Below are 72,089 nucleotides of genomic sequence, written 5' to 3'. Positions count from 1 at the left end.
TCTCTCTCATCCGCCACCCTCCCTTCTCTCTCTAAAAACCTTCTCTCTCTATCTAGGACTCTGGGTTTGTACTTTCAGAGATGGTGGTCAAAGAGGAGTGGACGAGAGCGGCGATGACCGACGACGTGCTTGTCGTCGAGCTACTGCTGCGGCTCAAGCAGGCGCAGGCGGCGGGGCCTTCGTGTCCGATGTCGCAGTCTCTTTTGACGCTCAGGTGGGGTGTCAGGATGCCACGCTCCAAAGCGGCGTCGTCCGGTTCCAGATTCGACGGCGACGTCTCGCATCAGAGGAGAAGCGGCAAGAACGGCGCCGATTCCACCACTAGATGCAGCCCAACGACGCCTCTCTCATGGAGCGGTGGCACCGGCTCTCCATCCGCCACCGCCGACGGCTTCGAAGAGTCTAGCTGCCCCAGATCCAAGGTCCCTCTCTCTTTCTCTCACTTTCTCTCACTTTCTCTCTGTGCTCTTCGATTTTTGTGCTTTTGATTTCCCGCTAGCTGATCTCTGCCCGCAGTGTGTGAGGCCACGTTCGAGTCTGTTTATTAATTGACCGAAATACCCACGGCGACCGGCGGCGGTTCGTATTTACGAATATCTCTGCTGAGCAGCGCCGTTAGCGGAGAGCCTGAGTTTCGTTATGGTTTCCGAGGCTTTTCGCGTGGCCGTGGGACGACACATTTCGTGCCTACTTTTCACTTTACCGATTTTGTCCCTCTTCCTTTAATTTATTTACCTTGTTCGCCAATTTTTTCCTTTTTATACTCACGATTTCAAAACCGACGTTTCCGTTTTCCTCTATCGCGTTTCGGTTGTCGTCTCCCGAGCCGCTAACGCTGACGAGGTCAAATTCGTCATTTCGGTTTCTTTATTAGATTCTTGTTTTCAGTTGTTAGCTCGCCGATCACCGAGGGTCAACCGTCGATGGCTGCCATGGACGGTGTAGCTTTTGTGTCCTCTTTCCCATGCCCCGGTCCTACCCCGGTGTATTTTCATATTTTGCTCACGTGAAGTAGCAGATCGAAACCTCCTGACGTTTTCGTCTAGCTTCTTTCGCCGGTCACCTGTCCACTCTTGTGTTTAGATTCACCAAACTACCCTCCCAAAAACCTGTCCTTGTTCCTGCTAACCAAGGACATTTCCGTCAATTCCTAGACTTACCGCAGTGTGGAATCTCGGAAGCTTCCGTTACACGGCAATCTTTTCTCGTCTGAATCCTTTTTGCTCGAGACAAAAGTCGCGTCTCGCGTTGAGTCAAAAGTAAGAATGGTAAGGGGGCATTGGGAGGGGTATTTCGGTCAACTGGAAAAATGGGGGTTGGGTGTGGTGGTGAGGGGGGCCATCTTAAAGCATGTAGGGTCCCGTGAGTTTTTGTTTAGGGATAGGTCCGCGTTTCGGTTTGCTGTGGCGTTGTTAGTGGGGGTTGCTGGTGTAATCATCCAGTGTGGCGAGGGTGCAGGGTCCAGCTGGATCATTATTTTTTATTTTTTTAATAAACGATATTACCTTTGCCAAGGAAAAACGGGTGAGCTTAACCTCATAACGAACTAGCAATAATGTAATTTAAATTCGTTACAAGTGAAAATTGAACTCAGTTGGTTTCGGCCATTGATTGGGGAATTGTACCTTTGGGTTTTCCGAATCTGACGGTCTTGGGGTTGTTTGGCGAGAAAAGTGGAATTTTAATTAAAAATATCTTAATTAATTTTTAATTATTTTAATGAGGGGAATTTGGGTAAATAGATTGGAGTTGTTAGAGAGGCAATGAGGCAGTATTTGTGGGGACTCTGGGATTGGATAGGATCACTGGAGGAGGGCCATGGCGAAGGAAAGTCACGTGAGGAATATAATAAGGAGCTTCTCATGTGTGGCCACGTGGATTTTTGATGATGTGAAATTCCAAGGGCTTTGGTTTACTCATCACTGGGAACTGGGGAAGCTTTATCCACTAGGGTGGTGGATAGCTGGTAAATTGCAGGCTTGGTAGTGGATACAGTTGTGAGATATTCTGATCCGGGCAGCTCTCGCATCGGATGGGATCAATATGGAATTGGGCGATACTAAATTTTGAAAATTTAGATTCCTCTATGTTAGGTAAATAAAGGAATCCCTCGTAATTGAAATTCAATTTTGCATTTGGTTTTCGATTATGGTACCTACACGTGCCATTAATGTTTTTGTAAGACGGGTTATATTAATGATGTGGTCGGTCATCCTACTTCAAGTTTTAAATTGATTATATTATATGACATTCTGTGTGTTTTATGTAATGCCATATTTTTTATTATTTTTTTGTTTTGATGGGATTATATGCCGATGTGTGTGTTTTGCATCGAAATTTCAGGGCAATGCTACATATGAATCCACCAGCACCACCACTGGCACCAAGAGGGCAAGGAGAAAGAAGGTAAACACTAAACCCCAAATTTTGTTTTGTCCACCTACATTATTCAAGGGAATATAATTATATAGATTTAATAATTATTGGGCCTTTTTTTAATATAGCGATATATTTACAATAAATAAAATAAAATGGTATCGAACTAGTAATTGGCGTATTGGAACTTTGTTTTTTGACATGGACGTGGTTGTAATTTTGCAGACATATGCTGAGCTAAAAGAGGAGGAAAGTTCGTTGTTGAAGGAAAGGACATATCTGCAAAAGGAAATAGCGACCTTACAAACAACTTTCAAGGAGCAAATAGCCAAAAATGACAACTTTAAGAGAATCAAGGTGAGACACAGATTCTACTCTTCCTTCCTTGATCCCTCTACTGGACCAAATTATAGTTGTACGGATTTTCGCTCAACTTTCGATCCTCTTTTGTCGTTGCAGATTGATCTGAACTTGCATTCCGCGAGGAATTTGAGTGCAAACTTTGACGGAGCAGGGAAATCGATTTCCAGCCAACCCCATGAGAGAATAGCTTCTTCTAGTTCCACTGCCTGCTACATTCCTTGGGATTTGCCTCCACGTCCACACCCGCGATTGGATTCTTGCGTTGAAAGCAATGCTATTCTGGCCCGGGATAACTCCTTCTTGCTGCCTGATCTAAACATGGTTCCATCCGGCGAGGAATCGGGTTTGGAAATGCTACCTGGGATGAGCTGATGAAAATAAGATGATTTCCCAGTTGCCAGTCTAACATAGCTCAAGCCACAGGAGCTCACGTCAGTAGGTACTACTACTACTACAAGTACAAAGTCAAGAGTATTTGATGAAGTTACGGATTTAACCTGGTCTGGATCCCCATTACTTGGAGTTGATTGGGGGTTTAATTAGTAGCATTGCCAATGTGTCATGGGTTCCTGCTTTTAAGGGTAAAACCCTCATTACTTCTCTCATTCTCGTGTTGAAATTATATTAGATCCGCGAAAATTGTACCATTCTTTGTAGTCCAAAACGTCGTCGTATTCTAGTTTCAGTCCCACAATACGTGTTGAATTGTCAACGACTCTTGTATTTTTTTATTTAGATTTTTTTAATCATAAATGGTTTTAAAAATTGATGCAACTCGTCATTTTAGTCTGTTAATATGAAAATCAATCAATATAGTTTTCGAAATGTATCATTGCATATCAGTTTGGTCCCTATCATTTATTTGTTAAATTTGTTGTTAGTTTGATGGCGTGACACATGTGAATCTATTTAGCCAGGTGAACTGAACAAATAAAAATAAAATTGAACTTTAAAAGAAAAAGTAAAATAAATAAACATAAAAAAAAACCCACAACTAAGATTCTAAAAGGCTAGGTGCTGGCCGTGGCGAAAGCCTTTAGTGCCGAAGCGAGATGCCCACAACTCCATCTGAAATCAGATTGCAACGAAATCAAAATCGATTTGCAGCGACCGAAATCAAAGACGCGTACGTCCAACAGCAGCAGAAACAACCACCTCCATCGGAGCCACCTTGAGGCCCGCTGAACCCCTCCCGTAACCTCCCCGCTCCCCCATCATTGCTTGTGGTGTTTTGGGTGCTACTTCAACATGCGAAAGTAAGTTTGAAGATGGAGGAGGTGATACCACTCGTGGCTGTCGCTGTTGGGTATGAGGGTGGAGGGAGGTGGCTGAGTTATTTATTTTGAAACCCAGAAAAATCAAAGACCCCTCTTGATTTGATACTCTCCCTCTCCAGATCTCTTATTTCCCAAATTTCTCCACACTCGTGCAAAGCACAAAAGCACAAGAATTGCAAATTTGCAATCAGCCCGTATTGATTTCTGTTGACTCTAAAAATTACAAAACCTACGTGGCGCGCAGGCCGAGTAACTAACAAGCTAACTACGTCATTCGGTTGAATGCGGGGCGTGCCAACTCGTCGGCCGAGCTTGGCCGAGGAGTAAACGTTGTGGATGTCGCGTTGAGCGCGTCGTTGACTTCTCTATCTTGCGATTGCGACTGAGGAAGGAACACTCTCGGTCTCTGGGTTCTATAGCCTGAAGACAAGGCTACTAATTCTGCGGAGTTCACAAATCGTCGGAGCCCGATTCGGTCATTGTGATTATATTCGTAAGAGTATAAGCACGCCGAATCGAGACCAAACTATATGGGCACAGGTACTCAAATGTGATGTATGTCTTAATGGTAAACGTAGTTCGGCCGTCGGAATGCCGAACCCTGAAACTTACTTGCGAGTATCCAATCATAAAATCACTCGGCGTCCAGTACGCCGATCAATGTAATTCGTAACACCTGACTATGCCGAGAAGGCTTAGCAAGATGACCTCTGCCAACAAAGGTTCGAAAACCCTTCTCAGCCGAGACTTAGATAGGTAACCGGTCGACCTCGACGCAGTGCTGTTTATCCAAAATGAAGGTGCTTCTTGATCGGCTGATTCTGCGGCAGCAGTGCTGTTTATCTAAACTGAAGATGCTCGCCGGGTGCCTCCACAGTGCTGTTTATCCAAACTGAAGGTGTGTCGGCGGAAAAGGAAAAGGAAAAATCTCAAGGTCTTTGAGAGGTTTCGCGCAGGGCAATTGTATGCTGATTTGAAGGGAATTTTCTGTTGCATGATTTCTTGTATTTATAGCACCCCATTCCTTGAGACCGATTCGCATTCTGATTTGGAGTGGGAGTCCTTGTCCCGTTTCATCTCTAACTCGAACAAACCTACTCCTACTGGGATTCTGAATTTTCCTTCCTTTCGAGGCTTTATTCTTAGCCGGTCGGGAATCCTAGTCGCACCAGGACTCCCTCGACCTTTTCTATTTATCTAGATTACTTAGGATAGGACTTGACCGACCCTGCCAATAGGCCCGGGATTTATCATTCGGCCCATAGTATGACATAACCTTGGGTCGAGCACATCCTGCTGCTCGGCCCAACAATATTATTTTGGGCCCAAACATTGCCCCCTCGCTTCTGAGGTCGCCGACTGTTAACTCTTGGTCGGGCCTCGGCCTTGAAGAAGCGGAAACGCCTATTGCTTTTCGGACTTTACTTCCCTTGATGACCATTACTGATGCACATTTATGAGACATGATTGCACTCTCCTCGTTGGCCCCAACGTACAGCCACGTGTCGATTCTCCGCCGCTCTTAAAAGCTTTCAATCATGGCCCTCGAGATCGTGCACTTACCGAAGCGTCTTATCCTAATTAATGCATTAAAACTGTCGCCGCACGCAATCGTGCGTCCTGGATTTTCGACCCCTCGATCCTATCTTCGCAGGTTCCCAAAATATCCGAAATGATTGGAACCTTTCCCGGTTAAATTTCCCCCCAATTTGAACCAGTGCTTTTCGAATTCCAGACGTTTGATCTTCATTCTGAAAAGCCTATAAATACCCAAACTTCTGTCATTCGCATCTCACGCCTTCAGAAATTTCGAAATCTCAATTTTATCATTCCTGTTCGTTCAAACAAAGCCTTCCAGTTCTTCCTTCTGCAATATCTCATTCTTCCAAACCATTCTCTCTTCTCTACGAATAGCCTCCTTTATTTCGAAGCTCTCTGACGAGTGCAACAAGTGCAAGGATTTCATCGATCGGAGCGCAATCAAAATGCTACGCTTCGAGAATGACATGGCCACCACTCATCAGATTCTGGGCCCACTCTTCAGAGATGCAGTACCGTCGTGCATCACCAATCTTCTCAAGGAGCAGTGCTTAACACCCCTGCTTCAGGGGTTCGACTGGTCGAAATGGTGCTTGGCTCGGCCTCAAGGAGCTTGGCCCTCGACCACCACAGCCTGGGCCGCCTGGGTCGACCGAATGAGAGCATTCTTCGGCGAGGAGTGGAAGGCCCTTGATATCTACGATGCCATCATGCTCTCGACCATGGAGATTACCATAGACAAGGAGCTGCTTATGGCGGCCTTGACTTTATGGTGTTCGGCCACTAACACCATGATCCTTCATTTCGGCCCTCTCGGCCCCACAGTCCTCGACATCTCGGCTATCCTTAGGACTTTTCCATCCGGCCTCCCAATCGATGCCGCTCTTTCTGGATGCCCCTCTCTTCTTGACCTGAAGGCGCTTTTCGACGAGCGGGCAGTCGAAACGCTCGGCCGAGGCGATCGGGAGCCTTCAAGAGAAGAAGTTCAGAAGCTCCATAAGAACTTCTTCAACTACAACACTCTCATCCTCCACTTCGCCGGCTGAGGCGAGGAAAGCCTCAGGAAGGGAGAACATGAAGCCTTCCTCTTCTACTGGTACAACAAATTTATTTGTTGTACCAGGTCGAACAAATGCTTGGTCGAGAATATGCCGGTGGCCCAGGCCCTGGCTAGTGGTCACTCTCTGGCGCTCAGCCCGGCTATACTTGCCAACCTCTTCCGCTGCTTGGCCGAGACGACCATCAACAAAATTGACCCGTACCAGAACGGACCCCTCTGGGTCTTCTAACTCTGGTTGCAGGTCTATTTTTCCACTCTTCGGCCCGAGGTCCCTGCTTTCCAGCGCTCGGCCGCCCTTGGCCCCCAACCGGCCTCTTGACCGGCTTTTCCTCACTGGGCCGACGAGGTCCTTAAGCACTTTTTCAGCCTCGACGTTCTTTCGGACGACGAGTTCCTGGTGTGCCGGCGCCAGGAGTACCCTGCCTCGATCAGGCTCTCGACGGCAGTGTGGGCCGAGACCGAGGATGCAGGCCTTCGTCAGTCCTGGGGGTCATTCGTATTGGCTCGTGACCTCCCCCTTGGTTGCAATGCCCGCCGAGCCAGTTGGGAGGTCTACCATCCCCACTTTGTCGCCCGGCAGCTTGGCTACCTCCAAGGTTGCCCCGTACCCCTGCTCGCCTCTCGTTCCCTCCTGAGCCGAGGACGTCTTTCTGGCTCTTCCGAGAGGGAATGCCGGACGACGAAGCAGGAGTTTCAGGATCGGTGCAAGAAGTTTCGGCTTCGGCCGACCGTTCCTGAATCCTTGGGTACCGACACCTTTGGAGACTGGTGGGACGAGTACACCTGCGACTTCTTCGGCGCCTCAACCGAAGACGTGGTGAGCAAGGTCTTCGGCGACCGGCCCAGACCAGCGCCCTCGGCCCAACCCAAGGAGTCGGCCCAAGGTATATTGTCGTTCCGCTCTTTTTTATTTTTTTATTTTTTTAATCACTTGTCCTTTGCTATTTCAGGGGCATGTCGAGGAAGGTGGAAGTGGTCGCCGCGGTGGCGAGGGCAAAGAAATTGGTTCCTACGAAGATGACCATTGCCACCGAGCGGGCAGTCCCGCCAAACGCCCCCGTCGAGAAGCCGAGCTGGAGGATGACGCTCTTCGCCCTTCTAAACGTGTCAAGAAATTGGCGAAGAAGGGCGACCGGGAGATTCATGTTGTTCCCAGTGACACCACAGGGACAACTGCTCCTGCTGGCTCTCCTCTTATCCCGGCTGCCCCAGCTTCTCCAATCCCGACTCCTCCAGCCGTCTCTCTGCCTGAGAACACGGCCGATCCGGTCGTCGTATCAGCTCCAGCTTCGGAGCCGGTCGTGGCGCCTGCCGTGGGGGAGTCGGCTGCACCTGTCGAGGCACCCTCCACTCAGCGACCGTCGGTCTTTCTGGAAGAGGTATAACTCTACTTCCATCCTTTGTTTCTTTAGGTTTCTAGTTGTAACGAAACATGTTTTTTGTTCAGGACGTCGAGAGCGAGAGCGACGAAGTCCCGCTGGAGCGTCGTCGTCGACCAGTCAACTCTCCTCCCGTCCATCCTCTTCCGGTCGTCGAGGCGACCGCTCGATCGTGTCCTCCTCCGGTGGATCGGGGTAAGAGACCCATAGCCGATCCTGAGGCGACGACCGAAACGCCGATCCATCCGCAGGATGAAGACCTTCCCATTCCTCTGCAGGAAGTCTCCTCGGCCTTTGTAAGTCTTGTTTCTTTTGCGTTAATTTTATCATGACACATGTTCTTAAAAGACTATTAAATGTCAGGTGCCCGAACGTTCACTTCACCGACAATTTTATGCGCCGACAGGCGTTGTCTATATTTCCTGGCCACCGTCGTGGCCATCAAATGTAGATAACCTCCATCGGCCGCGTGAATTGAGAAGCGGTCTAAGGCACTGGGCTCGGCCATTAAGTTCCCTGGGTTCGAGCAATGACCCAGAGGGCATGGCCGAAGTCTCCTCTCAGCAGGTCTAAAACAATCCCTTTTTATCATGCACTATATCATGACGTCTTATTTTCCTTCACAATGTTTTCCTTTTATGTGCAGCCATCGTGGGAAGTGGAGCTCGACACTCTTCTTCAGAGCACGACCGGTGAGGCCGACTCCACTGCTGCTCCTGCTGAACTAGCGAGAGCCATGCCCGAGGCCGAAGCCTTCGTGAAGCTGCACGAAGTCCTGTCTCTCACTGCCTCCCAAGCTCTCCGATCCAAGGGTCTTGACTCCGTTCGGGAGTGTCTTAATGACCTTGCCAGCGGTGGTTACCTAAGCACGGAGAATATCTCCTTCCTCACCCACCTCTTGGAGCGGACTCGGCAACACTTCCACATCTTCGAGCGAGCCCTACAAGCCGAGGATGACTTGAAGGTTGCCAAGGTTGAGCAAGAGGCCGACCGAGCTGAGATAGAGGCAATCAAAGCCAAGAAAGCGAAGCTGACCGAGTTTTATCGCCAAAATTCTGACCTCCAGCGTCAAATTTCTGACCTTCAATGGCAAAGGTCTGCTGCTGCTTCCGAGCTTGAGAAGGACTTCGAGGCTAACAGGGCTCGGCTGACAGCCTTCGCTGTCGGCGCACGGCATATCCAGCAGCTGCAGTTCAATAAAAAGACGAGGCAGGCTGAGATAATTTTGGGCGAAGCGAAGTGGTTGGAGCTAAAGGCTGCCCTTGAGACTTTCCTCCCCTCGACCCCCTAGGAATTTATCATTGTATTTGCTCTCTTATTATCAATATGATGGTTCTTTTGCTATCAATACAATGGTCTTACTCTTGCATTTCCCATGTAATTAGATAGTACTTTTTTAAAAACTTTCCATTAATCGGCAATTTGTGAACTGAACCTGCCCGATCTCTGAGATGATATGCCCCCTTGCCGAGGACTTTGTGAACGATGAATGGCCCTTCCCAATTCGGCGACCACTTACCAAATCGGGGGTCTTTAATCCCGACAGGCAACATAGTTTGCCAAACCAATTCTCCTTCGCCGAACGTTTTTTGTCTTACACGCTGGTTATATGCTCGCTCGACAATTTTCTTTTGTGCTATCAATAAGTTACCCACGTCGATTCGACTTTCTTCTAAGTCTTCTAATTCTTGTCGCATCGCATGACTATATTCAACACTGAACAAACTACTCTGCTCGATCACTCGTAACGAGCTTATACTCAACTCGACCGGTAACATAGCGTCGTGTCCATAAGTTAACGCATAAGGAGTGGTTCCAGTGGCCGACCGGGGTGAAGTTTGGTATGCCCATAATGCTTCATTTAACTTTAAATGCCACAACCCAGGTCTCTCTCTTACCATTTTTGCGAGGATGCCGATCAACACTTTATTGCTTGCCTCGGCCTGTTCGTTCGCCTGAGGGTAGTACGGTGTAGATTGCTCAAGTCGGATATTCAAACTTGCCGCGTATTCCTTAAACCTATCGGCCGTGAATATGGTGCCATTGTCAGTTATGATCGTTTCTGGCACGCCGAATCTGGTCACAATGTTCTCCTCTATGAAATTGTATACCTCTTTGGCCGTTAATTCGGCGTATGATCTTGCCTCGACCCATTTAGTGAAATAGTCAGTTGCTACAATTATCCACGCGTGTTTCGCCGCCCCCGACGATGGCGTGATTTTGCTAATTACGTCCATTGCCCATCCCCTGAACGGCCATGGTTTAGTCACCGAGTGGAGTAATTCAGCCGGGGCTCTCTGCACGGGTCCATGAATTTGGCATGGTACGCATCTTCGTGCATATTCGATGCAATCCTTTAATATATTAGGCCAAAAATAACCGTGTCGTCGGAGCAACCAGCGCATCTTTCATCCAGATTGATGTGCCCCACAAATTCCTTCATGTACCTCGGCCATTGCTTGGGCAGCCTCGTGTGGGCCGAGGCACAATAGCAGTAACCCGTCCTCGCCCTTGCGGTATAATTCATTTTGGTACGACACGTAATTCGTGGCGAGGACCTTCGTTCTCCGGTCGTGTTTCCCATTGGGGTTATCGAGGTACCGTAACATCGTCTTTCTCCAATCATCTGGTTCTACCTCGACGACACATACTTCTACGGGGTTTCCTCGTTCTAGTAGGGATGGGAGCGACATTACCCTTGTGCGTATTACGTGTGCGCGCTGGAGAGTTTGCCGATTGATCAAGGCTGGGTACGAGCGCAGACTTGTGGCTGCAATTCGGCCTAGCTTGCCCTCCGTGAGTTGTGCTCCGGAGGCGATCTGGGCGAGTTCGTCGGCGTCTGTGTTGTGGATACGTGAAATGTGTTCAAATGTGATCCGTTCGAACGACTCGGCCAGGTAGGTGGCGACCATGTGATAAGGCGCTAAAATACAACTCATGCAACGAAACAAGCCGTTTTGTTGGTTAATCACAAGTTCGGAATCACCGAGGACGAGAATGCGGGAGGCCTGTAGATCGTGTAAAACGAAACACCGAAAATCCTAGGAAATTATCGGTCGAAACACCGAAAGCACACTTGGCTGGGTTCATTTTGAGGTTGTTCTTGCGCATGCGAAGGAACGCTTGCCGCAGATCGTCCAGGTGCGTTTGACGGCGTTTAGATTTTACGACCACATCATCGATATAAACTTCAACGATTGTACCAATTAAGTCGTGGAATATCATATTCATGGCTCGTTGGTATGTGGCGTCGGCATTCTTGAGGCCGAATGGCATGACTACCCATTCGTAAGTACCAAGTGCCCCAGGGCAACGGAAAGCCGTCTTGTGGACGTCGGCTTCGGCGATGAAAATCTGGTTGTAACCCGCATGGCCGTCCATAAAAGATAGCAGTTCATGATTAGCTGCGACATCAATTAATAAATCTGAGATTGGCATTGTATATTCGTCCTTGGGAGTAGCCAGATTTAGATTACGGAAATCGATGCAAATGCGAAGGGCACCGTTTTTCTTCAACACTGGGACGATATTGGCCAACCATTCGACGTACCGAGTGGTCCTAATAAACCCAGCTTTTAGAAGTCAAACTAATTCTTCTTTAATGCCGAGTTGTACTTCGGTCGAAAATCGGCGATGGGGTTGTCGAAAAGGCTTACACCCCTCCTTGATGCGTAGCTCATGCTCTACAAGGTTTCGGTCGAGGCCTGGCATTTCATGATAGCTGCACGCGAAGCAATCTTTAAATTCCTGGAGTAACTTACGGAGTTCGACCTTCATGGACGGTGGGAGTAACGCGCTGATAAACAATGTTCGAGGATCATCGGCTGTGCCTACGTTAACTTCTTCTAATGGGTCTTTGACTTGAAGCCGATGGTCTTCGAGTTCGGCCGGCGCAGCCTGAACTTTATCGAAAGATAGAACGGGGCCGTTATCTGCTTCGGCCAAAAATTCGATTAAATTGATGCTGGAATATGGTTGCTTGGTAATGGCGTACCAATGGGCCAGCAGACGTTCCATTGTAGATGAAACCGCGGCCTGACGCCGTTCTTGCGTGGTGTGCTCAATCATCGGCATTGGTGACTAAATCTGCCAAGCCAAGTCTTGCCGAATCCTGTTGGACAGTCTCGGCGCCAACCTCAATCACTTTCTGTACCGAAATTCTCGTCGGCCGCCCATCCTCGTTAAGGCCTTGGAGGGTGATGTAGCCGACGTGATCATCGTAATAGCGAGCCTGAATCATGTTGGTTTCAAATGGTTGGTTATCGGCTGGGTGGACTACGACCGATTTGCCATCCCAAAATATGAGGACTTGGTATAGTGATGAAGGAGTGCAACTGGTTTGGGGGATCCAGTCGCGGCCAAGTAATGCGTTATAGTCGGTCTTGGAATCAATTATAAAGAATGCCGTCATGTGTTGACGACCGGCAATGCTAACTTCCAACGGGAGAACTCCTTTGGTCTGAGACTTGTCACCAACGAAGCTGCTCATAGTGATCCTTGACGGAATGAGTTCATTATCAGAACGGCGTAAAGCCTTCATGACGGACATTGGCATAATGTTGACTATGGCTCCACTGTCGACAAACACTTTAGAAATGGGAAATCCTTCGATGTGAGTCGTGACGTACAATGGCTTCAGGTGTTGGAGATTAACCGAGGGGGAACGGGGAAATAGTTTGGCCAAAGCCGCCTTAAGGTTGTCCCTGCTTCGGGTTTTTCTGTCGTCGTCGTTTGCGACGAAATCTACTTGTGTTGCTTCCTCGGCAACCACGTCCCCGTCCAAGAAATTTGACTGGTGGGTACTTGGTTGGAATTCAGCTGGTAAGACGTGGACCATACTGATCTCCATATGTTCGAGGACCGAAGGACCCATTGGATCGTGGTCGTCGTCTTCTGTAGAACTAACCACAGTAGTAGTCGACGGAACATCCTCGATCAAACTTTTGAGTGCCTCGGTAAGAACCGGTATCTGAGACGTGTGGGCCAAGTCGAGTTTGGTTTGGCTATTTTCCTCGACTATGTTGGCTGCCGAAGACTTATGCTGGTTCTTCGTTACACGAGCTCGTTCTTCATAGGCGATACGGGCGTTCCTTGTGTCTAGATATGTATCCAACCGTGCTATCCGTTTTTCTTCGTCGGCCATGAGGTCGAAGAGCGATACAGCCGAGAAAACTTCGAAATGATAGCGCAAATGCTGAAGGTCTTCGAGCGAAAAGGGTAATTCGGCGGCGTCGATATCTGTGTAAGGATCGACCTCAAAACCAAGGACCCGAGCCTCCCGTATATGTTGGAACCTAGCTTCCTGACACGCCTTGGGTAGTCCGTACAAGTCATTGGCGGAGTATTTCTTATGAAACTCTCGCATGTACTCCAGGGATTCACCGAGGAATGGAGGGTGTAAGTTGCGCCGTATTTTGATAAATGGCTCGCGCGGTGGTAACGGAGAAAGTTTCCTTTCGGCCTCTTGTCTAAAGTGCTCTAGACTAGCTCTCGTCTCCCCAGGCCGGAGAAGGATCTTGATATGTTTCTTAGACTTTTCAATGGTGGTTTCGAAACCGGTAGCTGCTACTTTCTTCCCTTCGGCTAACTCGGTCATGATAGTCAGGGTTGGCCGTTCACTAATGTTTTCCACGGCCTTTTTTGGTTGCCACTGGTTGGCGGGGCTGGCCTGCGCTTCTCGTCGTCGAGCCATGCAGTCTATCCGTTGGCGGCGACGTTTTTGAGATTTAGACAGCGCCGTATATAAGCCAGTCGGAGAATTGTAACTGTACCAGCGTTGATCCGATGTCCTGGGTGGTTTGAAAGTTTTACGATCAGCTGGTGAGCCCGAATTGTTGGTATTGCACGAGTAATAATCTTCATTATAGAAAGGTACGTCGAAGTCAAAACGCCGCCTGACCAAGACCTGGTCTTTCGGCCGCACTTGTGGGCTGAGGCGATCAAACACTTGACATCGTGGACCGTTTCCAAGTCCCTTCGGTGATGTTGTAGGGGCCGTGGGGGGTGTTGAAGATGTCTTATTCCCAGGTTCAACTGGTGTTTTACAATGGTCACATAAAACCTTTGATTCATGAGTTCCGTCGGAACTTGACCTCGTCATAGGCTCATCGGCGGGTGGCCCCGATTGTTTCGTAGGTGGTGCATTTGAAAATAAATCAAGCTTTAATCTTGTTCGACCATTCCGTTGACGGATTGCTGCACCGGGAAGTATTCGGCCTTCCCTTTGTTTTTAGGAAGATGAGCATCCACCATACCAATTGTTGTTGAAGGGAAGGGATTGACGTCGACCGCCATCTGCTTTTCCGAAAATTTCAACTTTCCTTTCTCGATCCAACTTTGAATTGTGTCCCGGAACACAACACAATTATTGGTTGCATGCTTATTAGAATTATGATACTTGCAGTATATCTTTCCCTTTAATTCATCGGCCTTAGGGATAGTATGTCCCGGCCGAAGCTTGATGATTTTTGCTGCCAATAATTGATCGAAAATTGCGTCAGCTTTGGTGATATCAAAAGTGTATACTTTTGATGACTTACTCATTTCCTCGGCGGCCGAACGGGTTTTGGTGTCTTTGGAACTCACTTGTGCCAAAGCCTTGCAAATGTAGGGTTTGTCTATTACTATCTCGGCCGCATCCACACTAGCATATTGAGGGTCTTCACTTTCGGCCAATGCATAGCTAACCGTGGGATTCTTATACAACGTCCCCTGGGATGGTGACTTTGATATCTTTTCTTCTCGGAGCAGATAATCATATTGTTCAACGTGTTGAGCAAGTTCGTACATATCTCGAATATTTGCCCCCAGAAACTTCTTTTTGTACTTCACGTCTAATCCGTTGAGGGCGATCCTGACGAATTCCACTTCGGGGAGTAGTACTCGGCACCAATTCCTGGCCGACTTAAACCTTGTTAGGTATTCCATTGGAGATTCGTCGGATGCTTGAGCCATCCTGGCCAACGATGATACGGACATCTCCATCCCTGGCCGATAGAATTGTTCATGGAACTTTTCGACTAACTCTTCCCAACTCTGCACGGAGTTGGGTGGAAGATTAATGTACCAGGCGAAAGCTGAGCCTGTCAGTGAAAAGTTAAACAGCCATAATTTATAGAAGTCGCTATTGACGTCTCCACACTGCGCTGTGAACCGAGCCACATGTTCTAATGAGGATAAAGACGATTCCCCGGTGAAGAGGCTGAAATCAGGGATCTTAAAACCTCGTGGGTATTCAAACCTTTCTACATAAGCCGGGTATGGATGGATGAATTTTGGAAACTTCGGCCCCTTCTTCAGGGCCGAGTCAATCATTCTCTGGACTTCGGTCATGTTTACGGAAGCGACTTCTTCTCCCTGGCTTGGTCCCTCGGATCTATTTCCCGGTCCACCTTTTTTTTCTAAGGTAATTGGTTACGGTCGAGCGGACCCTCTCTCGGCTGGTATTGGCACATTCGTTGAAAGCTGCCGAGGTTGGCCGACCTGGCCATCGTCGAAGGCTTTACTAACCAATAGTTCAAGCATTCTGGTCTGTGTATCGTTGTTACTTCGTATTGCTTCTAGTAAATCATTCATCTTCTGACCAATCGACTGCTCGACTTGACGATACTGGTCATCAAGTCGTCTCCGAAGAAATGACCTAGTTGGTGGATCGGAACCTTCCCCACCATCATCGTCACAATCTTCCACTACCCCTTCCACAAACAGGCCCGTCGTTTGATTCGGGACCGCTGAGTTGTGAGGTTGCCCGCCGAGACAGATTTCATTTTCTCGGCGTGTCACACTTGTGGCCTCGGGCGGCGCAACAATGATCAGATTTTTTGCAGGGTGCAAATCCTGCCCAAGGCCTTGCACTGGTAAGTCAGCTGTTGACTTTCCCATGGTTGTTCTTTTCTTTGTAGACCGTGTTTCAACGGTCATGAACTCCGAAGGTTTAGCACAAAGGTCCCACTGGGCGTGCCAAAATGTTGACTCTAAAAATTACAAAACCTACGTGGTGCGCAGGCCGAGTAACTAACAAGCTAACTACGTCATTCGGTTGAATGCGGGGCGTGCCAACTCGTCGGCCGAGCTTGGCCGAGGAGTAAACGTTGTGGATGTCGCATTGAGCGCGTCGTTGACTTCTCTATCTTGCGATTGCGACCGAGGAAGGAACACTCTCGGTCTCTGGGTTCTATAGCCTGAAGACAAGGCTACTAATTCTGCGGAGTTCACAAATCGTCGGAGCCCGATTCGGTCACTGTGATTATATTCGTAAGAGTATAAGCATGCCGAATCGAGACCAAACTATATGGGCACAGGTATTCAAATGTGATGTATGTCTTAATGGTAAACGTAGTTCGGCCGTCGGAATGCCGAACCCTGAAACTTACTTGCGAGTATCCAATCATAAAATCACTCGGCGTCCAGTACGCCGAGCAATGTAATTCGTAACACCTGACTATGCCGAGAAGGCTTAGCAAGATGACCTCTGCCAACAAAGGTTCGAAAACCCTTCTCGGCCGAGACTTAGATAGGTAATCGGTCGACCTCGACGCAGTGCTGTTTATCCAAACTGAAGGTGCTTCTCGGTCGGCTGATTCTGCGGCAGCAGTGCTGTTTATCCAAACTGAAGATGCTCGTCGGGTGCCTCCACAGTGCTGTTTATCCAAACTGAAGGTGTGTCGGCGGAAAAGGAAAAGGAAAAATCTCAAGGTCTTTGAGAGGTTTTGCTCAGGGCAATTGTATGCTGATTTGAAGGGAATTTTCTGTTGCATGATTTCTTGTATTTATAGCACCCCATTCCGTGAGACCGATTCGCATTCTGATTTGGAGTGGGAGTCCTTGTCCCGTTTCATCTCTAACTCGAACAAACCTACTCCTACTGGGATTCTGAATTTTCCTTCCTTTCGAGGCTTTATTCTTAGCCGATCGGGAATCCTGGTCGCACCAGGACTCCCTCGACCTTTTCTATTTATCTAGATTACTTAGGATAGGACTTGATCGACCCTGCCAATAGGCCCGGGATTTATCATTCGGCCCATAGTATGACATAACCTTGGGCCGAGCACATCCTGCTGCTCGGCCCAACAATATTATTTTGGGCCTAAACAATTTCAATAAGCTTTCTTTGCTGTTCTTCCTTCACCCCTTCTTCTTTTCATTTGTTTTATTTTGTTTTTGTTCAAGGTTATTAATATTTTCTAAAATCTAAGGGGGTGTTTGTTTTCCTTCACTAAAGTTCACTGGACTGGACTAAGGATTAGTCCAGTCCTGTGTTTGTTCCCTATAGGTCTTAGAGTTAATGAGATTAGCTCTCACTCATCCTGACTAAAACAGGGCCTAGCCAGTCTTAGCTAAGCCCCCCAAAAACCATGGGATTGCTAATCCCGTCTCCAAACTTGCGTAGGACGATCGCATGCAGCAAGTGTTGTAAATTGCAAATCTGCAAGAATGCTTCTGGGCAACTCCGTTTGTCAACCCATGTCCAGATCTAAAATCCAACACCACCCACTGCCTAAATCTCAACACCAAAATTCAAAACATATATGCAAAACGATAACAACAATCCCAATAGCAAAATTCTTCCTTATTCCCGAAAATTCCCAGAAAATGTCCAAAATTTTTTCCATTTCCCTAAAAAAATTCAGAAAGAATAGATAGAGAAAGGGGGAGAGAGTAGATTTGGACAAAGAGAAATGGAGAGACAAAAAGGGAGGGGAGAGTAGCACGGGGAAAATTTGCAAGAAAAATGATTTGAAGGATGTTGTGTTGCAGGAAAAAAGATGGAGAAAAGAAGTGATGGGGGACGAAACTAAAGAGGAAGAAAAGGGAAGAACTCTCCAGAGCGAGAGGTGGAGTGTCTACTTTAGAAATAAAAAAGAAAAAGCTTGATTTAGTAATAAAATATTATTAGATGTGTATTATATAATATAATATTATAGTTATTAATTATCTTGTTTTTTAGTTCGACACTGCATCAAACGCATCACTAAGTCAATCTAACTTAGTCTAGTCTAAGTCAATCTAGTTTAGTCCCTTAAGTTAGTCAAGTCCGAGATAGTCCGATACAACAAACACACCCTAAGAGAATTGTTTTATCATTCCAAAAATCTCATTCTACACTCTTCATAATAAATGTATTTTTCTTTCTAATTATAGAAAGTTTGGAGTACATGATGCGAGATTTATACGCACACAAATTAAACCCTCTTTTTATCAATTGTAGTATAGGTGCAAGTAGGGATCGTTCTGGACCGGGGATTAGGAGGGATTGTTAACCACTTGGATTTGACTCAAAAACGTAAAATAACAATATGAAACACTATACTAGACTCAAAGAATGCAAAACTAAACTTTAAAACACTAAGACAAACCAAAAGACTCAAAACAACACAAACACACTCAAATCTGCCTAAAAACCACTTTCTGGGCAGATTTGAGCACAAACACAAATTTGGACGAAATTAAGTAATAACTTGACTCAAGAAAGTAAAAACACAATATAAAACACTAAACTAACTCAAAGAATGTAAAACTAAACACTTAAAACATTAAAACAAACCAAAAGACTCAAACATCACCCAAAACACTCAAAACTGCCTTAAAATCACTTTCTGGGCAGTTTTGAGCACTTTGGTGAATTTGGACGAAATTGGGAAATAAAATTGAATCAAAACACTTTGAAGCATAAACTAATACACTTTCTAACTAAATTGGACAATAAAGTAAAAGGGGGATTTAGATTTATACGAAAATTGAAATAACAAAACAAGTTAATAAACGAAACAGATTGTAAAACGAATTTGATGGAATGGAATGAATGGATGATAGAATGGCTAAGGGGTTCATCTCCATACATGTTATACTTGCATAATAAAATGATTTCCAATTGCATTTCAATAAACCATGAAACTCAACACCCCGGGTTAACCGTGATGCACTAATTAACCTTCAAATCTTCCTAACGTTATTGAATTGGATGGGTTAGCGCATACAACAATTCAAAACATTCCCCACAAGTCCTCAACATGAATGCATAGAAGAGATACAAGCAAGAATCATTACGCTCTATGAAAATTATAAGTGTTGACGAGGCATTCGTTACTATGGATTGCATGAAACTTATGCCAAGAATTTGTTTAACGCGATTGTTTATAAGCAACCTCCACTACTTGTGAATATAAGTTCATAACGATTAGGTGAAACTTACCTATATTCTAGCGTCATATTCATGCATGAAAATTAAGCGCGCATTCTCAATAAACATACATAAATAAGTTATCAATCAAACGGTTAAACAAATTGAATCCACAACTTATGAAACGCAATTAGAAGTATTCAAATCAAAATGCAAGCATAAACATATATTCGAATCACCCCCTAACCAAGGGGGGTTTAGTTCCTCATGGTACAAAACAAAGAGAATCAAAGAAACACCTAAACATTCCAACAACTCAAACTTGAATTGTATGAACGTTTAGGCACTCTTCTCTTCCTCTTCGTTGTAGCACAAGGTCTAGGGATAGTTTGATGGTGTGAATGGTTTGGGGAGTGGTGGAGGAATGGAAGAGGAGTGGTGGAATATGGAAGGATGGTGTTTGGATTTGTAGGGGAGAGCACGGCACAAGGGAGTTTGATGGTCTACATTTCTGCAATGGATGAGTTTATGGAAGAAATGGATGGACTTTGTGAAAGGCACGGCCCCAAGGGACCAATTTCTGTTGTGAAATGAATGTGTATGAATGAGAATGAATGAATGAGTATTTATAGGTGAAATGGGGGGAACATGACAGCTAGGTTGCATGTGCTAATGCTTGTGTGTGCATGTGAAATCTGCCAAGATGCATGTGGAGTGGTTTTGTGGCTGAAATGATGAAGTGAGATGCATGTGAATGCAAAGGGAGGCCACGACAATGAGTGTGTTTTTCTGTGGTGAATGGTAATGCAATGTGTTTGCATGTGAATTAAAGCTATGTGAATGATTAGGGTGAGTGTACATGTGCTTTGACAGCTAGGATGAATTAATTAAAGGAAGTGCATGTGATTGCAAAATGTGAATGATTATGAGTGTGTGTGAGTGAATTAAAGGATGGAATGCATGTGAAATGAATGAAATGCAATCTGAAATGGGATAGCATGTGGGTGAATGTGTGGCTGCAATGATGAAGTGAATGCATGTGTTGAATGATTAAAGTGCATGTGCAATGTTTTAAAGGATGGCATGATGGCAGATTGTGAAAACATGTGAATGCATGTGTTTGATGAATGATAAGTGGTGAATGATATGATAAGTGATAAGTGGTGAATGATAAGATAAGTGATAAGTGGTGAATGATAAGTGATGAATGATAAGTGGTGAATGATATGATAAGTGGTGAATGATAAGTGATATGATATGTGATTATGATAAGTAATGGGAGCATGTGAGAGAATGAATAATGAATGCATGTGTATGGTTTTGGGAGAAAGGTGGAGATGCACGGCATAAGGGAATTGGAAAGGTTTAAATGTCCTAAAACTAAAGGGAACAAAGTTCCAACACTTTGGTCTTCAATTTCGTCCAACATTTTGGCGCCAAGCATAAGCTATCCATCCTTAGCCCAAAAGTGCTCCAAAAGTCTCCAAAATGCATCTTTTTGCTCCTTTAGCCCTTTGGACCTACAAACACACGAAAATAGCTTAAAGGACTAAAATAACTAAAGAAACATAACGTAAATGCACGAGAACAAGCCATTTAAGTCGCATGAATATGCTCCTATCAGTACAAAATGAAAATTTTAGAGTACCAATAACAATTTCCAAATCTTAAATCATTTCAAAATTGTTTCTCATTTGTTTAATCCACATGGGACAATATTATTGGATGAATTATGTGTCACGTCATCAAATAAATAGAAAATTTAACAAAATTAGAAGGTGGAGACTAATTTGATGTGCAGTGATAAAATTCAACAACCACATTCATCGATTTTCAAATTGAGGGATCCAAATGATGAGTCCGGTCAATTTTAGAGACCGATACAAACCAACTTTAATTTCATTAGTTGTAGAAAATTTATTTATCTTTTATTTTTGGTAAAATAGTTAGTCAATTTGTGGCAATAAATAATTAAAAGAGTGATCCTAAAGAGATTGTTGGGGGACTTTTAACCTGAGCTGGACTTAGGGCTTTGACGGGTACCTTTGCTTCCTGTGGTTTGTTTGAATACCAAGTTCCATGATACATTGAAAGAATTAGTGTGTCTTAGGAAGTATCTCACTTAGAAAGAATTACCCTTTCCTTTCCAAAGCGCTCATTTGCCATGTCAATTTCCACCGACGTTAATTCTAGTAACGCTTCTTTTGACCAACTACTTAAACTGTAGAGAAATGTTAAGGTAACTCTCTCAAAAGTGGGACTCTCTAGGGACTCTCTGATACCTCATGTTTTTTACACAATGGTTTATAATGTTGGCACATGAATTTACATTAAACTATGAGGTGGTAGGTAGTTCATGAAGAGTCCTACTTAGAAGGAGTTCTCTTAATATTAACGATACTTTTTAGATCATATGATGTGACAGTTGATAATTAATTTTTTTTTAATGATTTACATTAATTATCTAATTATCAATTGTGACATAATATAACCTACAAAATACAATCTAAAAAGATGCCTCTTCAGCATTTTTCAATGAAAATGATGCCACGTTTGAGAAAACGCTGCATGTAGTTTGGAGTTGCTAGTTATTTTTATTATCAATAATCTAACTTTTATTATTTTTGTCTAAAAACAACATAAATAAAGCAATAAATTTTGGTATATCAGACGGAAGGAAAATCTTGACAATATGTCAAATTGCCAAGTCAGCCATTAGATTAAAATTTGATGTTTTGAATTTGACAACTTATTTGAAGATGCTCTAAGCTATTGCCATCTATTTTTTATGTGCACGCATACGTTAAGGTTTAAACAAAACTCGTGATTAGTAATTTATTCTCTTGCAAAACTTTAAACAAATTAATTATGAGTTTTTTTTTTTAATTTTTTTAAATCTTTTTAACAAGGTTATTAAGATGAAATATAAGTACAAATGAGTTGTCAAACATGACGTTTTAAATAAACAAAACTAATAAAAAAAGGCTTGAAAACTTTGAGTTTTAACCAAAATGACAAAATAAAGGGTAAAGTGAATAGTAATAGGATTGACTTTTTAGTGTAAAAATGTGGTTTTTGGTTAAAGTGAATAGTACCGGGAGCTTTTCATTAAAGTTCCCTTTTAAATAAGGTTAGACGGAGTTTCATTTCACACTATCGTAGAATAATATAAACTGGAAATTTCGCATAACAATGAGCGATTTCATTACGTAATCATCCTGAATAACGTCTGATCATGTAATTTCAAGTCATAAGGCAAAACTTTGACTCCTTCTACGTATATGTTAGGCCTGGCAAGACATGATCCGTTAACCTGACACGATACGACACGAATTAACAATTTTTCGAGTCGACACGATACGACACGAATTAACAATTTTTCGAGTCGACACGATAACGAATTGGATCATTATCGGGTAACTTGAGAAGCACCTGTTAAAATAACGGATCGATCTAGGTATACACGTGGGTAACCCATTACATGATAAGAAAAATATTAATTTTATAATTTTATACCACTAAAAAGAAATATTATAATTAACAACAGTAGGATTTAATCCCAAACTGAGCTCAAAATTAAAAAGCATATATATATATATTTTAAATTAAATTTAGAAAATTGATGACCGTTGGACTGGTTGAAATTTAATCCCGACTGTCCAATGTTTTTCTCAGCCCTAATGTGATAACCTGTCCCTAATTTTACGATTTTATACATTTTAAAAGTGTGAGTTGACCAAAATGCCCTTAAAAGAGAGATTGTTGACTTTCTTTGACCGTCTTTTCGTGATGTGTATGAGCTATTATTGAACCGTATTCTCGAAGCACTTGACGGTATTATTGAGCGTGATGGGTGTTTTGGTAAATTCACGTTACAGGAGATATTTTTCTGTATTTTCATTGGTGACTTTGAGCTATGTGCCACGTGGGGCCCACACCCCACTCTTTCCCTCTCTCTCGTGTTTCCTAATCCCCATAAATCCCATTTTTTTTTCCAACTCTCCACTCATTTGCTACAACCTCATCTCTGCTTCCCTACTTTCACTCTCTCTCATCCCTCAATTTCCTTTCCTCTATTTCTCTGCAAGTGTAGAGAAATCAAACCATAACACCCTTGCTGTTCCGGCGAGCACCACCAGCTCGAACCTAGGCTAGTCACGAACCACCGTCGACTGCCATGATTTCCTCTCCCTTATCCTTCACATTTCTTTCCCTCTCTTTCCCGTTCTCCTATTCTCTGTAGTTATGCAGACACTACCATGACGGAGCATCGCCACATTCCGTCGAAACCAGACCACTAGCCTCGAAGAGAGATCACCATTACTGTCATCTAGTCAGTTCAGTACACCCTGGTTCGAGATGTGGCTGCACAGTGGCTCTGGCCAATGTTCATCGTCTCCTTCGGCGAAGCTTCATTTTTCCGACAAAGGTAAACCTCGAAAACTCCCAAGTTCTTCGTAGATCATGTTTTGTAGTACGATTAGGGTAAATTGAAGGATTTTGGTGATGCTTGGATGTAGAAAACACCCCTGCAAATTAACCCAACTTTCTGGTGAAAGATCCGGTGGCTTTGAGCCGTTTTTCGACCAATTCCAACCACGGCAGGACCCCATGTTGGTATATTTCTCTTCCTATCCTTTCGAGCTTATATAAGGAAAAAGAAAAAGCCCAGATCTGCGACCTGGATTTGAATTTCGACGTCTCGAGTCCATTTTTGACATTCATTTAGGAAAATTCTAAAGTTTTAACATAGTTGAGCACTGGGGCGTCTCAGTTGACTTTTTAGGGTTGACGTTGACTTTTTACAAAATTTGCCGGGGATCCTCCTTAGCGTAATTCGATGCTCTGATTCTGAATTTGCACTCCGTTTTTCCAAATTTAGTTGTTTAAGCTTAGTTTTACTAATGGGTCCCAATATTATGCTTAGGTGCGATTACTATTAGAAACTCTAGTTATTCTGGTTCGAACGGCTGTGAACTCGCAAGTATTTGTGAGTGGGTCTTTGCTTTTAAATATTATATATTTATTTATTTTCCATTTATATATTTGAAAAATAATTTCTTACGTACGCTTAGATTAGTCTAATATTTATAAAAATTAGCGAAATGACGAAATTTATGAAATTATCCTAAATCCTACGAGATGCACAAGTATGCGTACTTTTGTGGGATTTTAATTATGACCATGAATAATATTTATTGAATAGTATTATGTTTATGTAAATTATTGACTTACCGCATGTGAAATCCCATCCTCGGATTTCACTATTTAAAATTATGTATGCCGTATTTCGGATTCGTATTCGTAGTTTCAACACTTATATATATATATATATATATTTGTGGCGTATATTTTTTTTCGACACGTAAAAGGACAAAATTGCCCCTATTGTATTAAACGGGATTCTTTGCGGACGTATTTGATCCTTTCATGATTTTTGAGATTTCTTTACATATTTGGATAGTACTTATCGATACGAACGTGTGGGTGCAAACATAATATAATTTGGAGTTATAACGAAGAAGTTGTAAACGAGAAAAAAAAAGGGTGAAATGGTCATTTGACAATTATCTGGAAGGCTCCAAATTTTCTGGAGCAAGGATTTGTGAAGCCACGTGTGTAGTTGTGATGGAAAGGAAATGAGAGAAAAGGAGGGGTGCGGACCAATGAGAGGAGAAAATAAGGAGGGGAAATGAGAGAGGGGAGGAGCATGGGATCGGATCCCTTTGGATACCCTTGACCAGACTTGGTTCCCACCATATTTTTTGACGCATTTTCAGGTGGTTTTTCTAGCGAATTGCAGCAACCCACCACCTGGAAACAACTCACCATCATCCAGTCTTCCATGTTCACCTAAAAATCGAAGAGATGGGCCTCAATTTCATGACGAATTGCATCAGTGTGTGCGGTGGTTCCACGACGACGATTCGTTAGTTCTGAAAGCAACACCATCGATTACCACCATGGTTCGACTCCCAGTGAGGCACAGAACAAAGCCCAACAAGTTTGGGGGTGGCAAAACTTCGAATTCAACGAATCGAGGTTCACCCATTTTCGGGGTTTCCAAAGGTTCGAGGGATTTTCCAGCCATTTCCCGGCCGAACTGGACTTCGGGCCAAGTATGAAAATTTCTCCCCTTGACTTTCTCTAAATTTTTATGAAATTTGGTAATTTTTGAAAATAGTTGAATTTTCCAGCGAGTTGGGGCGGCTGGTCGTCTCGTGAAGCGGTGCGTGGGCTGAGACTCCATCTGCCCTTTCTAGGCTAAATTTTAATGCCTCGATTCCGTATTTGACATGTTTTTAGTGAAAGTCTGATGTTTTAGTATAGTTTCGTAGTTGATCACCTATTCCGCCGCCATTTGGTTTTTATATGAATTGACGATCTGACTGTTGGATTGGCACCAAACTTTAATATGATATAGTATATAATATTTGATTACATTAGGAACTGACAAATTGGGAATATGATGTATGGATCTTCCTAAATTGGATTTCTAAGTTTGTAAAATCAAATGTTGACTGTCACTTGAATTTGCAATTGGCAGAGATCTAGCCGTTGGATCGTAAAGAATTTTTAGTATGTTGTTCTAGAAGCATAGTGTGGACTTTGGGAAGTTACGGATAAGAAATCCAATAGGCAAATCTTCCGGGTTAGGTTACTAGGGTTGTGGACCCTACCCTCGATCTTGATCGACGATTGACTTTTTAGTCAACTAGCCGAGTTCTTCTAGCATGTCGCTTGGCTTGGAATGTTGTTGAGATTCCATGGAGCCTATTGGGCTCAACATGATGATGTGTCATCCTCGATTGGCATGCATCTCGATTTACGTACTGATGGCATCACATTGTGATATGCTTGTTTATTTTATGTGATTTGAGTTGTGTATTGAACTTGTTGTGGAGTGTGGTTGATTTGTATGTTTGGCTTGATGTGATGAAATGTGAGGGCTAAGAGTGGACCATGAACCCATTTTCATAGGGTTTGTTGCTTCGAGACTTGTTTCACATATCGTATCATTATTTCATTTCTCGTTTCGTCGAGCTGTTCTAATTATGTACCTTGTGCTTTGTTCGATTTCTTGTTTCGTTGATCTTTTGTATTTTGAGTACTTGTTTCATGTCTTCTTCTTCGAGCGTTCCTATATTTCTTGGACTTTTGCTAGGTTCCGTTGAATGATCCAGAACTGGGCTTCCGCTAGGGTTCCGTTGAGTGGTCTGATTCCCTTATATATCTGGATTCCGTTAAGAGGTCTGAAATCCCTTGTGATCCATGATTCTGTTGAGTGGTTCGGAATCATATCCAGCTTGGATTTCATTGAGTGGTTCGATATGCATCGTACTCCGCAATTCCGTTGAGTGGTCCAGAATCGTATCCATTTGGTTTCTGCTAAGTGGTCTGGAATCCTTTTTGGTGTCTTGGTTCCGTTGAGTGGTCTAGAACCCAATGTTGATGGATTTCGTTTCGTTGAGTGGTCCGAAATCGCATCATTTAACTCATTGGTTCCTTGGAATGATTCATTTGAGACAGCTTCAGAGATGTAGGCTTCGGCCGAACTGTGTCACTCTAGCCCTGCGTGTTGGTGTATGGTATGTGTTATTGATTGATGTGATTGTGGAATGTGTTGTAAATATTCCTAGTTTAAGTATGATTGTGTAAATCCTAGATTAGATTTGATTCTAGTTATCCTTTCCTATTGTATCTTGTATTCCTTGGGGATGAAGGAATATCTTCTCTCCCTTTACTACTATAAATAAAGGCACAATGTAGGAGGGATAACAACACACACATTCCCCTACAATTCTACAGATGCATCTCTTTCTCTTCTCCTTGCCTCCAGCCCACTCTCTCCTTGTCAGATAAAATAGACCACAACAGAATGATGTTTGTTGTGATTGTTATCATTATGATGAGACTCGTTGACCAATAGGGCTAGAGATTTATTGTAACGCCCCGCCCCGAAATATTTATTTTCGGGAAAAAGTATTGGTGATAGAGCCCAAACTAAGCTATTGTTTAATTAACTACTGTTAAACACAATTCCTTACTTAATTACCTTAATCCCTCACGAAAATTGTGAAAACATTTATTTACCAAAGCATAAGGCTAAAACTCATTTATTCACCAAATTCCCTTTCTTATTTCAATTTCTCAATAAAAGATTTATTACTTAAGGTTGCTTCTAAACTTTGTCAGACTGCCTATGTACCCTGGAGTGGGATCAAGCCTTTCGTAGTTCACAATTTAATTTCAACATAATTCACTAAGAAATCAATTAATCCAAGATATTCCGCATTCGTGTTAATAATCAAAACACGTCAATTAGATACCAAAAACATAATTGGAATAAAAAAATGATCATAAAAACACAATGTTGGCTTCCTGTCTGTGCGTCGCTGCATGCGCCGCCAGGAGTGGCGGTCGGCAGTCCTGACTTGTTGGAAAATTTTACTATTTTTGAAAATTCTCAAATTTAACAAAAATGTGGAGCTCAGTAAAAGGAACAACTTTCATACCTGGGCCAAAGTCCAATTCGGCCAAAAAACACCTGAAATTAGCCTTGGACTGCCGGAAACCCTAGAAATAGGTATTCTAGATTTAACCTCAAAACACAACCATTGCTTGGCCTTTGTTCCTGACATTGATGGGAGACTATTGGTGGTGGTAATGATAACAGTTAGCTTCGGGTTTTGGTGAATCGAAGCCAAAACCGCCGCACCCACCGTACGTTCCTCTTAAAATCAACCTATTTTCTACAGTTTTTCGGGTGTAAATGGGAGAGAGAACAACTGGGTTCAAAGTAATGATCATGTTGACACCGGTCCCGTCGTCAACGGTGGCCGGAATTCGAAGATCCGACCAGGTTGGGTCGGCATGTTGATGAAGGATTCGGTTTTCTTCCTTCTTTCTTCCCTCATTTCTCTCCTTTCTTTTCTCCCTGCTTGGCTTAACCCTTTTCCTTTCCCTCATTTCTCTCATTTCTCTCCTTTCTTTTCTCCCTGCTTGGCTTAACCCTTTTCCTTTCCCTCCTTTCTCTCATTTCTCTCCTTCCCTCTTCATCACAGCCACATTCGTGGCATCCCAGATTTTATCTGGAGCCTTTCAGAAATGATAAATTGACCTTTTTGTCCTAGACTTCAATCGTTAATAACTCATTTGTTATAACTCCATTTCACAAACGGTTTGCGCTTACACACTCGTGAAATCATCCTCTATCGAAATATGTCAAGAAACCCGATAAAATATATGAGCATAAAATACGTCCTCGTATAATTACATTAATCCAAATAGGTCATTTTCGTCATCTTCCTCTTATCGTTAAAATTTAAGATGTAAATTATATAAATTTCCGGAAACAAAACTTTAAAAGTTCTCAATTCAATTTTCCATACCCGTAAATCGATTTATTTTTTATTTTTCTACACATTCATATATTTAAATTTTCAGGGTATTACATTTATGTTGCGCTTCGTCGAATGTTCCTTGTGATGTTGCATGCCTATTGTGTGGTGTTATGTTGAGACATAATGATTTATATGATGATTGTTCGAGCGTAGTGAAGGACAAACTACGAATGGCTTGATCCCTATTTAGGGTACGTAGGCAGTCTAACGAGGAGGTTAGATGCAGCCATAAAGTATACAAAAAATGCGATTCGATTCTCGAGTTGTGCTTTGCCATATTCTGGAGGTGGGGTAAGTTATAGATACGGGTATTTAGTGATGTCACATGTTGATCTTGGAAGAATGTCGGGATCGGAGTGTGACAACGTGGTATGATTTTATTTACATTATCTGCTCATCATTGTTGTACTGGTGTTAGTACTCACCCGGGCCAGGGCCAGTCTTTCACGTGTATGTTCACATCGCACTGTACGCTCACGTCAGATCCATTGTAGGTGCCAATCCTGTCCTAGATTGCTTTAGGCAATTAGGATTCGTATGTGATGCACGTAGCGCTAGTCATCACGTGATTGTAGTATTAGAGCGTAAATCATTATTACACCCAATTTTGTTCATGTCAGAATACCTATGCATGAACCCTTGTGTCAGCATGTGTCGATGAGCGCTCGATGTGATATATTTATTTCTGCGAGATATTGTGATTACTAGAAGTTATATGCTTATTTACAAATTTGTGATGTATTGAAGTCTTGAGATATTGCCGAGCTACGGTAAGTATTTTTCATACCATACATAGTATGTATATTTTGGAAACTAGCGAGGGGTTACTATGTTTTTAAAAAGGTTTTTACAAAACTTTATTTTTAGGCCCACTCACCCTTGTTTTTCTCCCCTTCAGATTTTAGTAACTGAGCTTTCTTATCGACGAGGATTCTTGGCAAATCGTGGTATTGGAGATTACATTCGATGGTATAATTCTCATCCTACTTTACTTATGTTCTGACATCATGTGTGAAATGAGTTCATTCCCGTTCACAAGTGCACTCTTATATTAGGCACTTTTAGGTTCAAATTTATTCACATTTTCCACATCACTACACTTTATGGTTTCGTCACCCTCCTGGTGTCGGCCATCATAGCTCGATTCGGAGTCTAGGTGGATATTCCGGGTCGGGGTGTGTCACCTAAATCAGACTCTATCTCATTCTTGAAGGCTCGAATCAAAGTAGCCACACACTCTCTCTCTCTCTCTCTCGAACTGAACTCTTGAATCTCAGTCTCAAACCTGAACTATGATCGACCACGAGTCTATGACCACCCTATCTAGTCTCCCTCCACCACACCACTATCACCAGATACGACCTAGTAACTAACCACCTGTTGACCGACGTCTTTTGTCTCTGATTCTCTCTCTTGCTCGAGCCCTAAACGAGGTAATTGTAGATTCTTTTGAATTACTATCAAAATATAGAGATTTGCTTCGAATTAATTTTCGAACTAAGATTGGCTGCGTTTCTTCAATTTGGGGGTTTTCCTTTCTAGGGTTTGTAAAAATTGGGGTTTTTCATTTCGAATTAGTTTTCGAAGTAATATTTATGTGCCAATGTGGTATGTACAAATTTAGGAAATTTTTTTTTTTTTCTTAACGGGTCATAAAATGAGCTGACCTGTTAAGAACCTATTAAGATAATGGGTGTGACACGACCTGACCCATTAAGATAACAAGTGTTATACGAACACGAGAAACACGATGTGTTTACCAAACCTAACATATGTTAAACTATGATTACAAGGCATTCAGCCAATGTTCTCATGAACACAGGAATGAATTGTCAATATAGGGTTTTGGTCCTTTTTACTCGAATTTTGATTTAATTTAATTGTTTAGTGAATTTGATTAATTTGATCTTTAAGTTTTAGTCCGTTAGCAATCTGGCATTTGAGCCTATTTTGCATAATTTGACATTATTCGACTATGATGTGTGATTTTTTGACGGATAATGCTAGGAAGATTAAAATTTTAAATCAAATTTGCAAACTAAATGATGTGCCACTAATAAAAAAATAAACACGTTAATCGACATTTAATTACTAATCCAATCATCAACAATCACACCGTTTATTTTACAAAATTGATATCCTAGCATTACTCGTTTTTGACTGGCGCGTGAGCATAATCTTCCAAATTAGACGAAAAATGGTCAACTGAATCCACCAATCAGCCAAAATTGAGATAGTGCGGAGAAAAGGGACAAATAAAGATATTCTTATGATTTCAAGAGCTCAGCCAGCTTCATGCCCCTCTGACAAGGATTTTGATCGCATACAGAGAGATCCGGTTTTGAAAGAAAATACAATAAAACCATTAAAATTTGAATTTACATACTTAAATAGATTGCATGTTCTTTATATCAAAAATCGGAATACAATATAAAGACGCTTGCTCGTGCCACTTCAAAAGATTCTTAGCGATCTCCATCCGTATATCTCCTTGTGCCTATCTCTTTCAGCATGTTAGTACAAAAATATAACAAGACACATTCTCTCGTCCTTGGATTTGGACTAGTGTAAATGGTATTAGTGGATAGATTCATGGATGGCGACAACGACTGTTACGTAGGCTCACTGTTTGAGCTGATCTTCAACGAGTTCAAGTGGAAGCTCGTAATCATTCCTGGTCTTATAGGGTTTCTGTAAATTGCTTCTGGACAGCACTCCAGTGTGGTTGGTTTTACCTGTGCCAATTTTTAATAAGGAAAACTAATAAAAAAGATTTGAAAACTTTGAGTTTTAACGATAAATACAAAATAAAAAGTAAAGTGAATAGTATTAGAATTAATTTTTTAGTGTAAAAATGTGAATTTTCGTTAAAGTGAACAGTACCGTTAGCTTTTCGTTAAAACTCTATTTTTAATAAGGATAAAGATAAAGAGTACAAATCAGAATCGAAATCTATTACTTTCATTTCTAATAGAAAAAATTATGTTTGCTTTAATTAATTCAACGATGATATATGTTTACCTGTCGAAATCTGTACAGATTGAGCGCGGACAGCAGATTATTTTTTTCAAATCTTGTAAGATTAAGTTTCCATACAGTGATTTAAAGTTTTTACTTTTCATCTCAACACAGTAACATAAATTCAAGGACAAAGAAAAATGAATATTACAAAAAATATGAAAATTAGACTACTTAGTCCAGAATTTCTGACATGTCAATTTAACCTCAAATATATTTGACAGAGACAAAAACTTCGACATTCAAGGCTGACAAGTACACATATGTTCAGTTCATTCGACCGGGGATTAATTAAAAACTGCTCTGCAATGAAATACCATTGCTAGTAATGACGAACCATACGATGAAAGAAGGGAGGAAAAAAAATATAATTGGGTTGCACAAGACAAATCCAAGTTAATTTTTTTTTAAAGATTATTTTCGTAATTGTAGGACAGTTAAATATTGTAATATCTTACATTTAGGTGTCTTTGAGATCTTAGGTTTGAAACTTGACAACATATAAAGACTACTCGACACATTGGTAAATCAACATAAATACTACAGTATCACAAGCAACTTGCGAAAATAAATTAACAAAGCAAGTTGGAGAAATACCTTATCAGTATCCTCGGGGAAGGATGGAGGTCCCCCCTCCGGGGGCTTCAGAATCAACTCCACCAATTCAAGGACACTGGCAATCCAAAACAATGTAGGTAGTTTGGCTTGCAGTACTCATCATTTCCTACCTTTTGGCAACTTTCCTTGTGCAATTCTCCTTAAACAATCCACATTCGGTAATACTGAGTCAAGTATAATTCGACAACAATGGGAATGCATATCACGTAAACTGGCTCTAAAGGTTTTACCATAGAGGAAGAATTACTATTTATGATCAAAGACTTCCAACATGTCGAACCTCTGAGAAGCGGGAATATCAGCAAGAATCTGGTTTTGATTGGTAAACATAAATGAGTAGTAATATTCAGAGAGTACTGTAAATAATTTACTTAGAACCAAAATGAAGAAGAGTACATGATAAGCAAGGTCTTACTTACTACAAAACGACCATACATTGAGTTGTTGGCTGCTTACAAAAAATGCGTCAGCTATTTGGCATGTAGATTAATGGACAAATGCAATGCTAAGACAGATCCTCACCCTTTTGAAAGCTTCAAAGGCATTCTTCCTCAGCGTTGTATCTGATGCATACATGATGGCCATTTGAACAGCCTAAAATGCACAATGCCCATATGACAAGTGAAAGAACAGATTAGATTCTCTTCCACTCTGATAAATAAGAAGTTCCTAACCTGCAGAGCAGCGAAAAGGCTAGTCATAAAAGATGAGAAGTCTTTACGTTCATCATAGTGGGAAATATTTCCATCTGTAATGCAAATCAAGAAATTGATGGTATATCTTTTAAGTTCCCATGGAAGAGAGGCAGGAGCTAGTATGTGCTTTAGCATGCCGACAGCTTGCCACCTTTCAGTCTGGTTATTCTTAGGTTCATGCTTGACGGAAGTCAAATCCCCCTCAGCGGCCCGAACAACATCATCAGAAGCATGGCCCCATATCACTTAAATAAAGCAACAGAAAAAACAAAAGCAATTGACAAAGTGTCAAGCTATACTTTTTTTTGATATAATAAGAAAAGAAAGCGATCTACATTCAGAAACATAAACCTAAAAGAGGTGCACCGCATTTGACATCGGATAAGCAGCTCATATAAATCATCTTCATCCTCTATGTGTACAAAAAACAAGAAACGAAACATCAAGGGCCTAACAATTGGATACCAAATACAGTGAATTATTATAGAATACAAGGGAAGGAACAGTGATTGAAAGGATTTACCTCCAACTACTGCCCTAGTTCTTTTGTCAACATCAGACCCAGTTATCACACCAAGATATGACAAACCACAAAACGCGAAAAAACTGGAGAGTTGCAACACAAACAACTGAGAACTTGTAACATTGTGATTCATGCTGACAATAGCCTGCACATAAATAGCGTGTTTAGTAAAAACAAACGCAAAACAGAAAGATAGCAAATCAAATAGGAGAGATGTGATATGTAATAGAGTTTAGATTGGAATTTCTGTGTTATATAGCACGGATAAGAAACAGAGAGTCAAACTGAAACATTGATTAAATGATGCCAACCATAATCTGTAAAACATAAAGACCATCAGGATCAAAAAGAAAATATGATAAGAGTCTTGTAATATCGCTAAACTAGTAAAAGCCATCTTATCAATTTATCACATACCAACTTTACACAAACGGAACGTATGGAATGAGCAATCGCCAAAGCTCTTTCAAACAAATCCTTAAATTCTGGATCTTCATCTTCCAACTCCAAAGACTGGGCCTTCAAGACTTTAACGATAATGGGAACTGCTACTTTCACTTGCTCGAAGTGACGCCTCTGAAGGGAAAGAAACACTGAAATTAACAATTAACAAGAGAAACAAAAACATAAAATTAACAAAATAGTGCTAGGAACAACTCAATTGTCATAATTCAATTACAAATACGCAGCAGACAGAGTAAAAGATTTGATTAGTGAAGCTCATTTAAATTTAGGGTAAAGTTCAAAAAACTACCTCAACTATTGGTGTCACGACGCTTTCATACTTAATCTTTTAAAATTGACAATGTCATACCTCATCTTACAAATTTGTGCCAATGTCAGACTTTCGTCAGTTTTTCTGTCACTTTTTCTGTTAAATGCTGACGTGGCTAGAAACGAGACCCATTTTTCTTAAAAAAATAATTAAATATTAAAAAATTAAAAAAAAACAATAAACAATAAACCAAAAAAAAACCAATCAACCCGTGTCCCCCCTCCCTAAAAACCCAAATCCCCTTCTCTGAGTTCTCCCTCACCTAACCCTCTTTCCTCTTTCTCTCTTTCTCTCTCTCTCTCTCTCTCTCTCTCTTGCCTTTCTCTCTCCTCTTTCCCTGCAACCTGCATCCCTAAAATCCCAAAGCCCATAAACCATTCCCACCTGAGTTATCACTGCTGGTGAGCTCTTAATCCTTTGAGCCGACGATAGCCGATTAACCCCAGACCCTTCCCCGCCATTCCAGCTGGCGTCAGAGCTCTCATTCTGGCACCACAGGTGCTTCTGGTTCCCCCACTTCAAATACCACGACAAGTTGAAATTGTGCAGAGGCTTTGCCATTTCAGAACCCATCGCCATGGACTTCACCTCTATTCTCTCTTCCTCATCCGACCTGCCTATATACACCATTTATCAGAAACTCATACCAAAGAGAGCCACTCTCAGATCACAACTCTCTCTCTCTCTCTCTCTCTCTCTCTATTTCTCGTGCCTCTGATTTTCTCGAAAAATCTCAGAAATTTCTGGGAAAAACGGAGAGTTTTTCTATTGGGATTGTTGTTGTCGTTGTTATTGTTTTGTTTTTCTCTCGCAAATCGCCGGAGGGGCAAACTCCGGGGGCGAGGAGGAGAAAAGAATGTTGTTGTGGAGGTTGTGGCTAGAGTTAGGGTTTGGGGGCAATTGGGGGTCATGGCTGTCATCGCTGGAGTCAACAACAGAGGTATGGTTGTCGTTGGTGGGATTGGCGAGGAAGGTTGGGGGGGACGGGTGGGAAAGATTTCTGGGTTTTGAGATTTTAGGGATGCAGGTTGCAGGGAGAGAAGAGAGACAGGCGAGAGAGAGAGCGTTGGGTGGGAGAGAACTCAGATAAGGGGATCTGGGTTTTTGGGGAGGGGGGACATGGGTTGATGGATTTTTTTTGTTTTTTTTTTAAATTTTTTAATATTTAATTAATTTTTTAAAATATTTAATTAATTTTTAATAAAAAATAGGTCTCGTCTCTGGCCACGTCAGCATTTAACAGAAAAAGTAACAGAAAAATTGACGGAAGTCTGACATTGGCACAAATTCGTAAAATGAGGTATGACATTGTTAATTTTAAAAGATAAGGTATGAAAGTGTCATGACACCAATAGTTGAGGTAGCTTTTTGTAGTTTATCCTTCAATTTATTAGTGAAGCTCATTTAAATTTACCTTTCGAAAGCCCGGTTAGAAGAGGCGTAATATAACCAGAATCCCTGATGGTCTCGCTTGGGGGAACCAATGCCTAACCCAATTACAACAAAAATCATCGTAGAACTAAAAACCCAATAAACCCATCAATACAACAAGTATAAGTACATATAAAAATCATTAAAAGGGCCACATATTGACCTTACAAAGAATCGAAAACATGTCTCGTGGACTACACATCGATATGAAGCAATCAATGGTGCTCTCAGCAACCTCCAGGCATCCATCCGAGATGCCTTTGAACTTCCAAACTGCCATTGGCAATTCAAAGGAGAGTGCTTCAATGATTGCCTGGGCAAACAATCAAACAATTGGTGAACATCAAACTGTACAAACAAGTAAAGAATCAAAAGGAGACGAATTTAACGAAACGGGACCTGGTCCAGTGAACGGGAAGAGACGAATTGGTGGACTTTCGTGAGAGCTCAAGAGGCGTTGGCTTTTGCGTCTTCGTTGTCTGGGTCTGACAGAGTGGCGTCTAGGGTCGAATTGAGGAAGCTGATGAGCTGTGAGACGGAGCTTTGGGGAAGATCAGCTGATTGGGATAACGAGTTTAGGATCTCTTGCAGAAGGGGCAAGGACTGGTCCAGACTGTCCACCATGGCCTCTCTACAACTTTTGGAGCTAGGAGAAGAAGAAGAAGAAGAAGAAGATGAGTTGGTGTGTGCTGTAATTTCAATTCTATTTTGTTAAGCCTTGTTTGGCACATCGTATACGACCACTGATAGTATTAATAGTACGAAACGGAAGTTTGGTGGGCTTCATATTAAACAAGCACCGAATTATTTAAACTGGGCCTACTCATTTTATACACCTCCCACCCGCTTATTTATCCCAACCGAAACCCTTGTATAATAGTCGGGTAGAATGTCTGTCGCAGCCTCGGTTACTCCGTCCCTCTCTCTCTCTCTCACTTCGTCCCTCTCCTTCTCTCGCATCACTCTCCTGGCTCGACATCCATGCAAACAACACCACTATCCCTTCAACCCCATCACTTCGCCACTCCTTCCTTCCCCAATAACACCGACCCCCGAACCCCCACATCTCCTCCGCCGCTCCCAGCAACCCAACTCTTTCTTTCTGCAGAATTCTTAGAACTCGAGCTGCAAAATGCTGACTTTTCGAATTGGGTTTCTCAAGGAACTGCAGAGAATTATTGGGTTGGAGTTCAATTATTGGGTTTCTGTAGAAGCTGCAAAACTCTGATTTGTCCAAACTGTGATATTTTTCCGTGTACTGAAAATATTCAATCTGGGATTTTTATTTTGGTTGGTGAATCGATGAGTTGTTTGTATGCAGGGTGGGATTTGATGAGTGGGGGAAGACGGTGAAGACTGGGTAGAGAGATCTCGGTTTTTTTTCCTTCCTCTTTAATTTTTAATTTTTAAATTTTGTCTGTGTAATGATGTTTTTTTTTTCTTTCTGTTATTTATTTATATTTTATATTTTAACAACAATTATTTCATGAAATTATTTTTAAAAAATTATAGTCCGACGTATTATTCGATGTACAAATTAATCCGATACAATACCAAACGTCCGACTAATTTAGTCAGTACTATCTAACGACTATTTATCATATCCGACTGAAATAGTTAGTACAGTCTGAGCTGCCAAACGAGATGGGTTTTTGTTTCCAAATGGCCCAATAAGATGCAAATATGAATCTCCTGCTTCCACATTAAAAACAAGGTTCTAAAACACGTTAGGCGCTAGTTGGGTGGTAGATTGAAGTCTAGCGCCTAGGCGGATTTAAGTAAATTCATTACATTTCGTGTAAATAAGTGTCTATTTATACTTAAATTAATATATATGTATATATGTATATATATATATATATATATATATATATATATATATATAATTTTATCATAAACTACAAAATAGAGTGACATATATATTATGAAGTATTGGAACATAATGAAAACATAGGGAATAAACATATAATGTGTGCTCATTTAAGTATTCAACAAGTCTCTTACAATTTATCAAAGAAAAACAAAATGCAAAATGAAAGTTATTTATTTTCTGCCTAAGTGAGTCGAAACCTAGGCGGGTCTAGGTAGGCTAGATGAGTGCTTAGGCGGTCTAGGCGGGTGCCTCAGCAGTTCTAGGCGCCATTTCTTAATTTTCAAATGTCTATGCATTAATCAAGGCGGTGACCAGCCGCCTAGCGCTACCTAAAACAGTGCTTAAAAATCAATGCTGCTTGAAACAAACTAAATGGGTATTTTTTTGAGCAAAAAATAAATGGGTATTTTTTTGAGCAAAAAATAAATGGGTATTTTTTTTAGTACGTCAATATTTTTACACTAAGGGGAGAGAGAGTTCGGCAAAGCCACTCAATGGATAGCCTAATTTGGTATCGAATTCGTCATCCACGATATTCGAACCTGAGACCTTTCATTTCCAAGTGAAGAAGGATGCCACTAGACCATAATAATGAGTGGTTGAGTATTTTTTTGAGCAAAAAAATAAATGGGTATTATACCTACGGGTTTATATCTGTTACTTTAGTGGGTGTGATGGTATTTATCTTGATTTGTAAGAGAAATTTTCAGTTTGATTTATTTTATTTGTTCAGTTATTTTATTTTATATATATATATATATATATATATATTAAATTTTGGTGTATCTAACTAAAAATATGTCACTTAATATTACGGTCTAGTGGTATTCCTCTTTATTTGTAAATGAGTGTTCTTAGGTTCGATTCTTGCCAAATTTAAACCATATTATTGCTAACTCATTGTAAGGTGTAGCCCACTCCTCGTCCCCTTAGTGCAAATAATATCCTTTGTTTAAAACCAAAAATAAAAAATTTCATAACACAATCTGTGTTTTAGTTAGAACTATTAAGAATATGGATAACCTTACAACCAAACACCTTGTGTAAGATCCCACATCGCCCAGGAGAGTGATCTTTATATGTATATTCCCATCCCTACCTAGCACGAGGCCTTTTGGGAGCTCACTGGCTTCGGGTTCCATTAGAACTTTGAGGTTAAGCGAGTAGCGCGCGAGAGCAATCCTATGATGGGTGACCCACTGGGAAGTTCTTGTATGAGTTCCCAGAAACAAAACCGTGAGGGCGTGGTCGAGTCTCAAAACGGATAATATCATGCTACGATGGTGGAGCGGGTCCGGGATGTGGTGGACCCTGGGTCGGGATATGACAATTTGGTATCAGAGCCTAACCCTGGTCGTGGTGTGCTGACGAGGACGTCGGGCTCCTAAGGGGGTGGATTGTAAGATCCCACATTGCCTAGGGAAGTGATCCTTATATGTATATTCCCATCCCTACCTAGCACGAGGCCTTTTGGGAGCTCACTGGCTTTGGGTTCTATCGAAACTCCGAAGTTAAGCGAGTAGCGTGCGAGAGCAATCCCATGATAGGTGATCCACTGGGAAGTTCTCATGTGAGTTCCTAGAAACAAAACCGTGAGGACGTAGTCAGGGCCCAAAGCAGACAATATCGTGCTACGGTGGTGGAGCGGGCTCGAGATGTGGTGGACCCTGGGCCAGGAGATGACACCTTGCCTTTCTCCTTCTCTACCGAAAGTCTTAAAACACGATTTGTATCATAGTTTATCTTGATCTACAGTCCGGATAACCCTTTAGACTACAACCAAACACTTTTCTTTCCTCCCTCCGTTTTAACTAACCTAAAATCTTAGAACACGATATGTGCCTTCTTCACAATAACATCTCGACTCTCATGCTTTTGATCATCTACTCTCACTCCCACACAGAAATCCCTTGCCCCTTCTAATCTCCTGCCAAAATGGAGCCGGATGTCAGCGTTGAAACTAGCTCCATGAACTTAGACATTCCAAACTTTCCCTAGAACATAACAACATCAAAGTAAAAGAAGAACATCTGCTATTAGCGTTTAAAGTCGGTTGTAGAAACACACACAGTGAAGGAATATGTAGGTTATATATATATGAATAATATAAAAGAGCATATGTAGGTTTATATGAATTATATAAAGAGAACGGTTTTGTGCAGGGCAGTTGTGTGTTGAATTGGAGGTCATTTTCCCGTTGCCACTGCATCTGTATTTAAAAAGACGAGTATGTGGTTCTATATGTGTTTCTCGTGAAACATCCGTAGCTGGCCATAATTTGAATATCCTGAAGATAAGCACTTCATAAAAACTCTTAATAACCATCTCATTTAGCCGTTTAACAGTGACCCATCCTCATTGGCTATTGGCTATTAGATTTGATGGAATCAGACCAATTTGCATGCACATGAAACTCTTTCTATAGCATCCTGAGGAACCATGCAATGTTAGGGCCCATGTTTGCTTCCAAGTGCATGCATTGCCAAAATTGAAACACTTTAGCCCTTGCCCCTAAAGAATATGCTAATTATTAGCATAAATTTATGTGCTAATAATCATCCTAACTCGGAATATGCCGCACCATTATCTTTTTGTGATTATCAGATATCACCATTAACCAAAAGATAACATTTATGCACGGTTAATCGACTCCAAGCATACGTCTAAATGCCGAGAATCCCAAATCAAATTGAACTGCATGCTCGCTTCCAAGTTGGAGATAAAATTTGTATCCTATTTATCCCGTATAAGAAAATTTGAAGATAATTCATATTAAAAGATAATTATATTGATAAAAACCATAGTATTATCCTTTAACAATAACGAAATTATCTTCACTTTTCCATCCAACGATTGGGAGCTATGTTCACTCAACATCCAATGATGTAATTTTGGGTCTAAACACAGCCTCCCAGTTTCCTTGAGCTTCGGCCTATAAGCTGAATGGTTAAGGAAATTTTACGCTTGCATTAGAATTTTTCAACTGCTAAACAACTCCACCGAATACATATTGATTCGGTAAAAAACATACTTGGTCTCTCCATGAACCAAAATCTATGGTGCAGTATCCCAAATCCTTGGTCGAAGCCTTCAAACCAAAAGGAATATTTGATGCTGTTGACGAAACTTGGACAAATCATGTCTTTTACCTAATACCCCCACCAAGCTAGCATGGGTGAAACAGTGTCGAGGTTGTCTAACATGATATGGCGTCGATCAAAATGATTCGTCGAATTAAAGAAATCATCAAATGAACTCTTCGGATCAAGGGGCAAAACAATAGACCAACGTTCGAATACCCCTAAATGACTGCAAAAACATATTGCCGAAAAAACAACATTAAAACCATCACCGAATAACAATTACTTGGTGGAAAGTTACTATGGGTTATTGTTTATCCAACAAATCTCGCAGCTTCTGGACTTTTAATGCTCTTTGACTTGGTCTAATATTCTTGGGCAAATTTCAATGGTGGCATGCTTCACGGCCATACATAATTGTTGTTGATAGTGCGCCGAATGGCCACCAAAATTGGGTCATTTTTTATGCCTCCAACCTTATTGTGAGGTCACAACCGAGTGCCTTCTATCTCACAAGCATTATTTTATTTCAGCACCATTGTGCTGAAAAACTAAGCTGTAACAGCCGAGAACCAACAAAACAAACTGCTTGAAATGCCTCCACAACCAATCAAAGAGCTGTCATTAATAATATCTCTCTTGGCAATAATCAAATCCCAACCAAGCTAACATCATGATCCATTCGGCCAATAGAGGAGTAAGTGGTAGGTAAACAAATTATTTGAAGTGACCAGTTCTGGCAGCTCGGCCTGCCACCAATATCGAGATTAATTGGGTCGAAGTCGACGAGCTGGCCGAGATTCCAATTTGCATCTATGCTGAAATTGGGTCAAGGTCGACGAGCTGGCATATGTGATTGCATAAGGCTGGCATGCTCATCCTTCTGAACCGGCCGAATGGGTTAATATCCTCGGCCTCTTTTAGCATCTTCCTGATTTTCTCGGCTTCGGCCTAGACAGCTGAGAGTTGCCTCATTTTTTTTTGTATGAGGTCAGGTTTTGATGTCCCTGTTGTCCCCCTTATTTTCTCATGCATCGGCCTGAAAGGCCGAATGGTTAAGAAAATAATTTATTCATTATATATATATATATATATATATTTTAGCAAATGAAAATAAAAGTGGCCGAACCATAAAGTGGAGGAGGCCAACGATGTTTTATTCCGAGCTGAGATCTTTTTACATCAAAATTCTCAAATTGATTTTTCTCTAGGCCAAGAAAAGAATTTTCTCCAAATATTTTTGACTTAGCGGAATATTTTTCATTTTCGGCTGCAGAATGTGTTGGACAATTATTATGCCCCCCAGGCATAATAATTTTGCCAATTTTGGCTTTTAACTTGAATAACTGAGCCAAACGGGATTGCTCCATATCTGTTTTATCACCAATAATCATATCGATTGGTGTGGTTTGTTCAACTGAAACCATGAATTGGTCTTGTTCGTCATTGGAACACTTTTTTGACAAATTATTTTCTGAGTCAATTTTTGGCTCAGAAACTTGAACATTTTCCTCTAGGCCTACCATACTTTCAGCCTCGACCGAAAAAATAGGTGGCCTAGGTTTTTTTTCTTGGCCGACCATATTTTCAGTCTCGACCGAAAAAATAGGTGGCCTTTGTTCCTCAGCCAAAGTAACAATTTTCTTAGGCCGATGTCTGATTACTGCTGGAGCGAAAAATTGCCCCCCGGTCTTTTCAACCAACCATTCCTAAAATGGAATCGATTTGTAGTCGAAAACGTAAGGAAAATATTTTCCATCTAGCCAGGTATTAAATCGAGCTCTGTCTTCATTTACCCATTGCTCTTGTAGGGTAACATGAGCTTTTATTCTCAACATGTAAGCGAATGACTTTTGCATCTCTGTATGGCCACGAAGAATTTTTTCCACTTCCAAAGATCTTTTTCGTTCTTCATTGTGTTTTTTCAATTCCTCTAGGAGCTCGTATAATCGGCTACGTGGAGCCGGATTGGAATCTTGATAGATCATATGAACTTCGTAGTTTTAGCATTGTGTCCCATTGGGCTTGCCAAAATGTTGACCCAAAAAACTACCAAGCCTACGTGGTGCGCAGGCCGAGTAACTAATAAGCTAACTACGTCATTCGGTTGATTGCGGGGCGTGCCAACTCGTCGGCCGAGCTCCGCCGAGGAGTAAAATTTGTTGATCTTACGTTGAGTGCGTTGTTGACTTTTTTATCTTGTGACTGCGAATGAGGAAGGAACAAATCTCGGCCTTTGGATTCTTGAGTTTGAAGACAAGGCTGCTTGTTCTGCAAAGTTCACAAATCGTCGGCGCCGAATTCGGTCACAGTGATTATATTCGTGAGAGTATAAGCACATCGAATCGACACCAGACTGTATGGACACAAGTATTCAAAGATGATGTATGTCTTGATGTTGAATGTGGTTTGGTCGTCAGAATGCCGAACTCTGAATCTCACTTGTGAGTATCCAATCATACAATCACTCGGCGTTCAATGCACCAAATGTCGTAACTCGTAACACCTTACTACGCCGAGAAAGTTAATAAGATGACCTCTGTCAATAAGGATTCAGAAACCATTCTCGACCGAGACTTGGATAGGTAACCAGTCAGCCTCGACGCAGTGCTGTTTATCCAAACTGAAGGTGCTCCTCGGTCGGCTGATTCTACAGTAACAGTGTTGTTTATCCAAACTGAAGGTGTTCGCCGATTGGCTTCACAGTGTTGTTTATCCAAACTGAAGATGTGTTGGCGGAAAAAAGAAAATAAAAAATCTCAAGATGTTTGAGAGGTTTTGCGCAGGGTAGTTGTGTGTTGAATTGGAGGTCCTTTCCCCGTTGCCACTGCATCTGTATTTATAAGGATGAGTATGTGGTTCTATATGTGTTTCTCGCGAAACATCCGTAGCTAGCCACAATTTGAATCTCCCGAAGATAAGCACTTCATAAAAACTCTTGATAACCATCCCATTTAGTCGTTTAACAGTGACCCATCGTCATTGGTTATTGGATATTGGATTTGATGGAATCAAACCAATTTGCATGAACATGAAACTCTTTCTATAGCATCCTGAGGAACCATGCAATGTTAGGGCCCATGTTTGCATCCAAGTGCATGCATTGCCAAAATTGAAACATTTTAGCCCTTGTCCCTGAAGAATATGCTAATTATTAGCATAAATTTATGTGCTAATAATCATCCCAACTCGGAATATGCCGCACCATTATCTTTTTGTGATCATCAGATATCACGATTAACCAAAAGATAACCTTCATGCACGGTTAACCGACTCCAAGCATACGTCTAAATGCCGAGAATCCCAAATCAAATTGAACTGCATGCTCGCTTCTAAGTTGGAGATAAAATTTGCATCCTATTTATCCCGTATAAGAAAATTTAAAGATAATTCATATTAAAAGATAATTATTATGATAAAAACCATAGTATTATCCTTTAACAATAACGAAATTATTTGCACTTTTCCATCCAACGGTTGGGAGCTATGTTCACTTAACGGCCTTGATTGCACGGGCTGATGATGTAATTTTGGGTCCAAACGGTTATATTATGTAATATTTGAGTATATTAGAAACTTACGGATCGGGATTCTGACAATGGATCCCGAATAGGATATACAAGTTACGTGTTCTATTGATAAAAATTATGAGATGTGATTTGATAATTGTTCTAGGCGCCGATCGTTCATGACGCCTCGATATTCATGCTAGGGAGCTGTAACACGGACCTCAAGTGAGTGGGTCTTTTTCCTTTTTATAGTAAATACACACACACGCACACCTTACTGTTTTCCAGAATTGTTTTAAATTGATTTTGCATAGCATGCCATGATTTAAATGTGTTATATTTAAATATTGCATTGTGATGAGATTTGTGGTTATGCCAAATGATCATACAGAGGCACAGATAAGTTCAGGTAAGTTATTATGTGATTGAAATGGTTGAATTATATGAGCATGCATATATTCATTTAGAGCTTATCATCGCTGTACCCAAGTGTTAGTGCTCCTGCCCTGGCCCAGGGCACAACATTCACGTGATCGTTCACCTCCCGCACCGCACGCTCGCCTTGGATCCAAGTTAGGTGCTAGCTTGTCATACATGTCACATTAGGTGACTCCGACTCGTAGGTGACCCACGCATAGTGTTAGCTTTCACATGATCGTAGCACTAAAGTGTACATATTTATACCCAGCTTGTCGTATAGGTCACACTAGGTGACTCTGACTCATGTGCTAGCATAGACTGATGAGTAATAGGTCCAGTCGTACAAGTCACATCAGGTGACTCTAACTGGTATCTTAGTTTAGACTGATCTCACACCTGGCTTACATTTATTATTACTGAGATATTGTGGCATGGCATGCTTCTATTTTTACTGCACCTATGCATTCATTTTTCGTAGCTACGTAGTATTATTTTCTGGAAACTATACGGGTTTTACGGCGAAGGGTTATAACACTTTCAAAAGGTTTTTATTAAAACTTTATTTTCAAGCCCACTCACCTTTGTTTTTCGCCCATCCAGGTTCTAGTGGTAGAGTTTTTGTACCAACGAGGATTATTGGTGAATCTTGGGGTAGACAATTACTATCGATGGTATAATTCTCACCCTATTTTACTGCACTGTACTTATGCTCTGTCATCACGTGTGAAATGGGTCCATACCCGCTCACCGTGCACTCTTGTATTTAGGCACTTTTTAGGTTTAAATTTATTCACATCTTCCACAATCAATACACTTTATGGCTTCGTCACTTTCCAGGTGTCGGCTAACACAGCTCGATTCGGAGTCCTAGTGGATATCCCATGCACTCTTGTACTTAGGCACTTTTAGATTTGTGGTTGTAACTCATGTATATATATAGAAAAATTCCATCTCTTCTAGTTTTATACATGCCTAAAATTTTTGGTTCAGTTTGTTAGATATAGGAATCCATCGAAACCCTGGTTCCATTAATATGAATCATGAGTTTTTAAGCAAAGATGTTTCCTAATATCATATGCTTCCACATGAATTTCCCAAGCATCATGAATAAATGAAAATATATTGTTGCCTATGATGTCGATGGTAACAAAATCAAGTTTTGCTAAGTTCACCATTTTCTTATTTCAAAAAGGAAGAAATTCAGGTATGATGAAACTTACGATAATTAATTCATACCACATAAACACATGTTTACACAAAAATGTTAAACTTCAAGTTAAAATTATTTATATTTTGAAATTCAGGTCAAAACATTATTCATATGTACTTGAAATTATTCTTGGTATCCACATCGTTAGAACCTTTAGGTTCATATGTTTGGAATTCAAGCCTATATTTAATCTGTACATGAATTAAGGAACTTATGATCCTCATTTACATGAATTAAGGAACTTCTGGCCCTCATTTAATAGTATATGGACTGGGGTGCTTAATGGCCATTATGTGACAGCCCGTCTCGAATTATTTGTATCGTAGGTGTGAAATGACAATTTTGCCCTTGGTTGTTAGTTGCCATTGTGGGGTGTTGTTTAGTTGTTTCTTTTTGGGTAGTTGACTCATCTAGGACCACACACACACACATGTGGACTTTTCTCTCTCTCTTCTCTCTCGGACTCTCTTCCATTTCCATCAAAGTGTACGGATAAATTCCCATCCACCCATTTCTGGCACGGATCGTAATTAGTGTAGGTGTTTTTGGACTCCTTTCGAGCTAAGGAGTCGATCGGTGGTGGTGGTGGTTGGACATGAGACCCTCGAAAACCCAAGAACCCGAGATTCCAGTTCGAGGTACTGTTCATGCATACGTAAATACGAAGGTTTCAGAGGATTCTAAGGTTATAGTGAGCTTTCAGACACTCTCATGAAGCTCGGAAAAGCATTTTGGAAGAAATTGGACGTTGGGAAGCCCAAGTTCAGTGAGTTGCAGGTTTGGCCGAAATATCGAGGTTTCTCTAGCGAAATTCCATGAATTTGAGGGCTTGAAAGTGGTAAGGTTTTGTTCTGCTTGTTGTAAGCTTCATTTTGGTACAAATTTCAAGAAATTTGGATGAAAAACAACTAAGATATAAAGGTTTAAAGTTTTTCCCAGTTTCCGGTGACGGCGACGGCGTCCAACAACTAGCCGGAGAAGAAAGGGGAATATTCTGTTAATCTTAACGGAATATTTATAACGGTAGTTAACGGCGTCAGGTTAGTTTTAACGGAATATGCTTGATTTTGGACAGAATATTCCTTAACGCCGTTAGGGTTTCCACATGTGTGCCAGGCACGTGCCAGCGCATTTGGCTGTGCCTTGGCCGGCGTGTGGCGGCGCGTGGGTGGTCAAAAAATTATTTTAAAAATATGGAGATGTTCGTGAGGTTGAGTAGATCACGTTAATATATTCAAATACCCCATTTGAGCATTGTATGAGAAGTTATTACCTAGTTTTGGTTATGTGCTTTAAATTGACGTTTTTATAGTTGTTTCGCATATAGGTGAGACCTATCATGAAGACGAGCGCAGAATTAGTGGTTATGTGAGATGCATTGAGAGCTCATAAACCTGTACCCCGATGTTAGTGCTCCCGCCCAGAGTTAGGGCACAGTCCTTCACGTGATGTTCACCTCCTACACCACACGATCTTGGATCCAAGTTAGATGCATAGTCTTGTCATACAAACCACTGATAGGAGCATATTCATGCGACTTAAATGGCTTGTTCTCGTGCATTTACGTAAGTGTGGCGGTATTTGATAGGAGCATATTCATGCGACTTAAATGGCTTGTTCTCGTGCATTTACGTTATGTTTCTCTCGTTATTTTAGTCCTTTATGCTTCTTTTGTGTGTTTTCAGGTTCTAAGGGCCTAGGGAGCAAGAAAGTGCATTTTGAGGCCATTTGGAGCATTTTTGGGCATGGATTGGATAGCTTATCCATGAAGCCAAGAGGATGGACGAATTTGAAGGCCTTGTATGCACTTGAAGACACAAAACAATGGCTCTAGCCCAATCAAACACATTATGCCATACAAACCAACCTATTTTAGGCCCATTCTATGTACTTAAACCCTAGCCCTTTAAACTAATTCATTTATCACTTATCAAACCATTCACTTATCACTCACCACATATCATTCACTTATCACTTAACATATCATTCATTTATTTCACTTCCATACTCCTCTTAATTCCACATGCATTCTCACACATGCACATCATTCACTCACATTTCCACCATTCATTCTTTATTCCTTTCCAAACATCTCACATGCATTTCCACCTTCCTACTTCATCATTTCACCACATTCTCCCTCTTTAACTCACATGCATTCATCATAATTCACAACACAAAACAACTTCATTGCCGTGGGTTCCCATTTCCTTTCCAAACATCTCACATGCATTTCTTCATTATTTCCTAACCCTACATGCATTATTTATTGCATCTTCACATGCATTCACACACACTTTACACATTCAAACCGTGAGCTCCCATTCCTATATGCCATTTTCAGATTTCCACCCACTAACCTAGTCATCAACACATGCACTTCCACCTTTCATCCACAATGATTCATGATTCATTCACTTTGCATCCTTTAAATCACATACTTTTCCATCATTAATTAGCCACTTGCATCTTAAACAAACAACCATATGTTCCCTCCACTACTCCTATAAATACCCTTGCATTCATTCATTCAAGAACATCTCATTCCATTGTAGATACCACAACACAAACACTCCATTCCTTCTCTAGCCGTGAGTTTCTCTCCATTTTCTGCACCATTTTCTCCACCACTCCTCACCTATTTCCATAATTCCCCACTCCATTCCACACTTCCATCCCCCCAAACCAACTATCTTTAGACCTTGTGCTACAATAAAGAGGAAGAGAAGAGGGCCTAAACGTTCATACAATTCAAGTTTGAGTTGTTGGAATGTTTAGGCGTTTCTTTGATTTCAATGTTTAATTTCAATTCTCTTTGTTTTGTATGAGGAACTAAACCCCCCTTTAGCTAGGGGGGGATTCGAAATATATGTTTATGCTTGCATTTTGATTTGATTACTTCTAATTGCGTTTCATAAGTTGTGGATTCAATTTGTTTAACCGTTTGATTGATAACTTATTTATGTATGTTTATTAAGAATGCGCGCTTAATTTTCATGCATGAATATGACGCTAGAATATAAGTGAGTTTCACCTAATCGTTATGAACTTATATTCACAAGTAGTGGAGGTTGCTTATAAACAATCGCGTTAAACGAATTCTTGGCATAAGTTTCATGCAATCATAGTAACGAATGCCTCGTCAACACTTATAGTTTTCATGATGCTTAATGATTCTTGCTTGTTTCTCTATTATGCAATTCATGTAGGGAACTTGTGAGGAATGCTTTGGGTTGTCGTATGCAATCATCCAATTCATTAACTTAAGGAAAACTTGACGGTTAATTTAAGCGGACCTAATTAACCCGGGGTGTTGAGAATTCATGGTTTATTGAAATGCAATTGGAAATCATTTTATTATGCAAGTGTAACATGTATGGAGATGAACCCCTTAGCTAGCCATACCATCCATTCATTTCCGTCAATTTCATATTTACAATTTGTTTTCTTTACAATCTATCCATTTTAGTTTAAATTCGTCAAAGATCAATCCCCCCATATTTCGTTAAAGTCTTAGTCTTAATCTTTTTTATTTTTAGTTTTGAATTCTTCGAGTTTAGTATAGCATTTTAGTTTGAGTTTTTAAAAGCATTTTGAGTCTTTTGATTTGTTTTAGTGTTTTAATTTTTAGTTTTGCTTTCTTCGAGCATTAAATAGTGTTTTATATTGTATTTTTATGTTTTTAAGTCAATTTAGAAGGTTTTAGCAAGCCCTCCTAATCCCCGGTCTAGAACGATCCCTCACTTATCCATTCTACTACAATTGTCAAACGAGGGTTTAATTTGAGTGTCAAGTAATTCTCGCATCAACCACCATAGGTGGTTCCGATTCATAGGTGACTCGCGATTATTTGTATAGTCTTCACGTGATCGTAGCACTTGAGCGTATTTATTTACACCGAGTCCTGTTGTACATATCACTTTAGGTGGTTCTGACTCATGTGCAGGTATAGTTGTTAAGATGTGGATTTGAGCTCTAGATTCAGCCGCACAGGTCACGTTAGGTGACTCCGGTTGATATATCATTTGCATTGATTAACATTACCTGGTTACTTACATCTTATGTTGAGATATTCGATATGGCATATTTACGAATGTTGTTATTCTGATCATGATTTCGATAAATATATATATATATATATATATATATATTCATATATTCTATTTTCTAGGAAATTATACAGGTTTTACGGTGAGGGGTTAGAAATTTTGAGAAATGAAATGATTTTGAAAAGCTTTGTTTTTGCCCACTCACACTTTCTGTTTTGCGCCTCTCCAGGTTTTAGGTAGAAGTGTTTTGGTGGCTCATGAGGACTTTGACGGTGGTTCTGACAGAACATCACAAATGTAGGATCACCCTTGGGTGTTGTGTAATTAGTATTCGTCCTACTGGATTGCATTTAGGTTTTTTGTGCTTTGATTATGTTTATCACACTTAGCCTTACACTAGCGTATTACTTTAACTAGTTTATCTAGTAGTTTGGTTTTTATTTGTTCATAATTGTTTTATTAATTATACTCCTGCATTGTGCAATGGCTACGTCACTTTCACGTGACGGCCAGCACGCCTTGATTTCGGTCGGGGTGTGTCAGTTTGGTATTAGAGCCTAGGTGCGGTAGTCCTGCATTGTTTGTTAGTGTTCTAATTGTTTTGGTGTCTTTTGTCAGAACTATGCCGCCTCGTAGGGAACCACGTCGCTCAGCTAAGCCTAGTTTCCCCGATATAGCTCAGTTGGGGGAAGCTATTACTACTGCTATTCAGTCTACGCTTCGCCCTCCTCAGAGGACTCATCTGGAGACCATGTATAATTTAAAGCTGGATAAGTTTGAGGGTCATGAAGGATATGATGGAGCAAAGTGGTGGCTTGAGCATGTTGAAAAGACTTTTCGAGTGTTGCAAAGTCAAGGGAATCTTCCTTCTGAAAGGTGGGTAGAGACGACTTCATGGTTCTTAGGTAAAGAATCGGCATCCTGGTGGGGATAGGAGATTTGTCATTTGACCCCAAAGGAAGTTGCTGACTGGGAAATGTTTAAATGGTTGTTTCGGAAAAGGTTTGTCCCCCCTGAGTATATTGATCGCAAGAAGCAAAAATTTACTAATTTGAAGCAGATGAAGTTGACGGAAAATGAGTACTACAGAAGATTCACTGATTTGTCTCGTTATTATCTGGAAGTTGCTATTAATCTGGTTGAGATGCTTCGTCGTTTCAGATTGGGTACTAAGAAGAAATGGCATTCTATAGCGACCACTACTCCTTGCGATACTTATCAGGAGTTCTATGAGATTTTGTTACGGATTGAGGATTCTGAGAATATGCCTAGTGAGAATGAAGAAGAAGAAAATGATGGCAATCAAAAGAAAGATGATAAAGGTAAAGGTCAAGCATCTTAAGGACCTCGCAAGACCCAGAGCTTTAAGCGAAGTGGAGCCAGTTCGAGTTCTTCCAGAGGAGGTTTTAGTGCCACTGGTCAGGGAAAAGGTGGTAGATTATCTAGGGGTCCTAGAGGCCAGAGATAAGGGGATGCTGGTAGAGGAAGAGCTCTGTTGTGCTGCAGATGTAACAATAGACATTTGGGAGAGTGTAGGAGAGGCATCAGTGGATGTTTTACTTGTGGGCAAATGGGACATAGAGCTGTAAGTTGTCCTCAGAATCAGTAGAGGCCCCAACAACATTTCTTACCACCACCAGTGCCGATCCAGCAAGTTCCAAGGTCTAGTAGTTTTGGTCAGATGGGTTGTGGTGATGCTTACCATTATCAGGGTGACGCTGCTCCTTATGCTCCAAGACAATATCAGTATCCCCAGGATCCATATTATCATAGTGGGTATCCTCAGTATTCTGGAGGTTATATGCCGTATCCTACCATTCCAACGAGTGGATCTCAATGGTACCAGGAAGGACAACCCCAGCAAGGAAAGATCGTTTCTACTAGTACAGGATCTTCAAGGCAGTCTGGTCAGCCTAGTCAGGGGTGTAATATGCAGAGTTGAGGTGGTCAAACTAACAGAGGTCGTGATGGACGACAACAGACCCAAGGGCGTATCCACAATATTTCTCTGCATGATGCTCAGAATAATCCTGACTTGATCATGGGTACGTTAAATATCCTTGGTTATTTTGCTAGAGTAATTATTGATTGTGGTGCTACATATTCTGTTATTTCCCATACATTTGCTCAAGTGACGCAACCTCACCCTACATCTCTGGGGTATGATTTAGAGTTTGTTATGCCTAGAAGGGAGAGATGTTATGTCGATTGTGTGTATCCAAGATGTCCAGTGATGGTGGAGGACATAGTTATGCTAGCTAACCTTATCCCGTTAGATATTGTTGATTTTGATGTGATTTTGGACACAGATTGGTTGCATTATAATCATGCCAATATAGATTGCTACGGGAGAACAGTTACTTTCCATCGTCCTGGATTACCTGTGGTTACTTTTGTGGGTGAGCAGAGTGGGGTGAGACATGGCGTTATTTCTACTGTGAGAGCAAAAAGGCTATTATCAAAAGGTTGCTAGGGATACTTAACTCATGTGGTACTGAATGATGTTATTCCTCGTAGCGTAGAGGACATAAGGGTAGTCAGGCATTTTCGTGATGTATTCCATGATGATTTACTTGGATTACCGCCAGACCAAGATGTGGAGTTCACTATTGATTTGCTTCCAGGTACAAATCCTATATCCTTGACTCTTTATCGAATGGCTCCTGCTGAGTTGAGGGAATTGAAAATTCAGTTGCAAGAACTAGTGGATAAAGGTTTTATTCATCCTAGTACTTCACCCTGGGGAGCTCCAATGTTGTTTGTGAGGAAGAAAGACGGGACTTTGAGGCTATGCATTGATTACCGGCAATTGAATCGGGTAACAATTAAAAAACCGTTATCCATTGCCGCATATAGATGATTTGTTTGATCAACTTCGAGGTGTCTGCGCATTTTCTAAGATTGATTTGAGGTCTGGTTATTACTAGTTGAAGATTAGTAGTAAGGATGTCCTTAAGATAGCTTTCAGGACTCGTTATGGTCATTACGAGTTTCTGGTAATGCCATTTGGATTAACGAATGCACCAGCAGCTTTTATGGATTTGATGAAATGAGTATTCCACCCATATTTGGACAGGTTTGTCATTGTCTTTATTGACGATATCCTGGTATACTTTCAGTCTAAATCTGAGCATGTTCGACATCTTACTTTGGTGTTGAAAAGATTGAGGGAACACCAATTGTATGCTAAGTTTAGCAAGTGCCAATTTTGGTTAGATCAAGTGGCATTTTTGGGACACGTCATATCTGCTCAAGGTATTTTGGTGGATTCTCAAAAGGTAGCAGCCATAGAGAATTGGGAACAGCCACGAATCATCACAGAGGTACGGAGTTTTCTTGGCTTAGCAGGATATTACCGACGGTTTGTAAATGATTTTTTCGTGATTCCTTTACCACTGACGAGGCTAACTAGGAAGGACGTTAAATTTGAGTGGGATGATAATTGTGAGCAGTGTTTCTAGCAATTAAAGTATTGTCTTACTCAAGCACCTGTTTTGGCATTCCCAGATGATAGTGGTAATTTCGAAATCTACAGTGATGCTTCCTTGAATGGTCTGGGTTGTGTGCTAATGCAACATGGTAGGGTGATTGCTTATGCTTCACGACAATTAAAGCCTTATGAGATGAATTACCCTACGCATGATTTGGAGTTAGCAACCATTATTTTTGCCTTGAAGATGTGGAGACATTATCTTTATGGAGAAAAATGTAAGATTTTCACGGATCATAAGAGTCAATATCTCTTCACTCAGAGGGATCTTAATCTTCGACAGCGGAAATGGTTGGAACTGCTTAGTGATTATGATTGCACGATTGATTATCACCATGGTCGTGCGAATGTGGTAGCTGATGCACTTAGTAGAAAATCTCAGGGCCGTATTAATGCGTTGTACACTAGTCGTGTTCCTCTTCTGGCAGACTTGAGGTCAACTGGAGTGTGGTTAGAGGTAGAAGATCGGGAGGAAGCCTTACTTGCTAATTTTCAAGTTAGGCCAATTTTAATTGATCGTGTACTTGAAGCCCAGATGGTTGATGAAGAGACCCAGGAAATAATTCAAGCAAGGAATAAGGGAAAAAAGAAAGACTTCAAAATTCGAGAGTATGATGGCATGCTTATGCAGAAGAGTAAAATGTATGTGCCGAATAATTTGGAATTAAAGAAAGCAATTCTTGATGAAGTGCATATCTCAGCTTATGCAATGCATCCAAGTGGTACTAAAATGTATCATACCATTCGACCATTTTATTATTGGCTGGGTATTAAAATAGAGATAGCTAAGTATGTGAGTAGGTGTGCCATTTTTCAACAGGTTAAAGTTGAAAGGAAGAAGTCATTTGGGTTGCTGCAACCGCTTCTCGTTCCAGAGTGGAAATGGGAAAACATTACTATGGATTTTGTGTACAAGCTTCCTCGTACACATAACGATTATGATGGCATTTGGGTGATAGTTGATCGGCTTACTAAATCAGCACATTTTATTCCAGTGAGGGAAAAGTATCCATTAAGCCGATTAGCGGAATTATTCATATTGAAGATTGTGAAGTACCATGGAGTTCCATTGAGTATTGTCTCGGATCGTGACCCTAGATTTACTTCTAAATTTTGGGTGGTTTTTCAGGAAGTTTTGGGTTCGAGATTACTCTATAGTACGGCGTATCATCCTCAGATAGACGAACAATAAGAGATGACCATTCAGACGTTGGAGGATATGTTGAGATCTTTGGTGTTGCAGTTTGGTGATGTTTGGCACAAGTGGTTAGATTTAATGGAATTTGCCTACAACAAGAGCTTTCATTCAAGTATTGGCATGTCACCTTTTGAGGCACTGTATGGTAAATCTTGTTGTACATCCCTATGTAAGTCAAAGGTCGGAGAAAGAGTTTTGGTGGGCCCCAAGATTGTAGATGAGACTACTTAAAATGTTCAGGTAATTAAGTCTAACCTGAAAGTGGCCCAAGATCGACAAAAGAGCTTAGTGGACAGGCAGGCCACTGACAGGGTGTATAAAGTTGGTGATTGGGTGTTTCTGAAGCTTTGATATGAGCATATTTATGCTACTTAGCTATGTTGTTTCCTTGCATTTAGTTAGTTAATTACTACTTATTATAGTCTTTTAAGCTATTTTCGTATGTTTGTAGGTCCTAATGGCAAAAGGAGCAAGAAAGTGCATTTTGGAGCCATTTAGAGTAGTTTTGGGCATCGATTGGATAGCTTATGAGTGGAGCAAGGTGGATGGACAAAATTGAAGTCAAGAGAGGCTAGGAACTACAAATTTGGAGAAACAAGTTCAAATACAAAGAAGATAAGGAAAGAGCAAGAAATAAGGAACATTATCCAACCTTATCTTATCCTATACTAACCAAACTTATCCTTTCCTAAATCTAGCATTATCCTATCTTATCTTATCCTATACTAACCAAACTTATCCTTTCCTAAATCTAGTATTATCCTATCTTATCTTATCCAAATCAATTTGTGCCTTAATTCTAGCTATTTAGAAGGGTTTAGTTATACATTTAAATACATAACTCAGATTCTAGAGACCTTATCCCTTGTGTGCCGCATATATGCCATTCCTTGGTGGATTGGGAGTTGTAATCCCTCTCCTACAAAGGTGCCGCACCCCTTAGCCTAAGTTCTTCTAGAAATATGCCCTAATACTCTTTCTAGAAACCCTTATCTGCTCCTAAATGTATGCCGCACCCTTTCCATATTCTCTTTGGTTTTCTGATTTCTAGAAGGTCCAAAACCTTAGTCCTTCTCCCATTGGATTGTGTAATCCCTTTCCTTCAGAAATTGTGCAAGACCTAGCCTATAAATACAAGCCTTTGCCGCAGGTTTTAACCATCCATTCACTCATTCATTCATACATACATTCAGCCATCAAACACCATAATTCACACCACATCACCCTAGTGCCGCAAGCAAGGAAGGAAGGAGAAGAAGACTTGTGCAATTTACCATCCAAGAAGGGTTCGAAATTTGCCATTAGAGTGTGGAGTGTTTCTAGGTGTATTCTATCCTTAGTTTTAGTTCAATGTTTATATTAATTTGGTTTTCAATTATGAAGAACATGTGGAACTAAGTTCTTTTTAGTTAGATGTGAATTCGAAGCCATGATTATATGTTTTATATGAATTGATTATATCCAGTTATTGTTTCTTGATATGAATCTAAGTTATCTAAACTTGTTTATGTATGTTGGTTGAAGGTCGACACTTAATTTGTATGCAAATTTGATGCTAGAGTATAAGGGAGTTTCACTTAATAGTTATTCACTTATATTCACAAGTAGTGGAGGTTGCTAGTCACAATTGTGTTAAGTAAATCCTTGGTATGAGTCTCATGCGTTTCATGGTGATGAATGCCTTGTCAATGCTTATGATTTTCATAGAACTTAATGACTTTTGATATGTATCTCTATCATGCGTTTCATATAGGGAACTTGAGAAAGATAATTTGGTTACGATGCGTATTCCATCTAATTCAATGAAATAAGGAAAATCTGATGGTTGATTGTGCGATGCAATTAACTTGGGGCGTTGTCATTCATAGTCTAAAGGAATAATAATTGGAAATTGGTTTATATGCATATGTCATGTGTGGAGAAGGACCCTCTAACTAGCCTTTCACCCATTTAATTCACCCAAATTCGTTTTTACAAAGTATTTTATGCAAAGTTTCTGTTTTAAGTTTTAAATTCATAAAAAACAATTCTCCTTTCATTTAGTCTTGTTATTTGAGTCAAAATCTGTTTTCTTTTAGTCTTTTGAGTCAAAGTTAAGTTTTATTTTCGTCAAAATCACTTGTTAGGTCTAGAATTGAGTCTTTTTGATTGTTTGTTGCTGTTTTGAGTGTTTTAAGTTAGTTTTGAGTCTATAGAGTCTAGTTTAGTGTTTTTGAGTCTTATTTGTGTTGATTAGCATCCCTAGTTAATCCCCGGTCTAGAACGATCCCTACTTGCATATATACTACAATTGTCATCAGGGTTTAATTTATGTGTCAAGTTAATTTTCACATCAAGCTATCATTGTGGAGAGGTGTAGTACGGATCGGAAAGAAAGGCAAGCTAAGTCCTAGGTATATTGGACCATATCTGATCATCGAACGAGTTGGTGAAGTTGCTTACAGGCTTGAGTTGCCTTCTGAGCTGGCTAAAGTGCATAATATTTTTCATGTGTCCATGCTTCGCCATTATGTTGCGGATCCGTCGCATGTGATACGTCCTCAACCATTGGAAATAAATCCGGATTTGACTTATGATGAGGAACTAGTAATAATTTTGGATTGGAAAAAAATGGTTCTAAGGAACAAGACTGTGAAGTTAGTGAAAATTTGTGGAGGAATCACTCAGTGGAGGAGGCTACTTGGGAGACGGAGGACTGTATGAGAGATTTGTATCCCCGCTTGTTTTATGATTACTAGTGATTGGGTTGTTGTTGTTGTGTAATTTCGGGGACGAAATTTTCTTAAGGGGGTAGGTTGTGACAACCCGTCCCAAATTATTTGTACCGTAGGTGTGAAATGACGATTTTGCCCTTGGTTGTTAGTTGCCAATGTAGGGTGTTGTTTAGTTGTTTCTTTTTGGGTAGTTGACTCATCTAGGACCACACACCCACACACACACACACCCGTGGATCTTTCTCTCTCTCTTCTCTCTCGGACTTTGTTCCATTTCCGTCAAAGTGTATGGATAAATTCCCATCCACCCATTTCTGGCATGGATCGTGATCAGTGTAGGTATTTTTGGACTCATTTTGAGCTCAGGAGTCGATTGGTGGTGATGGTTGGACGTGAGACCCTCGAAACCCCGAGAACTCGAGATCCCAGTTCGAGGTACTGTTCATGCATACGTAAATACGAAGGTTTCAGAGGATTCGAAGGTTATAGTGAGCTTTAAGACACTCTCACGAAGCATGGATAAGCATTTTGGAAGAAATTGGACATCGGGAAGCCCAGGTTCAGTGAGTTGCAGATTTGGCCGGAATATCGAGGTTTTTTCGGCAGGATTCTGTGAAGTTCAGGGCTTGAAAGTGGTAAGGTTTTGTTCTGCTCGTTGTAAGCTTCATTTTGGTACAAATGTCATGAAATTTGGATGAAAAACGACTGAGGTATAAAGGTTTAAAGTTTTTCCTAGTTTCCGGCGACGGCGACGGAGTTATGCGACTAGCCGGAGAAGAAAGGGGAATATTCCGTTAATCTTAATGGAATATTCATAACGGCAGTTAACATCGTCAGGTTAGTTTTAACGGAATATGCTTGCTTTTGGACGGAATATTCCCTAACGCCGTTAAGGTTTCCACACGTGTGCCAGGCACGTGCCCGCGTGTGGCCGGCGCGTTTGGCCGTGCCTTGGCCAGCGTGTGGTGGCACGTGGGTGGTTAGAAAATTATTTTAAAAATATGGGGATGTTCGTGAGGTTGAGTAGATCACGTTGGTATATTCAAACACCCCATTTGAGCATTGTATGAGAAGTTATTACCTAGTTTTGGTTATGTGCTTTAAATTGACATTTTTATAGTTGTTTCACATATAGGTGAGACCTATCCTGAAGACGAGCGCAGTCACTCAAGGCTTGGGGGTTACAACCCTTCCACATACTAGTGAGTGGGTTTTTGGTTTTCCATATATACCTATATACTTGAGAGTTTTCCCAAAAAATAAAATTGAATGTTTATAAGTTTTAAAATGCCATGCAAAGTGTCTGCCTATTTATTTATGCATTAGTAGTTGCATATATGTATGGTGCTACGGACGCACAGGTAAGTGCCAGGTAAGTTTATAGTTTATGGTTGTGAATTAGTGGTTATGTGAGATGCATTGAGAGCTCATAAACCTGTACCCCGGTGTTAGTGCTCCCGCCCAGAGTTAGGGCACAGTCCTTCACGTGATGTTCACCTCCCGCACCACACGCTCATCTTGGATCCAAGTTAGGTGCATAGTCCTGTTGTACAGACCACTATAGGTGGTTCTGACTCGTAGGTGACCCGCGATTATTTGCACAGTCTTCACGTGATCGTAGCACTTGAGCGTATTTATTTACACCTAGTCTTGTCGTACATACCACTTTAGGTGGTTCCGACTCATGTGCAGGTATAGTTGTTGAGATATGGATTTGAGTTTTAGATTCAGCCACAGGTCACGTTAGGTGACTCCGACTGATATATCATTTGCATTGATTGACATTACCTGGGTTACTTACATCTTATGTTGAGATATTCGATAGGGCATATTTACGAATGTTGTTATTCTGATCATGATTTCGATAAATATATATATATATATATATATACATATATATATACATATATATATATATATATATATATTCATATATTCTATTTTCTGGGAAATTATACAGGTTTTACGGCGAGGGGTTAGAACTTTTGAGAAATGAAATGATTTTGAAAAGCTTTGTTTTTGCCTACTCACACTTTCTGTTTTGCGCCCCTCCAGGTTTTAGGTAGAAGCGCTTTGGTGGCTCACGAGGACTTTGACGGTGGTTCTAACAGAACATCACAAATGTAGGATCACCTTTGGGTGTTGTGTAATTAGTATTCGTCCTACTGGACTGCACTTAGGTTTTTTGTGCTCTAATTATGTTTATCACACTTAGCCTTACACTAGCGTATTACTTTAACTAGTTTATCTAGTAGTTTGGTTTTTATTTGTTCGTAATTGTTTTATTAATTATACTTCCGCACTGTGCACATGGCTACGTCACTCTCACGTGATGACCAGCACCCCTTGATTTTGGTCGGGGTGTGTCACGTTATATTAATTTAGTTGAGGAAACGTTGTCCTCTCACTTGATTTAAAAACTTCAAGTTTTAAGGTTTTAAATTTGATCAAGGGATTTCGGGTTCGATCTTTTTATATGATGAGGATTAAGGAACTTCAGGTCCAATCTTTTTATATGATAAGGATCAAGGAACTTTAGATTCTAAATTGATCAAGGAATGTTAGGTCCTGTATATACTCATCATAAAAAAACATAGTACAATAAATAAATAAATTAAAGCAAATGACGGTAATTCTAGCCTCGATAAATAAATTGCTTTAAATAAGTAATGATTGTGACAAGGGTTTTAATTTAACACCATTCACATAAATACAAAACTTAAAGATAATACTTGTTATTATAAGAAATGCAACAGTGTCACGCCTTTAATATATATATGAAAGGTGAAGGTGGTCAATTGGTACCATTCATATTGTAATATATATAGTATATGATGGGCGACCATATCTCACCAATCATATTTATAACAAGGTTAGTAATAATAAGGAAAAAGTAAACATTAACATATTGTACTTCTTTTTCTCCTTTCTAACAGTGGTGATGTATCATGTGTTGGAAATGTGCCCTAAAACCAATCATATGATGATACTTTATGGACATTTCACATGTTAAACTAATCTAGTTTAATATTAAGGGCAAACATTATTGTTTGAGCCGTCTCATATAAATGTTATATGCTTAAACGATAAGTCCAAGGAATATGTGATTGGAAGAATGCGATCTAAAGAAGTTAGATTCATGAGACCATTCTTTCGTTGACACATCCTAAACGTTCCTGATCATAGGATTGTCAATTGGGCATTGACAGTCCGTTAAGATCAGTACATGCTATGTCTTCTCTCAGGGAGAGTGACTAGTCTCGAGTCATTGGTGTGTGTGACATCAAGACAAGTACGTAGGTGCTCAATAGAGAATGAGTTCACTGAACACGATCAACGAAGAGTTCTCATATTCATGTCACATGAGAACTCATGGTTGGGATAATGCAAATTAGTCTTTTGACCTGAGGCATCACAGTTGTCTTGTGGTTAGGTCCTTAATCTTTGATTATGTCAAAGTCACTCCATCAGGAGGGTGTCCACGGCATCGTTGGGGTTAAGCCACTTAGCCATGGAGGCAAGTGAATGCGCAACAAGGGATCTCTAACCTTTAAACTGTTTGAGGGAGAATACTCTATGATATGATTAAGAATCTTTGGCCAAAGTATGAATGAGATTTAGGAATGTGTTCCAAATCACATTCAAGGTAATCATATAAGCACAAGACTCACATTGGATAGTAGACATGAATAAACTATCAAACCAAACAATGTGGTCAAGAGTATTGTATTAGAGAAAGACCGTATTGCATTTGTAATCCTAAAACTGAATAGGTTCTCCACCTCTTCTGATTAGCTTGGGTAACCATGACATGCTGCTAGGCGTCAACCATGGTTTGTGGAAGCCCTAAAAGTGTATTATCACTAACGGGAGAATTGAAAGTAAGTTTCAATTCACAATCGATTTGAAAGAGTTTGAATCGCCCACTGCCTCGCTAAAAGGAACCTAATGGATCGTACACCGTGTAAGGTAGAGATTGAAGATTCAACGGAGATGAGTAAGAATAATTAAATGGTTTAATTATTTATGGCAAGGATTAATTAATATGATTATTAATCAAACGAATAAGTTCGTTAAAAGACCTCGGGATAGTTTTGGACCTTAAGGCCCAATGGGCTTCGAACGTCAAGTCCATTGACTTAAGTTGTGTGACAACTTAATGAATAATGATTCACAAAGGCCCAAATAGCCCAATGAATACCCTAAGGCCGGCCATTTAGAGAAAGAGTGGGTTTTGGACTTATTTACAAGTTTGCCACTCAAATGAATTAAGGTATAAGTGTGACTTTATAGCCAAAATTTATTAAGGGTTGTTTTTGGGGAAATTGGAGAAAAACAAACTCTCATTTCTCTCTAGAAATGGCCGGCCACCCTTGAGGAAAACATCTAGCAATCTTACTTCCTCAAGGTCACTCATTTCTTCTCCAATCTTACCTTGGTGTGGAGACTTAGAGGTTCTCAATTTTGGGAACTTGGAGAAACCTTTTCATCCATTCAAATCCATGGATCTAAGATGCAAGGAATGAAGCCTTTGCTTATGCAAAGAGGAATCTACAAAGGTATTGATTTCTCAACTCACTTTGTTTTGAGTTGAGTCTTGGTTCACCTATCTACTAGGCTTTGAAGTTCATGGGTTAAGTTTTGTTTTTGAGAGCATATAAACATGATTCCGCCTTTTAATTGTTAATTGCATGTTGTTGATGTTGCTCAAATGAACTTGTTTTTCACAAATCTTCCTTCATCATGGGTAGTGTTTGAGAATTATAGGAAGATTAAACCAATGGATTTGGCTCAAATTTTAATATAATATGGATAAGAGGATAACGAACAACTTTTATGAAGAAACTATTTTGATGTGAGCTACTGAACATGGGGTTTTGGCACTCATAAGATGGCTGTCAATTTTCTGCGAGATTGGAAACTGGGTTGGTGTTTCAAACATCTGCAACGATTGCACAATTGGATTTATCTGAAATTTGGATATGTTATAGGTACTGGGCGGACGAACAACTTTCAAGAATAAGGTATTTCAATCCATGGTCAAGAAGTTGGAGTTCAGAGGTTGTTTACATGGCTGTCGTATTTTCTGCCAATAATAATAATAATAGTTATATAATAAGATGTATATTTGCTTTAACAAAATTAGTCATATAGAAGTATGAAGATAAAGTAAAATATTTTCTTATCTATGAGATTCCAGCCGACAGAGGTTAGAGGTTGATAGTGTTTTCCACCGGCACGAGAGTTTCTTGTGCTGATAACGTGTTGTGAGATTAAGGATGTATGTACTGTGGAAAATAAAGTAAATAAGACACAATATTTACGAGATTCGGCAAGTGTGCCTACGTTCTCGGGGTAGTAACAGTAGTCTTTCCCATTATCAAACTAAAATTACAAAGCAATGGAAACAAGAAATTGTATGCTTTTCTTCTCTATTCTCTCTACATATTTGTGAGTCGATATAGGAAACCTATATCTTCTCTGTTAAGGCCAAGAGATATGAAAGTAGGCAGCACACCTTCAACATTTGTTGGCTAACAAGAACTTCAACATTTGTTGGTTGACAAGAAGTAATACACGATGCATATTTTTTCATGTGGGTCATCCACTTTTATTATAACAAAATCACAATCATAAGGTGAAAACTACAACATATCTGCATACTATTTTAGTTTTAAATTCACTCAAACGTAGTCCAAATTAGCAAATTTGTAGTTTGCATAATTGAAGGACTAGATTCTCCTGCACTCGTGGAAAGACATCTCTATCCTGATCCAGACTCCGGATAACCCTACGGCCAAACACCTGTCCCTCCTCCTCCGTCTTAACTAACCAGAGAACACGATCTGTCATTCCTCGCAGGGACATCTCAACTCCCATGCTCCCGATCCTCTACTCTCACTCCCGCGCTTAATCCCTCTGCACCCTCCGATCTCCCGCCAAAATGGAGCCCGACGTCAGCATCGAAACCAGTGCCATGATCCGCGTGGCCGTCCTCCCCATCGGGCACGTGGCGCCCGTCCTCCTCCGCGACTACCACTCGATGCTGCTCCGCCACCACACGATCCCTCTCTCCGCCATCAGCTCCTTCTACACTGAACACCAGAAGTCCCCCTTCGCCCACCAGCCCTGGGACTCCGGCAACCTCCGATTCAAGTTCGTCCTCGGCGGGGCCCCACCGTCCCCGTGGGAGGACTTCCAGTCCAATCGCAAAACCTTGGCTGTCATCGGCATCTGCCACTGCCCCTCGTCCCCTGATCTCGACTCCATCATCGACCAATTCGACTCGGCTCGCCGCGCCTACTCCTCCGCCCTCGTCGATCGCTGCTTCGCCTTCTGCCCCGCCGATTCTCAGGTCAGGAGAATGTGAATCTCGATTGGTTTTCAATTTGTTACTATTTTCCTTTTCGAAATTTCGAAATTTTTGGATTTATTGTTTATTGTTTGGTTTACAGTTGGAGGATGGGAGCAAGAAAGGAGGGAATTTGATGCTGTTTCCGCCGGCGGATCTGGCGACTCAGGAGTTCCACTTGCAGACGATGATGCAGGATATCGCAGCGTCGCTGCTGATGGAGTTCGAGAAGTGGGTGCTTAAAGCTGAGCCTGCAGGGACCATTGTCAAGACGCCTTTGGATTCTCAAGCGACTCTCAACTCAGAGGAGGTTCATGTCTAGGTGTCCTATAGAATTTAATCCGTTACTACAATAGTAATTAGTAATTAGTAATTCAGTGTTATATATTTATCGAAATGTTGGTGTTTTGATTGGAGTGTTGGTATGTGAATTCCTGTGTTCAATGTTGCCGAAAGATGAAGTTAACAAAAATCTAAAATGGCAGGTTATAAAGGCGAAGAAGCGGAGGCTCGGGCGAGCGCAGAAGACAATGGGTGATTATTGCTTGTTGGCAGGATCACCTGTTGATGCCGATGCTCATTACTCTACTGCTCTAGAACTTGCTAGGTTGACTGGAGATTTTTTCTGGTATGCCGGTGCATTGGAGGGCAGTGTCTGTGCCTTACTGGTAGTGGCTCACTCTCTGGATTTTTGCATGACTACCTGTGTTCGATAACATAATAGACTTTCATGGCTTCCCTGTTTATTTGTTTCTTAGATTTCCTACTTACTGATTTCTGTAAACATGTTAGATTGATCGAATGGGCGAAAGGGATTCAGGTGTGGACGATGGAGTTAGATATCAATATAGGAGTGTAATCTCGCACTACAGGAAGTCTTTTATACAAGAAAATGCTCAGAGGTAATTTCTAGATGCTGTTGTGTTTAGATGGCTGTTGCTTTATTAATGTATGTATTCTAATAACTGTTACTTTTTTATCATTTATGTGCAGAGTTTCACCCTTAACGTTTGAACTAGAGGCTACATTGAAACTGGCAAGGTTTCTTTGCAGGTACATTTTGTTTATCAAAATTTATGATTTGATGCGCTCAGCTTGTATTAGACCATCTACAGCTTTCACTGGATAACATTCTGTCTGCATCTTATTCTTATACTGATCCTCTGTGAGTCTTTGACTTTTAAAATTTTAAACTTTTAATCTTCCTTTCCCAGCAAATGATTATAAATGAATTCAATTCTCTCTCTAAAAGTTGGAGTAGGTGCTCCACAATGGTACCATTTATGATCATATATGTTCCATGGGATGACAAATAGTACTTAGGAAATAGTTAGGTTTTACATTTTGTTACGTATCTGTTTTTGGTTTTACTGTGGCAGACGGGAGATGGCTAAGGAGGTAGTAGAACTACTAACAAGTGCAGCAGATGGTGCTAAATCTCTGATTGATGCCAGTGATAGACTTGTATTATATGTTGAAATAGCTCGTTTATATGGAACTCTTGGTTATCAGCGAAAGGCTGCTTTTTTCTCAAGGCAAGTGGCTCAGTTATATCTACAGCAGGACAATAGACTGGCTGCCATTAGTGCATTGCAAGTTTTATCAATGACCACAAGAGCTTATTGTGTTCAAAGCAGAGCTTCCATCTCTGAGCATTCATTTCCTAAAGTGAGTGTTATTAAGCAAAATATTCGTGGTCATATGTTGCTTTTAAGTCTGTCTGCATGCTCCTGCACGTGCTTTAATGTGTCTTTTGAGATGGATTTTATGACTTACGTTGTTAATTTGAAGTCTTGATCATTGATGGCACATATCTGTCTTTTCTCTATTGTATTTTGGAATGAAACTTTAATAGGAAATGAAGAACATGGTTGAGAGGCTTATTTCCCTAGTAGTTTTCTTGTGTTACTACCCTTTAGTAACATTCTTATATGGTGCGTGGCTTTGATTATGAGCATATTCCTAGTAAGTTTTTAGCTGCTCGTTCTGATTTTATTTTTCACAGCAGGAAATCGGGTCAAGTCTTGCAGAGGGTGGGAAAATGCTCCACCAGTCAGTAGTCTCTCTTTTTGAGTCTCAGTGGAGCACACTACAGATGGTTGTCCTCAGAGAGATACTGCTATCTGCCGTCCGTGCAGGAGATCCTCTTGCTGCCTGGGGTGCAGCTGCAAGACTACTGAGATTGTATTATCCCTTAATTACACCTGCCGGGCAAAATGGTCTTGCTAGTGCACTTTCAAATTCAGCAGATATGTTGCCATCTGGAACTCGCTGTGCTGACCCTGCTTTACCTTTCATTAGGTCTTAACCAGTATCTAAGCCATTTTCCTGTCTATACATGAGCATTTTATAACTTATGAAGCCTAATAACAACAATAGTATTTGCTGTCCTATAGGTAATTTTTCTCCATAATCTTTTCTGCAAGACAAGTATACAGTTGCACAGACAGGCCCTGATAACTACGATTGAGCTAATTACTATTTGTCTTAACATAATTTTAAAGTCCATTTAATATGCGTAGTCTAACAGAGCAGCAGTGAGGAAGATATTCTGCTATCTGAATTACTGACAGATATTCTTTCTCTAGCATGAGAGTGTGCAGCAACGAGAAGCAAATACCTGCTAGCTCTGGCCAGCTTATAAATGTTCTTATGGATGCTAGAGTCCTTTCGTTTTGTTTTCATCAAGTCTTCTTTTTTTAAAATAATTTTTTTTTTTTAACAATATTATGTTTGCCTATATAATTCTTTTAGAAGTGTGATTTGCTCAGAACCTTTTGTGCAGCTAATTAGTCTTCTTTTCGTATTGCGGATGAATAAAAATCTATTCCTTTGTTTCTCTAAGAATCTTCTCATATCCAAGTTGATCCTGAACTGATTGTTGATGACAAGGATATGGACAAATAACCATTAGTGCTCTTCTTTTAAGTATCAGTTAATTTTTTATGTTAGTTTTTTTATTTAATCATCTTCTTTGCTTCTAGATTGTTTTCTTTTCCTCTCCATCCTTCACAAATGGACATTGTGAAGTGCAATCCAGCAAGAGAAGACTGGTGGGCAGGAGCTGCTAATACTGGCCCTTTTATTTATACACCATTCAGCAAGGGAGATACAAACAGTAATGCCAAACAGGACCTGGTTTGGATTGTTGGAGAACCAGTGCAGGTTTTGGTTGAACTGGCAAACCCATGCGGCTTTGAATTGAGGGTTGATAGCATATATCTCTCAGTGCCTTCAGGAAATTTTGATGCTTTTCCTGTTACTGTAAATCTTCCACCCAATTCATCAAAAGTGATCACCTTATCTGGGATCCCAACTGCAGTTGGGCCAGTGACAATTCCTGGGTGCACTGTCCACTGCTTTGGTGTTATTACTGAACACCTGTTCAAGGATGTCGACAATCTGCTTCTTGGAGCTACACAAGGACTTGTGCTTTCTGACCCTTTCAGATGCTGTGGGTCTGCGAGGTTGAAAAATATATCTGTTCCAAACATTTCTGTGGTACCGCCATTACCATTGTTGATTTCACGTGTAGTCAGTGGTGATGGTGCAATCATTCTTCACGAAGGTGAAATTCGTGATGTATGGATCAGTCTGGCTAATGCAGGTATAGTTCCAGTTGAGCAAGCTCATGTATCACTATCAGGAGAAAACCAAAATTCTGTTATCTCGATTGCATCTGAAACCTTAAGATCAGCCCTTCCCTTGAGACCTGGTGCGGAAGTGACTATACCTGTGACCTTAAAAGCTTGGCGGCATGTTGTAGCAGATCCTGAGACTGCTGGAGGCAGGAGTGCCTCTGGAAGCACTGTGAGGCAGTCTAAGGATGGAAGTAACCCCACATTATTAATCCATTATGCAGGTATTAAAAAATTTAAAAAATCAATAACTGATATAGTAATTACTCTCTCTTTCTCTCCCCTGCACACACGTACAAATTATCACCTAGAGCTAAAAACGAGGTGAATTATGTGTACTATTTTTATGTACTGTTATTTTCTGATATTCAAGTATTGAATTAGGCCTCTTTATTTTCTATGTTATGTATATATATATATATATATATATATATAATAAGAAACTGAATGCTAAACCATTTTCTGAACTGTCCATACTAACTGTTAAAGTTAGTTGTCAGAAATTTATTATATGCACCTTTGTGCCACCTTGTTCCTGAGTAGTGAGTAGAAGTCCCATTAATTTCTGCAACTTGATTTCGTTAATGCATTTCAGTTTGTTTCTCAGGGCCTCTGATAAATACTGGAGATCCTCCTCCAACATATAAATCTGCTATCCCCCCTGGCAGGCGCCTTGTTGTTCCTTTGCAGATTTGTGTTCTACAGGGTTTGTCTTTTGTAAAGGCTCGTCTGCTCTCAATGGAGATTCCTGCACAAGTGGGTGTAAACCTTCCAAAACCAGTTCATATGGAGAATAGTCCTACTGAAGCTCTTGGATCTCCAACTAAGATGGACAGATTGGTGAAGATTGATCCTCTCAGAAGTAATTGGGGACTACGATTTCTTGAACTTGAGTTGTCTAATCCCACGGATGTTGTCTTTGAAATTACTGTTTCTGTCCAGCTGGAGAACCCTAGTCATGAGCATGTACTCTCTGGTGATCAAGATGCTACTGAATATGGTTTGCCTAAAACAAGAATTGATCGGGATTGTTCTGCAAGGGTACTGATACCACTGGAGCATTTGAAATTACCAGTTCTTGATGATTTGTTTTTTGTGAAGGATAATCTGGCAGATGGGGTTTTTAGTGGCAAAAATACAAGATTCTCGGAACAGAATACTAAAACTGAACTTAACGCTTCTATCAAGAACCTCATATCTAAGATAAAGGTTAGGTGGCAATCAGGGCGAAACAGCTCTGGGGAATTGAATATCAAGGATGCTATACAAGCAGCCCTTCAGACATCTGTTATGGATCTACTGCTGACAGATCCGTTGACATTTTGCTTCAGCCTTTCTAGAAATGGCCGTGTACCTGAAACTTCTGGTTCACACACAGAGCCCAATTTTCATGGTCACCCTTTTGCATCTAAGGGTTCTGCGCTGGCGCATGAAATAACTGCAATGGAAGTTATGGTTCGTAATAACACAAAGGAGATGATCAAAATGAGTCTTAGCATTACATGCAGAGATGTTGCTGGAGAGAATTGCGTAGAGTGTACAAAGGCAACTGTCTTGTGTTCTGGTAATGGTCTATGATTATGCCTTTTTCACAAGCCTGTTTAAGTCTAGTGATATTCACCCTTCTATTATATGTGTGCGCGTGCGTGTGGGTGTCTGCGTGTGAGTGTGCGTGTAAAGTTTTCAGAAATAAGCATTTTAGTACCTGGTTAATTTGTTATCAAATGTTGAATCCTGCCTATATTTTGTTTGTTTCTGAAACCGTTTGTTTGGAAGTCAGTGTCATTAAACTTCCCTTGAAATTTGCAATATAATCGTACTCATGCGTTCTGTGATAATTGAATTTGTACGCAGGTGTTTTGAGCGGGATCACTGTGGAGGTTCCTCCACTTGGAGAAATTAAACATTCTCTCTCTTTATATTTTCTTGTCCCGGGTGAGTACACGCTGGTAGCTGCCTCAGTGATCGATGATGCTAATGATATCCTCAGGGCTCGTGCAAGAACAAAATCATCCGATGAGCCAATTTTCTGCCGTGGACCCCCATATCATGTTCGTGTTGTTGGGACTTCATGATGGTTCTTTCCACTCACCACATCGACCTTATTAGCTCAAACCAGGTTATTAATGCTTTCAGTATCAGTTAACAATGCAGTGTGTTTTATATGGCAGCGGCAGGAGCGTATCCATATGTTGCGACAATCTACCTGGGAACACCTTCCCTTCATTTTATTTGACTTCCAAAAAAAAAAATCCATAAAATTCAGGTGTTATGATGGAAAATTTGAATTCGCGACTTCTTTCAGCAGGGACAAAAGAACTATGATCAGAGCAAGAGTTGGTAAAATTTGTATGTTATTCTGAAATATTGTTTATTGAACTGGGAAATGAAAATATTGTGCCCATGTATTTGAATAAATCTTATGCAGTATGAGAGTGGAGACGAGGAGGCCTTTGTATGGAAACCCTTGAGCCGTGTTTGTCGCCAAACTAGGCTAACTATTATTTCATTTCATCCTATTTATGGCAGAAACAACGGACAAAATTAAACAGGAATGTATAAAAAGATGAGAAAAATGGTGTGTTTATCATTTTTCTTGACCAAAGATACAAAACTAATGGTGTTTTAACAAGTTTCACACAAGTGATGCAAACAAAATATTGACAGCATATCGACCATATATTATCAACCGTGTAAGTTCGCATTATCAACGATATCGACAATCCGCATAGAAAGACACTGTAGATCTTGCCCTATATCGAGATCCATGGATCTCTAGGCTTATTGTGGGTGCTGAGTTTTTCTTGGGGCGTCCGTGACGTCTTGGCCAGCGAGGCTGAGCAACAGGAGTTGCAGCACAGAGTGAGTGAGGACGAAGTGTTTTTTTTTTTTTAATTAATAATTTATGAATTAATTAATTTTTTATTTTAGTTGGAGAAGGAGTGGACCCCACTCCTGCCATATTACATTTAACAGTCAAATTGATAGAAAATTTAACAAAGGTCTGACATTACAATGAATTCATAAGTTGAGGTATAACATTGCAATGTTTAAAATATGAGTTATGAGATTGTGTTTCGACTTAAAGTTGAGATAGTTTTTTTGTAATTTACCCAAAGTTTTACATTTACACATATCTATTTCAAAAGTAGACGCGGGAGCCCTTTACTTCAAAAACTCAAGTATTTGTATCTGGTGGTTTTATTCTTCTCAAGCTGATGCATGAACTGATCTGCAACTTATAAGCACATGCAAAGTTCCAACCTCTTATTAATGTGTGATTCATTCTCAATACACTCCTCACATGTGGTAAATTGTCAAGAGTAACCTAATTACTTATAAACACATACAAGACCCATCCTCCCATCAATATGAAATTTATTCTCAACAAAAAAAAAAAAAACAAGTTTGTTTACTTAAACAAAACCCTAATGCAGGTGTACTAACTATTGGAGGCCCACGTGCTTTTGTCATGCACTATATTAAGGGGTTTTATCGCAAATTATTCCTGACATTGACCTACCCTATCAAGATGATATTTGAAGTTGACAATTGATCAATGTAGTGCTTGAAAATGAACGTTGCAAATCAATTTGATCATTCTGTCACAATTCTGTAAAAAATTCTGTTAATTTTTTATGTGGCTCTTAAATAGGTCCTATAAATTTAATAAAACTTCATTATGTCAACTTAAAATATTTAAATAATAAAAAAATAGAAGAAGAAGATGATGATGATGATTGAACACTGTTGATCATCTTCTTCCCGTGAAAATATTTAATTTTTTAAAGATGGAGCTGAATCGAAGACGGGTTAGATTTAGGTGAAGAAGGTGGGTTAGATTTCTGGGTTCTTGAAAATTTCCTGAGATTCTTGAACTCTATTCATGGGATTGTTTCGGTACCCATTTCTACGGCGCCGTCGAAGGTGGCGGGACGGGGCAGGAGGATCCGATGCGCAGCACGTGTGCGGCCAGGATTTTTCAGCTGAATCGGAAACTCGGCCACAAGTCCGACGCGACAGTGGAGTAAAGTGATGTGAAATATTCTAACACTCAAATTAAAACCCTATAATTGTAGTATATGAAAGTAGAGATCGTTTTAGGCCGGGGATTAGAAGGGTTGCTAATTAACACAATTAAGACTCAAAAACACTAAACTAGACTCTATAGACTCTAAACTAACTTAAAACACTCAAAAGAGCAACAAACACTCAAAAAGACTCAATTTTAGACCTAACAAGTGTTTTGGACGAAAATAAACCTTAACTTGACTCAAAAGACTCAAAGAAAATAGATTTTGACTCAAATAACAAGACAAAATGAAAGGGAGATTGTTTTTGACGAATTTAAAACTTAAAACAAAAACTTTGTAGAAAATACTTTGGAAAAACGAATTTAAGTGAAATAAATGGGTGAAAGGCTAGTTAGAGGGTCCTTCTCCACACATGATATATGCATACAAACCAATGTCCAGTTATTATTCCTTTAGACTATGAATGACAACACCCCAAGTTAGTTGCATCGCACAACTAACCATCAGATTTTCCTTATTTCATTGAATTAGATGGAATACGCATCTAAACCAAATTATCTTTCTCAAGTTCCCTATATGAAACGCATGATAAAGATACATATCAAAAGCCATTAAGTTTTGTGAAAATCATAAGCATTGACAAGGCATTCATCACTATGAAACGCATGAGACTCATACCAAGGATTTACTTAACACGATTGTGACTAGCAACCTCCACTACTTGTGAATATAAGTGAATAACTCTTACGTGAAACCCCCTTATACTCTAGCATCAAATTCATGCATGCAAATTAAGTGTCGACCCCTAACCCACATACATAAACAAGTTTTAATTACTTAGATAAGCAAATCACATTCATGCCTTAAGAAATAATAACTGGATAGAATCAATTCATATAAAACATATAATCATGGCTTCAAATTCACCTCTAACTAAAAAGAAAT

General features: G+C 40.6%; 2 protein-coding genes and 1 pseudogene across 3 annotated transcripts in view; 2 read left to right on the top strand and 1 right to left on the bottom strand.

The window, feature by feature from the left end:
• The window catches only part of LOC137718438 (uncharacterized), a 3,498-nt gene extending 74 nt beyond the window's left edge, over positions 1-3,424 (top strand). The window contains exons 1-4 of the mRNA XM_068457988.1: positions 1-422; positions 2,344-2,406; positions 2,602-2,733; positions 2,836-3,424. The exon at positions 1-422 is cut by the window's left edge and continues 74 nt beyond it. Coding sequence (XP_068314089.1) covers positions 81-422; positions 2,344-2,406; positions 2,602-2,733; positions 2,836-3,111 — 813 coding nt within the window. The 5' untranslated portion in view covers positions 1-80 and the 3' untranslated portion in view covers positions 3,112-3,424. The remainder of the gene's footprint in view (positions 423-2,343; positions 2,407-2,601; positions 2,734-2,835) is intronic.
• Positions 3,425-31,139: 27,715 nt separating this feature from the next.
• Positions 31,140-36,201, bottom strand: LOC137717074 (aberrant root formation protein 4-like; annotated as a pseudogene).
• A 26,706-nt stretch (positions 36,202-62,907) lies between these two features.
• On the top strand, positions 62,908-69,566 carry LOC137718783 (trafficking protein particle complex II-specific subunit 120 homolog). Of its 2 annotated transcripts, XM_068458317.1 has the most exons (10): positions 62,908-63,475; positions 63,576-63,782; positions 63,958-64,140; positions 64,265-64,374; positions 64,466-64,525; positions 64,852-65,140; positions 65,478-65,773; positions 66,457-67,334; positions 67,718-68,674; positions 68,965-69,566. In XM_068458317.1, exons 1-10 carry the CDS (start codon positions 63,065-63,067, stop codon positions 69,183-69,185), a joined length of 3,612 nt encoding a protein of 1,203 aa, XP_068314418.1. In that variant the 5' UTR covers positions 62,908-63,064; the 3' UTR covers positions 69,186-69,566. The 2 variants fall into 2 exon arrangements, with proteins under 2 accessions (XP_068314418.1, XP_068314419.1); XM_068458318.1 differs by lacking the exon at positions 62,908-63,475 and having other exon boundaries at positions 63,656-63,794.
• Positions 69,567-72,089: the final 2,523 nt, after the last annotated feature.

This window comes from Pyrus communis, chromosome 15, assembly GCF_963583255.1.
Source record: "Pyrus communis chromosome 15, drPyrComm1.1, whole genome shotgun sequence".
Taxonomy (NCBI): domain Eukaryota; kingdom Viridiplantae; phylum Streptophyta; class Magnoliopsida; order Rosales; family Rosaceae; genus Pyrus; species Pyrus communis.
The sequence above is the reverse complement of the archived record's forward strand: the minus strand, read 5'-3'. Positions and strand labels throughout refer to the sequence as shown.

Excerpts from the sequence above, each read along its gene's own strand:
- LOC137718783 (XM_068458317.1), top strand. The coding sequence starts at position 63,065 with ATGGAGCCCGACGTCAGCATCGAAACCAGTGCCATGATCCGCGTGGCC. Across the intron at positions 64,141-64,264 it reads GCAGTGTCTGTGCCTTACTG|ATTGATCGAATGGGCGAAAG; the intron begins GTAGTGGCTCAC and ends TAAACATGTTAG. Across the intron at positions 67,335-67,717 it reads ATTATTAATCCATTATGCAG|GGCCTCTGATAAATACTGGA; the intron begins GTATTAAAAAAT and ends TTTGTTTCTCAG.